This window comes from Cnephaeus nilssonii (assembly GCF_951640355.1).
Source record: "Cnephaeus nilssonii genome assembly, chromosome: X".
In the NCBI taxonomy this organism is placed as follows: Eukaryota; Metazoa; Chordata; class Mammalia; order Chiroptera; family Vespertilionidae; genus Cnephaeus; species Cnephaeus nilssonii.
The window spans coordinates 41,804,126-41,876,214 of record NC_137071.1 but is presented as its reverse complement, the minus strand read 5'-3'; the positions used below and the strand labels follow the sequence as shown (position 1 = coordinate 41,876,214).

The 72,089-nt window shown below is 38.6% G+C and overlaps 1 protein-coding gene and 1 pseudogene across 4 annotated transcripts; one reads left to right on the top strand and one right to left on the bottom strand.

The window, feature by feature from the left end:
• Positions 1-14,291: 14,291 nt before the first annotated feature.
• RLIM (ring finger protein, LIM domain interacting) lies at positions 14,292-42,790 on the bottom strand. 3 transcript variants are annotated; one of them, XM_079765950.1, is made up of 5 exons: positions 42,606-42,790; positions 40,710-40,773; positions 23,746-23,938; positions 22,315-22,398; positions 14,292-21,105 (listed from the first exon to the last, which is right to left on the bottom strand). In XM_079765950.1, the coding sequence occupies exons 3-5, from the start codon at positions 23,912-23,914 to the stop codon at positions 19,523-19,525; spliced, it is 1,836 nt and encodes a 611-aa protein (XP_079622076.1). In that variant the 5' UTR covers positions 23,915-23,938; positions 40,710-40,773; positions 42,606-42,790; the 3' UTR covers positions 14,292-19,522. The 3 variants fall into 3 exon arrangements, with proteins under 3 accessions (XP_079622076.1, XP_079622078.1, XP_079622077.1); XM_079765952.1 differs by having other exon boundaries at positions 40,710-40,768; XM_079765951.1 differs by lacking the exon at positions 40,710-40,773.
• Positions 42,423-66,109, top strand: LOC307095291 (Y-box-binding protein 1-like; annotated as a pseudogene). The gene is made up of 3 exons: positions 42,423-42,637; positions 64,998-65,266; positions 65,494-66,109. The product of its transcript is annotated as a Y-box-binding protein 1-like (transcript).
• The last annotated feature ends 5,980 nt before the right edge of the window (positions 66,110-72,089 follow it).

The following is a 72,089-nucleotide window of genomic DNA, read 5'->3' as shown; positions in this document are numbered from 1 at the left end:
CAAGATGGCTGCCCCTACGTGGTCAAAGATGGCTGCCACCATTTGGACACAAGATGGCCACCACAAGATGGCCAGCAGGGGAGGGCAGTTGGGAGGAACCAGGCCTGCAAGGGAGGGCAGTTGGGGGCGATCAAGCCTGCAGGGGAGGACAGTTAGGGGTGATCAGGCCAGCAGAGGAGGGAAGTTGGATGCGACCAGGCCTGCAGGGAAGGGCAGTTGCGGGGGACCTAGGCCTGCAGGGGAGAACAGTTGGGGGGGGGACCAGGCCTGTAGGGGAGAGCAGTTGGGGGTGACCAGGCCTGCAGGGGAGGGCAGTTGGGGGGGGGGACCAGGCCTGCAGGGGAGAGCAGTTGGGGGTGACCAGGCCTGCAGGGGAGGGCAGTTAGGGGAAAACATGCTGGCAGTACTGACACACGTAGCCATTTCTGATGACACGCAGCCGCTGAGGCGGCCACATGCCGAGGATGAAACATTTGCTGCTGCTGAGGATGAAACATTTGCGAAATAATGTTTTTTCCTCAAAGTGACACACTACCTGAGTTATGCTCAGTTTTTTGGCAAAGTTTGACACACCAAGCTCAAAAGGTTGCCCATCACTGGGTTAGGGGGTGATCAGGCTGGCAGGCAGAAGTGGTTAGGGGCAATCAGGAAGGCAGGCAGGCGTGCGGTTGGGAGCCAGCAGTCCTGGATTGTGAGAGGGATGTCCGACTGCCCGTTTAGGCCTGATCCTACCAGTCGGACATCCCACGAGGGGTCCCAGATTGGAGAGGGTGCAGGCTGGGCTGGGGAACACACACCCCTGTGCACGAATTTTGTGCACTGGGCCTCTAGTATAATAATAAAAGTGAAATATGTTAATTAGACCGGATAGTCGAATAACCTTCCAGACGTCATTCTGGACATCCTTCCCGATGAAGCCGCGGCAGCGGGGGCTGAGGCAGAGGCAGTTAGGGGCGACCAGGCAGGCAGGCAGAGCAGTTAAGGGAGATCAGACAGGCAGGCAGAGTGGTTAGTGGTGATCAGGCAGACAGGCAAGTGGTTAGGGGTGATCAGGCACGCAGGTGAGTGGTTAAGGGCAATCAGGCAGGCAGGCAGAGGGGTTAGGGGCAATCAGGCAGGCAGGTGAGCAGGTAGGGGTGATCAGGAAGGCAGGTGAGTAATTAGGGGTGATCAGACAGGCAGGTGAGCAGTTAGGGGTGATCAGACAGGCAGGCATGTGGTTAGGGGCGATCATGCAGGCAGGTGAGTGGTTAGGGGCAATCAGGCAGGCAGGGAGGTAAACGGTTAGGAGCCAGAAGTCCTGGATTGCTAGAGGGATGTCCGACTGCCAGTTTAGGCCCAATACCATGGCAGTTGGACATCCACTGAGGGGTCCCGGATTGTGAGAGGGTGCAGGCTGGGCTGAGGGACCACCCCCATGCATGAATTGTGTGCACTGGGCCTCTAGTATAACAAATAAACAGCTAACATCATATTCAATGGGCAAAAACTAAACACGTTTTCCTTAAGATCAGGAACTACACAGGGATGTCTACTTTTAACCCTCTTATTCAACATAATATTGGAAGTCATAGCCACAGCAATCACAATAAGAAGTAAAAGGCATCCAAATTGGAAAGGAAGAAATAAAACTATAATTTTTTGCAGATGCCATGATACTGCATATAGAGAACCCTAAGTACTCCACTAAAGTTACTAGATCTAATAAATTAATTTGGCAAAGTAGCAGGATATAAAATTAATATTCAGAAATTGGTGGCATTTCTATACACCAATAATAAACTTTCAGAAAGAGAATCTAAGAAAATTATCCCATTTACTATTGCAACAAAAACAATTTGTTACCTAGAAATAAATTTAACTAAGGAGGTAAAAGATCTGTACCTTGAAAATTATAGGACAATGAAAAAATAGAGGAAGATACAAAGAAGGGGAAGCATATACCATGTTCATGGATTGGAAGAATTAACATCATTAAAGTGTCCATACTAGCCCTTCCCAGTGTGGCTCAGTTGGTTGAGCATCATCTCATGCATCGAGATGTAACCAGTTCAATACCAGGTGAGGTCACAGGCCTAGGTTTGCACCTGATCCCCGGTAAGGGGGCATGCAGGCTCAATCCTCAGTGGGGAGCGTGCAGGACGTAGCTGATGATTTTTCTCTCTCTCTCATCAATGTTTCTCTATCTCTCTCTCCCTCTCCCTTCCTGTCTCTCTAAAAAAATCAATAAAGTATTAACATTATTTTAAATGTCCATATTACCCAAAGAAGTTTATAGATCCAATGCAATCCTATTAAAATACCAATAGCACAATTCACAGATCTAGAACAAATATTCCAAATATTCATATGGAACTAAATAATATGGTCTTTTCAATAGATGGTGCTGAGAAAACTGGACAGGTACATGCAAAAAAATGAAACTAGAATACCAATTTACATTATACACAAGAATAAATTCAAAATGCATAAGAATTAAATGTAAATTGTGAAACCACAAAAATCCTATAAGAAAACGTAATCAGTAAAATCTTAGACATCACTCAGAACAATATTTTTACTGATATGTCTCCTCGAGCAAGAGAAATGCAGAAAAAATAAACAAGTGGGACTACATCATAATAAAAAGCTTCTGCACTGCAAAAGAAACCATGAACAAAATGTATGGAAGAACATATTTGCCAATGGTGCATCTAATAAGGGGTTAATTTCCAAAACATATAAAGAATTTATACAACTCAATACCAAGAAGACAAACATGTGCATGCATATGAGCCTAACCAGTGGTTAAAGACAACAGGGGGGTGGGGGGCATCCGTGGGGAGGGGTGTGGGATGGGAATGGGGGGATGAGGACAAATATGTGATACCTTAATCAATAAAGAAATTAAAGAAAAATAAAATAAAATATTTTTCCTATGGGAAAAAAAAAGAAGACAAACAATCCAATTAATAATTGGGCAAAGGACCTGAGTAGACATTTGTCCAAAGAGGACATACAGATGGCCAACAGAATATGAGAAAAGCTTAACATCACTAATCATCAGAGAGATGCAAATTAAAACCACCTCACACCTGCCAGAATGGCTGCCATCAATAAATCAACAACCAACAAGCGCTGGTGAGGATGTGGAAAAAGGGGAACCCTAGTTCACTGCTGGTGGGAATGCAGACTGGTGCAGTCACTGTGAAAAACAGTATGGAGTTTCCTCAAAAATAAAGAATGTATCTGCCTTGCCCTAGCCGGCTTGGCTCAGTGGATAGAGCATCAGCCTGTAGACTGAAGGGTCCCAGGTTCAATTCCGGCCAAGGGTACATGCCTGGGTTGCGGGCTCGATCCCCAGTAGGGGGTGTGCAGGAGGCAGCCGATCAAAGATTCTCTCTCATCATTGATGTTTCTATCTCTCTCTCCTTCTCCCTTACTCTCTGAAATCAATCAATAAATATATTATTTTAAAAAAGAATGGATCTGCCTTCTGGGAATATATCCTAAGAAACCCAAAACACTAATTCAAAAGAATATATGTGCCCCTATGTTCATAGCAGTACTATTTACAGTAGCTAACATCTGGAAACAGCCCATGTGTCCATCATTAGATGAGTGGATACTAAAGCTTTGGTGCATTTACACAATGGAATACTATGCAGCCATTAAAAAGAAGAAACTCTTACCTTTTGCGACAGCATGGATGGACCTGGAGATAATTATGCTAAGTGAAAGAAAGACAAATACCATATGATTTTACTTACATGTGAAATCTATTGAACAAAATAAACTGATAAACAAAATAGAAATGGAGGCATGGATACATGGAACACACTGACAGCTATCAGAGGGAAGAGGGAAGGGAAGACTGGATGAAAGAAGGTGAAGGGATTAGTCAAAGAACATATATGCATAACCCATGGATGTAGACAACAGTGTGGTGATGGCCAGAAGGAAGGGGGGCTAGGTGGAGGTGGACAAATGGGGGAAGGAGATATGGGGACATATGTAATACTGTCAACAATAAAAATAAAGAAAAAAGAGAATGAACAGTCAAGCTACACAATGGGAGAAAATATTTGCAAAGTACATAGCTAACAAAGGACTCGTATCCAGAATATATAAATAAAACTCAACAGAAAAAAATCCAATTAGAAAATAGGCAAAAATTATGAAGATACATTTCACTGTATATATAGTAAATAATTACATGGAATGACGTTCAACATTACTTTAAGATAAAAAAGTAAGATTATGATGAGATATCATTATATAGAACAGCTAAAATAATACATGGTGTTATGTCAAATGATGGCACGGATGTGGAGAAACTGTATCTCTCAAACATTGCTGTGGAAATGTAAAATGTTGCAGCCACTCTAGAAAATAGGTAGGCAATTTTTTAAAAAACTAATCATACATGTACCATGAGGTCTAGCAATTGCAATCCTGGGAATTTATCCCTGAGAAATGAAAAGTTATGTCCACATAAAGTCTATACACATTGTTCATAGCATTATTTGTAAGAGCCCAAATCTGGAAGCAACCAAAATGTCCTACAATTGATGAGTGGTTAAACAAACTGTGGTTCATCCATGCAATGAAATACTTGGCATAATAAAAGGGCACAAGTTACTGATATATGCAATAACTTGGATGGACCATAAGGGTATTATGCAGAATGACAAAAAGGCAATCTTAACAGGTCACATACTAAATGATTCCTTTACATAATATTCTCGGAATGACAAAATTATAAAACTAAATAAGAGATTAGTGAATGCCAGGGGTTAGTGGTGGAGGGGAGCAGGTGTGAGTGTGAATATAAATTGGTAGTATGAGGGACCTCTTTGAGATGATGAAATACTTTTACATTTTTATAGTTGTGGTGGCTATATGAATATTCATATGTAATAAAATGGTATAGAAATATCTAATAAAGAGAGAATATGCTAATTGACCCTCATTCCATTGCAAAGATGGCGGCACCCACAGCCAACAAGGAGGAAATATGCTAATTGATTGCCCCACCCTCAAGATGGCAGCACCCACAGCCAATAAGGAGGGAATATGCTAATTGACTGTCATGCCCTCAAAGACAGCGGTGTCCACAGCCACAAGATGGTGGCACCCAGTCCCCTCAGCCCCACCGGAGCAGCAGGCATGTGGCAAGGCACACCACACGCCTGCCTCCGGAATCTCCCAGTCCCCTTAGCCCCCCAGCTGCCCAGGGCAGGCCCAAGGCGCAGGCAAGCCTCAGAAGGTGGCTTCCCAACTGCCCAGGGCCACCCAAGGCTCAGGTAACCATGGCCGGCCAAGGCTTACACTGCCGGCAGTAGCAGCAGCAGAGGTGTGATGGGGGTGTCGCCTCCCGCCCCTGAGGACTCCAGGACTGTGAGAGGGGGCAGGCCAGGCTGAGGGGCCACCCCTCCAGTGCATGAATTTTCATGCACTGGGCCTCTAATATATACATATTACACCAGTATAACTTTCGTGGTTTTGCTATTGCACTAACATGTAGTCAGAGGGCATATGGAACCTCTATTATCTTTCAATTTTTTTTTTTTTTAGAAAGAGAGGAAGGGAGAGGGAGAGAAAGAAACCCATAAGGAAGAAACATCAATCAGCTGCTTCCTGCACTCTCCCTTACTGGGGATCCAGCCCACAAACAGGGTGTGTGCCCAGACTGGGAATCAAAGAGACCTCTTGGTACAATGAAGGATACTCAAGGACCTGAGCCACACTGGCCAGGGAGCTAAAGTGAATTTTCTAACCTTCACTCTGAACTCGTTTACATTGAGCCTTAGGATCTGGCTCAGTCATGTTCAAGATTTCTTAGACCTTTGCCCATTTCATGATTTCTTCTGTTGAAAAATGGCCCACTCATTAGTTAGACCTAGATGGTAAGTCCATTGCTACCTACTGAAATAGGAAAATATTCCACCAGTCTAAAGAGCCTGTAAAATATTCAGGTTGAGATGTCCAGTGAACAACTGGGTAAAAAAGACAGTGTCTACAGTTCCAGGGAGAGATCAGGCCTAGAGATATAGATTTATGAGTCACTGGAGTATGGAAAATAGTTAAAACTGTAAGGAAATTTCTTCTGTAATAAGATAAACAATTCTTAAAAAGGAACAATACCATGGGGATGGATAAAGCCAACAGTGTTGACTAGGGGGAAAAAAAAACACAAAAGGTCTAGTAGTGCTTTTTTTCTCTGAACTATGATCTCTGATGATTGAAGCCTTGAATCATCCTAAGCATGTTGAGGAAAGTAGCAAGGCTTTGTGTGATGGATAGGTTAATGCAAGAAGGGATTCCCGCTTAATGAATTGTCTCAGTGTTTTTTTGTTTGTTTGTTCTAGCTGTCTCTGTCGTAAGAGCAACTCCAATCCTTTTAGAAAAACAAAAGAAAATCTCAGTTAAAGTCAGACTTGGAGATGCTGATTACAAACAGAGGCTAGAGATAGTGTCTGAAAGGTTGCTAAAGGATAACTGAGGGCTGCTGTTCCTAGTGAAGAGGATCCCCAAATTATAGAAGGGGAAACTGCAGAAATTCTAAGAAAGATTCTGGGAGTCACTGGTTTCTAACAAGAACTTTCCCTGGGCCTAAGATCCACACTTTGCACATTTCTCTTCATCTCAATCTTTTACAACTATATCAAATATTTCTTTTTCAGCATCCTCAGTATATGTGGCATCTTTGTTGAGTCACATACAAGTTTTAAAACAACCATCATAAAAAGCTTATGTTGCCACTTATCCTATTTTACCAGCAGATTTTTGGGTTTATTTTTAGATGCTTTCTGTACCTTGTAAATGTATTTGCCTATCCGGCTCCTGCTGTAGTCTCTAAAATAGTGACTAGATGCTGAGGGGTGGAGGAATAGTTGCCATAGAAGCAAATCTTCAGCCATTTATTTGTTGCATTACAGGCAAGTAGATGTAATCCTAGTTTACCTGGTAAGGCACGAACCTATTACTTTTTTTTTCAACTATATTAAAATGGACAGGGTCTATTTTACTCTAGAATAACTGTTTCTGTCACCCTGCCTATCTCCTTTACACACACCTAATAGGCTTCCTTGGGTATCCAAAGAACATTGGACAGATATATTCATCTTTATTGGAGCTGGTTTTCCAAACCACATGATCAATGTTTTATAAGTGTCTCAAAGCCATATTTAGACTTCACAGCCATTGGAGGTTGGCTCACCTACCTCTCCCACACTAGGCAATAATGCTTTCCTATCTTATTAATATCTCAATAGAATGTTCTCCCCATTAAAATGCTAAGGAATTTATCTATGCAATCCCTAAGTTTCCCAACGAAGTAGGTATCATTATTCCTGCTTTGCAGAAAGGAAAATTTAGACTCAATGATGTCATCTAAAACCTCAGAGCTTGTTTGAGGCATGTGAAAGTAAGTCTGACTGGCTCTTAAACCTCTTTTCATTGTACATTTAGGTCACAATCCCTCTCCCATGGGCCATTTGATGAAGAGGATCATTATTGCTCATTATTGGATTGCCTCTTGAAGTTCCTGGAGCCATGTGTTCTTATCCAGACACAATTCTAACAATTCAGTTGGATCTCCAAGTGAATACATTATTTTGAAGGAGCAGAGATAGGAGAAAGCTTCAGGGGCAGGGAGCTAACTTTCCCAGGTGAGTATCTTATAGAGGATCAAGGTCCCTATGAAATATGCTATTTGCATGCCCTTTGTCATAGCAACTTTGGATAAGACTTAGAATCAGTAATTCTTTCCATATCCATTGAACTAGGACCTCTGCCCAAAACTTGTTGCTTAGCCTGAAAAGACAACTATGCAAATGAGTCATACTCCATGTGCACTTACCTGCAGCCCTGAAAATCCCTAGATTTTCCTGACTTTCAGAAGGAATATGGCTATGAAGTGGTGGCATAGCAGAGAAACTGCAACACTGACCTACTCACTAGACCAGGGAAGCAACGTATGCCACCATAGCAAGCAGAAAAGGAGCCAATTTTCATGTAGCTTGGCCTGATTTCTATGCTGTAGCCTTCAACTGCCTTTCCTTTGGCCCTATTTCCTTTGGCTCTTTGCTTCTACATCTGAAACCCAGAAGGTGAACTAGGAACTTCGACACTGAGGTTTGGGCCCCTATACCCATAGTTAGGTTAGGGACCCATATCCCCTCAATAAGTGGAAGCATTCAATCCAGTCTTCAATTTTTCAACTACCAATTCTCTCTCAGAATGGTTTGAATGTAGACCTGCCTAGATGCAGGGAGCTGAACTGGGTGACTGTCAATTGTAAAATGCCAGGTCATATTAGCTAATCCAAAATGTGTTAAATTTACTAGATTCATCTGAGTTTGTTGAATTTAGTCTATCCATCAGTAAACTCACAAGAAGTCACCAAGAGGCATCCAATGGGAAGGGTTTCAGTGATCAACGCTTTAAAATCAGCTGTCCCTTTGGTTCATTATATGGGCAACCCTGCCCCCTATAGGTATTAGCCAAGTAAAACAGAGCAATGATGGCCCAATTATCAATAAGCTTGTTCATTTTATTTATGGCATTGGGTTCCATTACCTGAGGATTTTCTCAGTAACAGAAGAATAGGGTCATTCAAATCAGATTAGAGTAAAATATAAAGAGCCAAATTTTTGTTTATGTGAATCCCACAAAGTATCTTAGGAAAACAAGGAAACCTAGAAAGAGAAGTAAAAAGCTTAGAATACTGCAGAATAGTTTCCAGGGTACTGTGGACCTAGATTCCATGCACTTCTACTTGGGGACAGAAAGGAGCAGGGGAGTTGTCTGTCATGGAACATTCAGCGGCCCTAGAGTCAGATGTCTTCTAGCTCTGATTCTACCACTTAGTAATTATTTAAGTCAGAACCCTTCACTTCCATGGATAAGACTCCCAGCAACTGTTCATCTTAGAATAAAACTCTATCTTCTTTTCCTTGGCTATAAAATCTTCAAGAACTGGCCCAACTCATCTCACCCCACTTCAACACTGCTCCTTTTCCTCCCTCCAACTACTGAGCTGAGCTCATTCCATGGAGCTGAAATGTTCCGTTTCCTATTCATTCAGGTCTCCACTTGTGTCACCTCCTCAGAAAGGTCTTCTCCAAGTGTCCTACTTCATCTCATTCACAACCACATCACACTATTTTATTTTCTTCTCAGCACTTAATCAGTCTTAATTTGTATTTACATTTCATGTAAGTTCCAATGTAATCTCCATGAAGGCAAGGGTCTTTCTTATTCACTACAGTATCCCCTACAGTTGGAATGGTACTTGGAATACAGATTGTAATATATATATATATATTTTTTTTTTGGATAATCAATACTAGCAGTGGGACCGGGAGCATGTCACTTAACCTCTGATTCTATTTTGGTTACAAAATGCAAATATGCAATTGTCCCCCAATTACTTGAGTCTCAAATAAGAGTACAAATATGAAATGGCCCATCCCAGTGGATTCAACACATCTATTAATCTCAATCTACAATCATTTCTCCACCTCTTTCCTTTCAGGATCATGCTGGCAGTTCACAACCTTTTGATGGAATCAAAGTGTGTATACAGTGTTGGTTCAGTGGGTCCCACAGTACCTCTCTGGAATAATCATAGGTAGATACTTCAGTAATCCACAAAGATTTCAATCAGCAATCTACACACCTGAGTTTCTAAGCTCAAATTTATAAATAGCACTAGAGGCCCAGTGCATGAAATCCTGTGCACTGGGGTGGGGGGGTCCCTCAGCCTGGCCTGCGCCTTCTCGCAGTCCGGGACCTCTCAGGGCCCAACTGCAGCAGAGGCAGGAGAGGCTCCCGCCACTGCCACTGTGCTCACCAGCCTTGAGCCCGGCTTCTGGGGGAGCACACTGACCACCAAGCGGCAGCTCCTGCGTGACCACCAAGCGGCAGCTCCTGCGTTGAGCATCTGCCCCCTAGTGGTCAGTGCGCATCATAGCAACTGGTTATTCTGCTGTTTAGTCGATTTGCATATTAGGGTTTTATTATATAGGATTTTAAACAGGATATAAGGCATAGGCTAGTACTAGTTAATATATGCTAAACAGTTCATTAACTTATAAGGTGTTCAAAATCAAATGTACCAGTAATGTGAACTGAAGGGAAACCTTAAAGAACAAGGGCTTCTTCAGCTTTTTTTTCCAGATGATTTTGCCTTCAGACTTTTAAAACAAAATAACACAAAGAACCCTGTTAGTGCCCATGTCTGTAGAAGAACTGCTAGATACCTATATTAAAATGAAGCTCAAAATGTATTTCTATTTAGCAGATTAGGCTGAATATTTTTTGTTTGAAAATGTAGATGGTCCCCAAATGTGGAGAAAAGGGATTACTCAGATCTGGAGAAGGCATCATTATTAGGCAGAAGTTTCTTTTTCATTAGAGCAATTGGGCAGAATTTTGGTTTAATTGCCAAGGTGGTCTCTGCTTCTAAGGAACAATCCTGTACCTTTGTGCTAATATAGCCTCAGATACTGTTCATTCTTTTTCCTTCTCCTAGGAAAGGGCAGCACCAAAACAAAACAGAATGACTCTTCCTGAATTTCCACCTTTAATTCTGGAAAAAAAAAAAAAAAAAAAAAAAAAGATGGGTGATATGCTCCTCTGGCCGCTTTCAAGTAAAGCAGATTCACATGCCAGAGATAGATTTGGAATCACCCATGCTAGAAACCAACATTAATCATCTACTACTAAATGTTTTTTCGGATTCTTAAATGAAAAGGCCATAGAAAATGTTGTTATATTCACACAGAAAAGAGAAGTCAAGCCAAATGTATCAGCATTTTCCAAAACCTCAAATCCAAAAGCTCTTTCTTCACAGGAGTTAATATTTTACTCCATGTTGCCAAACTTTCAACAATGGCATCAGAGACTTAGTGTTGGGAAATACTTGCTTTCACTGGGGCTAAAGTCTGACCTGGGAGTCTATATTCTCATGTTGTCAACTTTCCCCTTCTACCCCAAGAAACTCATTTAAACACATATCACTATCTAACTACAATGTATAAACAGATTATAAAGCCAGGTTAGCCATTTCTAACTAATGCCAGGAATATTCAAATGTGAAAATGATTTATGTGTACATTTTTTTAACGTAACTGAACTAAACAAGTCCACACATTGGGTGCTTGTTCCTGCACTAAATAGATGTAACAATCACTATTAGCTGCTACATAATGCTCCAGTTGTGATGGACTTCCATAGCTTTTAATCATGGGGCCCTCAACCAAGGTCATTTGCTAATTCTTAATAGTTAGATTTCAAGCTTTGATAAGTATATTTTTTTAACCTCAAAGGGAGAAGATGGTAGTCTTGTAAACTTGGGTAGACACTCTAAGCCACAGCTTTAATACACAAAGGAATGATGCCTATTTAGTTCTAGAGTAATAATGTAGGTGAGCAGATAAAGTGTATAAACCTACAGATGAACTTTTAAAACATTGCCATTTGCATCCTATCCACTTTAATCTCTCTCTCCCATATTGTTCTAGAACTGCACTGCCCAATATAGTAGCTGCTAGTCACTTGTTGCTATTGAGCATTTGGAATGTGTGTTGTCCAAAATGAGATGTACTTATTAAGTGTAAAATACCAGATTTTGAAGACTCAATATGAAAACGATGTAAATATCTCATTAATAATCCTTATATAGATTACATGTTAAAATATTTTTACCTTATTGGTTAAATAGAATTAATTTCACCTGTGTATTTTTACCTTTCATAATGTGCCTGCTAAAAATTTTATATTTATGTAACTTTCATTATATTCCTATTGGACAGTGCTATTCTATAACATTTGGTGCAGATAGGGAACCAAGTGTGAATCATTTTAACAAGTAGGTATATCACAGTCACCAACACTATCCACTGAGAAACCCAACAATATTTTGGAGGCTTAAAGTCCCCATCCTGCCAAATACAACAGGCAGCGAAACCTCACACCAGCACAATGCCTAGAACAGTGATGGCGAACCTATGACACGCGTGTCAGCACTGACACGCATAGCCATTTCTGATGACATGCTGAGGATGTAACATTTGCTGCTCCTGAGGATGAAACATTTGCGAAATAATTTTTCCTCAACGTGACACACTACCCGAGTTATGCTCAGATTTTTGGCGAAGTTTGACACACCAAGCTCAAAAGGTTGCCCATCACTGGCCTAGAATGTAGTGGGAGCCCAACACACATTTATCTCCTATTAGCTGAGGAAGCAAACTCTAAATTCACAGGAGCCCTTGTTCCTCCCATTACTCCTCACTGCTCTTTCAAATGTCATTTGAATGGGGATGGATAACTATAGTATGTATATCTTTTAAAGTTTTTGTAATACTTTATCAACTATTTATACATCTCCCACTGATGCCTGCTCCTGAGTTGAGATAGTATCTTTCTCCCTGTACTTCAAATGTTGAATGAGGTATGATTTTCTCAAAATACTCTCCACCATAGCCATTTACTTACTCTAATTACTGCTGCATCTATTATTTGACATGCTTCGTTTGTGATGGCCTTTAAAGTGAATTAAGGGTGGAAAATCTCTAATACACTGGGAAAAAGATAATTCTTGGAAACAGCCAAGATTCATCTCAAGGGTGGCAAATAATGTGAACATACTGAAGAGGGCTGCATCTCTCAGTTACTCATATTGTTTCTGAAAGCAATTTTAAAGAAGCTCCAAATATTTTCTGAGCAATGACATTCTTGGAATGCCTCTGTCTGCCCAAGACAACTTTAAAGGGCATTTATTTGGATGCCAATAAACTGGCTAGCATACTTTTAAAAAGCTGCAATTTTTTCCTAGTCATATTTTCAAATCAAGTCATAACTGGGGCCAAGAGCACATATAGTAAAGGGCTGAAGTGACATTGACATTAAAGATTCCCCAAACTTATTCCAACCTCATTCCAAACTTAAGAAATGAAAGGCCTTGATATAGTGCTAAGGTGTATTTGGTAATGCCTGAAGTGATTTACTGAAATTCACAATATAAAACCTTTAATCCTCCTCAGATTTGCCCTTTAAATCTTCCTTGGCAAACTAGCCAAAACCAATGTTTATCCTAAAAAATCATACCTCACAAGTAATCAAATCTAGGACACAAGATAATATTTTTTAAAAATTAGGGGCCATACAGTAGTAGGATTAAGAGCACAATGAAACTAAACTCTGGAATCAGATCTGCCTAGAAATATTCTGCCACTTACTGGAGTGATCTTGGGCAAATTACCAAATGCCTGTATCTTACTCAGCGGCATCACCTATAAAACAGGGTGGTAATAATACACCTCAGAATCACTGCAAAGATTAAGTAATTTATATAGTGCTCAATACAATACCTAATAGCAATTAGAAAAATTTAGCTGTTAGTAATCAATTTGCAAGGCCTTAGATTTTAATCTTACCTGAATTCAAAGACTTCAAAGAAATTGGACCCTAGCTTTCATTTCCTATTTTTTCAAAAGACCATTAACAATATAGTTTAAATTTACCATTATCTTCTGTTCTCCGTTATGACTCTTTATCACTGAATATTTCTCAACAAGATGCCTGTGCATTGTCTTGAATGTAAACAATTCAGTGGCGTGTGAGTTTCAAAGAATCACAGACGGCACTAACAGTAAAACCCTGTAAAGGTCATAAGACTAAGAGTTGACTGCACCCAAATTATCACAAGGAACCGAGTTCCTATGCCAATGACAGGGCTGTGTAGGAACCAGAGGAAATAAAATTATAATAAAATTTACCATCAGCTATATGAATACCAATACCAAGGGGAAGGGCCACTCAGGTATCAGAATGTGATAACCTACTTAGAAACAAGGACATCTTAGTGGCTTAAGCAACATGTTTAAGAGGTTAGAAGTGGCAATGGAAGATAAAAGCTGCATGAACATACATGAACACCTAGACAAGTCTTTGTATTTAGAGGTCAAGAAAAGGAGTGGTCAGGGCAATGGTAAAAGTAGAAACAGCGAAGATGCACCTATTAAAATATCATTTACATAAATCTTTCCAGGATTCTTTTATTGGAATATACCTTAATCTTTTATTTTACCACTACAAGATTAAGCCATTAAACTACACAACATAAAATGGAAGTTATATCCCATAAGCCAGTACCTGCCCACACTCAGCAGTGAAGGGAATAAAAATCAAGATTGTGCTGTAATTCCACTTGATTCTAAAAATCAAGTGCATTTGACATCAGTTTGAAACAGAACCTTTATCAAATTCCCCTTTTTAAGAAAAAAGTCAAGGAGAGATGATCAAGCACAAATGATCACTTCATGCATTTTATTGATAGTCTATATTTTAAATCTGCAGTATGACATCTTACATAGGGAAAAAGCTTCTTCCTAAAAGATAACTATTAATAATCAAACCAGCTTTAATATGACTGACCTTTCAAGGTCTTATTTTGCATTAAACAAGTTAATTTTTAGCAGGTGTAAAGCACTGTACAAAAAAAAAAAAAAGGAAACTGGGTACATTCTCAAATTTTAATACAGGGCTTCCCAAACAGGCGTCTGCTGGCTAGATATTGAAGAAGGGTGTTATGTTCAGGTATAAATTTAAAGAAAATGAGAAACCAGATAAAGCAAACTAACCAAAATAACTTCACTTTGTGCTCCTTTCTGCTTTTTTGCAAGTCTCTCCCAGAGGTCAGGAAGCCCTGGTGTAACAATCACTTTAGTCTTTACAGAACGTACATTTATGTGCTTCGTGTTCAAAGACGTAAAGGCAGCCTTTGTTACTATTCCCCCTGCAAGTCCCTTCAGGTTCTTAGACTTCAGAAAGCTTTCCAAGATTGCTGCCCAGTTCTTTATATGAACCCAAGTAAACATCTATATCAAAGAAGCTCTTTCTGGGAGAAGATAAAACAGGCAGATACGTATCCAGGCCAATTGTGTACCTACTGAACTTGATACCTGATCACATAGCCCTACATATTTAAAAGCAGCACCAAGGACAAATGGACCTATCAAGAGGTAAAATCCAATCACTGAACAGTTAAAACACATACAAATCAATCAGTTAAAAGAATGTTAGCAGAGGGGCACTTGAATGGAGTTAAGGCTGGGCAGCTGGTTCAATCATACATTGGTATTGGAATAAATCTGCAAGATGAGGAACTGATGGAGGAACCCTGAAATAATTAGGCACAGTGGTATTATGGGTTTGCTTTCACTACATGTATTTAAGATCTCACTCAATCCAAGTGACCATAAAGCAGCTTGTGGGTCTTTAGCAAAGAAATACTAATAAAAAACAAACACCTCATTATAATTTTATTTGAGTGTTAGAGGGTATACCTATTTCCTTCAAATTTGAATTAAAACACCTATATAGAAATGAAAATAATCATAAAACTGATAAACTGTTATTACCCCTTGTAAGTTCCAACACTTCAATAATAGCTCTATTATATGCTGTTTTAGATATAAAATGGATTTACTTAAATCAAGTGAGATAATCACTTATTGGGAATATTAGGTATTATTTTAGAAATGTCCAGTTAAGAAATCAATTTCAAGATGCTAAAAGTTTTACAGCTGTTTTCATAGCTTTTTCTTAGTTGTTTATTAAAATCTGATTTAAAAATAAGTTAAATAATAATTCTTTGGACTTTGAACTTTAATTTTACTAATAATGCATGTTATATTGATTTACATTTTCAAATGTTGTTTTCAAAAGCATACAATTTACTAAGTTAACTCAATGAATTACAATACTATTATTGAATATAAAACATCCTGAAGAATTCTACTAAGGAAGAAAACGTCCGACACTTGAACATGTGCCTTTTCAATCTCTTGCATTACTAAGGTACAGAATACTTTAGAAAGTAGCAATCAGCATAGTCTTATAAGCCATGAATAAAAATGCCCTGCAAACATGGTTTCTAAGTACTTAATGTTGGTAATACATTTGACAGGGAAGCCAGTAAGGTAAAACTTAAAAATTCAAATAAGGCAGATTACTTATAAAAGAACAAAAGAGAAGAAAGGGGAGGAGGGTAAAAACATACTCCATCTTTAAAAGTATCAACAACTACGAGGTACCGCTGTATTCTAGCAAGCTGTAAAAATGGCCTTTTAGGAGGCATTTTGCAACATTCAACTCCCTATCACATGGGTATTTTGGGAACTGACTGAAGTCATGGCTGTCATGGACATTTGGGAAGCAGGTGATTCAATACTAAGCATATTAAGTGATAATCCTTCATAAATAATTTGAGACACTGAATACTTGCCATGGAGAAGACATATTTTTCCCAGGGGGAAAAATTACTTGAGGTAACACTTATAGATAATCAGTTTCTTAATCTTAAAGTTTGGATAAATTCCAATGATTATATTTTTAGATATTTCATATATATAAAATGGTGTTAAACATTTTTCTTGTTGTTAACTGCCCCATTATTCCCTACATTGCAACACTAATGTGAGCACGTTTCTCAATTCCCACCTCCATTAACCACTAACACCACTGAGGTATGACTGATGTGTTCTTTTTAGAGCAAATCCTCAAAATTAACAACATGGTCCATCTAGTATTGCTACAAAGTCTGCAAACTTTAAGCCTAACTTGTTCAATCTTGTTTGTAGTAATAATAAACTGCAGCTTTATTAGCTGCTTGAAGTTAAACAACATAACACCTCAAATGCTTCAGACTAATAAGTGTATTTTAGTGAACATATGAAATATTCAAAGAAATTCAGATTTTAGTACTTTCCCCTATACTTTGAACAATGTAAACTCCCAACATTGTTTTATCTTGTTCCTATTACTGCATGAAGTTCCAGGACAGAATAAAAAGTGCAAAAATAAAAAATAAAATGTAAAGTCTTTTGCAAGAACATGCTCCCTTAAGGGAACAGGTGTTTGGATGCTGGTAGGAAAATAGATCTTTCTTCTCCACTGTACATCTGACACCTACAAATGACCTTGTCTTCAATGTCCACCAGTAAGTACATATTAGTCATGGGCCTTGCAAAAAAAAAAAAAAAAAGCAAATTCTGCTAAATTTTTTTATCCATTCTACACAGTCTAATGGAAACCAATGAATGCTATTGAAAAAGGTGTCCACATGCACATGCCCAATATGTGCATTCTACTGAGGGCTATAAACTTAAAATTCTATTTCCAGTATTTATGAATAGGTTCAATATCTACCTTCATAACCAGAATTCAGCATGAGTTCTTACCTTAATACTTCACAAATGAGTAATAGAGTAATGCATCTTGGGAGATACCTGTTTTTAGTAACTTTTATGCTTAGAATGAGCTGTTGTTTTTAAAATATATAAAATTAACACCCCCATAATAATGGGACATTTTATACCAAGAAGAAAATGGGTTTGTTTTTAGCCAATCAGGACTACCCTGCAGATCTGAAAACCAGATTACATACCCTTAGGAAAGGAGACAAGGAGGCTCACAAATATAAAGGAATTCTGACTTTTACATGGACAATTTTTTTAAAAAGATAAAATGTATTATATAAGCGCCATAAACAGTAATTTCTGCTTATATTAAAAAAAATAAGTGAAGCTTTGTTTGAACATTATTTCCTTGCAAGAGCAGTACATATCCTTAGCAAACAACTACCACATTTACAAGTTAATTTCCTTGATACTTAGGTAGGATTGAAAGCAAGAGGAAAACATGAAAATATGAGCTTTGAAATCAGCTTTACAGCTAAATTGACAGCAGTTAAGGTAACTAGATAGTTCCTAGAAGCAGACTTGTTTATTTTTTGAGTATCTGATTATGCCTGGGTAATCAGCTCACTTTGTTAAAGGCCAAGGATGTGTTCAATTCCTCTTTGGACCCATTAGCTTTTTCCAAATAAACTAACAGTCTTCCACAATCAGACTAATCCAAACCCCAACCAGCCTCAAAAGAAAAATTTGGCATGAGTGCTGAGGTTCTTTTCACAAACCTATTGTTACTACTAAGGAAACAACATAAAGTGCATGTCCCATGGATCGTAAGTCAGTGGCCTCATCTTTAAATATGGGCAGCACAACAAATTTGAATTTCAAATAACCCAACATGACTCACTTTCAAAAAGAAAATCTCTTAACTACTCAACTGGTCTTTAAATGTGAAATATTAGGTTGTGTTAAACAGCAATGGAATACTAACAAGTGTGCACTGGTACCTTAAATGACAAATCTTGAAAACAATGCAAATTTGAGACTTTCTTATTAGTATACACATCTGTACCAATTTTTATGTTAAAAGTGGTTTACAATCTCCTTCTTCTACCTTCTTTTTTTTTTTGAGGAGACTTGTAAAAACAACAATGTAAATTGTACTAGGTCATAGTGGCTTGTTTTTTTTAATGCAAAGCTCTGCCTATTCATTTGTTCATCTACTTCATCTGCTCAAGTAGAATACTGCGCCAAAGATCTCACCATACGAAACCAGTATGATTATAATGTCTTCATGAAAAAGTTTAAATTCTTCCAGAGTAGTAGTCTCCCCGTCTTTCATTTTCTGCCTAAATCCAAGTTAAAACACACAATTTCCACTGGCCTTCAATGTAGTTCAATTCTGCACTCTGACCTTTACTTTGCAATGTCACAGTAGCTGTTCACATACATTAAATAGTATAGATATGTTCTGCTCTTGACATGTACACACTTATAAAAGGAGCCTTGTACTTTGTTTGGTATGATTTTTTTTTTTTACTATATTGGCTCAAAAAAGCAGTTGTTTTCATTTCTATGCATGGTACTTTACAATTTGTAATGCATTATTACAACAGTGCATTGGAAAAGTACTGAGCCTCTACAAAATAGCTTTACATTTTTAAACAAATGAATGTGATTTTTTTCACTTACACAAGCATAGGCTTTTTTAATATTTCCACAAGATAAACATCTTAATTAAACTATAAGCTCACTTCTACAGTGTGCCACAGTGATGGGCTTAGGAGACAGTTATACACTTAGAATATCTAACCTTAGGTGTTATTTACACTGACATGTCCAATATCACCTTGCCTAAAAGGTGAACAAATGATAGTCAGCATGTAGCTAAATTTGTGCCAACTAATAACTGGGAATGGTGAAGCTTTAAGCAATCACTTATAAAACATGTACTGTAACTTAGTCTAAACTGATAATTTCCTTAGCCCCTCTCTCCTATGGCATGGGAAACTTTAAAAATCAACATGAAACAGATAGCCACTGCTAAGACAGATCTTTTAAGATAACAAAGGAGAAACTAATAAACATATATAATAAATCATTAGTGTATCAATTACTGATACTGAAATTAGATTTTATGTCCTAAAACATTGCTTTTTAAATATTTCCTTTTATTCTGGAACAGAAATTGGAGACAGGACAATTATTCATTCAGAAAGCAATGACTCAATTCAGGTTGCAACTTTACAAGCACCACTCAAAAAGTGGACATAAAGCAAGTGATTCCTGTTTGCCCATCACTATACCAGGTACATAGCTGAGAGCTCAGACCTTAATTACACAACGCTTTCTCTGTTACCAGAAGCTAAGACTGCCCTGCGACAAATAGGACAAGTAGAATTTTCAGATAACCAGCGATCGATGCAGTGGACATGATACTCATGGGAACAGGGTAGTTTACGAAGTTTGTTGCCTTCTGTATATTCTGTAATGCAAACACTACAGGTTTTTAATGCATCATTTTCACCAAAACTTCTCATTGCCAAATTGTCAATCTGTTCTTTGGTGAGTCCTCTAGGTTGGTCATCATCATCCTCATTTAAGAGGAAAAATTGAGCCAGACTAAGGAAGGGCAAAGAGCCGCTTTCATCAAATGTTACTGGGGCCCTGTGTCGAACCTCTCGCCTGCCACCTGATGAGCCTGATGATGAGCTTCCTTCATTACTACCTTCAAATACCTCTGAGCTAATCTCTGAACTTTCACCATTGGAACTAGAACTAGGACTGGAACTAGAACTCAAACTGGAACCAGAACTGCTACTACCACCAGAACCCCCTCTTCCATTCCGTGACTCCGCCCTTTCCATATTTTGACTTGAGATTGGGCCACTAGACTCTGAATCACTATCACTGTACATAAAGTAGCTTAATTCACCAAAACCTGTCATTATTTGCCTTAACATGGTCTGAATTGCTACAGATGTAGTCTCACTTAAACCAGTATTTAAGATTCTACGAATTGGAATTCTGATGGTACTGACATAGGTTCTCACACCTGCCCGCTCAGAACGTGAAAATGTACGCCTAAAACCTCCTCGTTCACTTTCATAAGTGACTGTGTTGTTTGGCGTCTGAGACCTTGACCGAGTTCTGCTAGCTATGCTATCTCTCTGCCGATATTCTCCAGGACGGACTCTTCTTACTTGAAGATCAAGGACTATGGTTGGAGGTCTCTGTCCTGATCCTGTAGATTCACCATTACCAGTTGTGTCTGAAGAACCTGCTCCCTGTGAGGCATTTCTTATTCCGGAAGTTGCAAAAAGACCTCTACTTAGCAAGTCAGGTCCACTTATTTGCTGTCTTAGTGTCACATGATGCCGGGTTCTAGAACTTCCTTCAGTCTCATTTACCAAAGGATGCTCAAAAGTCTGAGATGAGATACTATGATGAGACCTTCGTGGAATTTCACTCATTGGATGCAGAGGTGACCTACTTCTTTCAGCTCTTGCTCGTGTTCTCCGGTGGTCGGGGCTTCTGCTTCTTGCTCTTCTTTGACCTCTAGTAGATAGGACTTCTGTTAATGCTTCAGTTGAATTGCGTTCTGATCTAGATGGCCCTGCAGATGTCGCTTCAGATCGTGGATTTCCCACTTGCCTTTGGCTGTTATCCATGTTTTCTCCATTAGAACGTCTTGCAGATGGCTCATTTTCATTCTCTGGGTTTTGACTCCCATTATTACGGTTTACATTGATCTCTAAGCTGAATCTGAAATCACCACTGTTTGGATTAGTCCGGCTCACTGCTCGCCAAGATTGGTTTCCTCTCTGACCACTTCTTGTTGTATTTCCAGTTTGTCTGACAGAGTTAAGCCAGTCTATTATAGAGTCACCATTGGACACATCATCTGAAGATTCTCCACCTGTTTTTAAAAGAGGGAGAAGAGGAGAAAAGGAACTACTAAAATTAGGAGAATCATGTAATAGTGCTCAGAAACTTTGTATTAGAAAAAAAAAAGAACAGCTTCTGAACAGATTTCAAATTTATAGATTTTTGTAAGCTGTACTACATAGACTTGCAAGTAAAGGCAGGGACATTTCAATTTCATTTTGAAAGAGCAAGCTAATCCAAACAAAATTTAGAGAACTTTCTTAAAGGGAATCTGGAGAAAGTCTATTATATACAGAGCCTAGCATACCACTGTGGACTGTCAGAAAACAATATTTTTCAGTTCACTGTCAAGACACTCTTGTAATCAAACAAGGTAAATACTAGTTAAGGTATAGGGCTAGAATTTTAGTTCAAATTACATTTCTGTCAAATTTTCATTAGCCTGTAACATTTCTTCTAGGCTTTTGATTTAAGTGACTTTGATGAGACATTTTAAAATACAAGACTACTGTAGCCATTGTAAAAATGTAACATAAACAAGGTTTATAGGTTTGAAAATATATGAATATTTCTTCATGTTACCAAGATTCTTAATTAACGTGAAATTGGACATCAGACCAAATGAATAGTCTGAACCTAGCACAATACATATAATGGCACATTCAAGACCAGACTGTTATCATAGCCTCTTTGGTTAGATAGTGAAATTCTCTACTTCACATTGAGAAAAAAACATCAGGATGTTAGGATGTTTATCCATATCCCTAGCTTCCACCCACTAGATGCTGATAACAAACTCCCAGTATTGACAAACAAAAAATGTCTCCAGGCATGGCCAATGTCCCATAAGGGGCAAAATTAAACCCTATTGAGAACCACCAGGTTAGAGAGTACAGCATTTCTTTCTGCTGGTCAGGAACTCATGTTTATAAAAAAGGAATAATTCAGTAGATAGAAGGAAATTTCAATGGATGTGAAAAATCAAGAAAATACTACATTTAAATATGCCACTTCTCACAATGCCCCAATTAATATAAACAAACCAAAGATGAAGCAGAAAAAAGACACCCTATGTTCACATTCTTACCAAATATCAAGACAATGCCATTTCTCTTTTTATGAGCAGTTAACTTAGCACCAAATTAATTTATGCCATTTCTGGATAATCTTTAGCTGACATTTACTGTTATGTTTTTTATCCATTCCATCCTCTACCCACCCCCTACAAAGTAAAATATACCTCTATTTTCATCTGAGTTTTGTGGTGGTGGGCCCTCTTTAATTTGTTGTAATCTTCTCAGCAACTCTTCCTCAGTACTTTCACCTGAAAATAGTTTTAAAATGTTTGCCAAATTACAAATAAAAACCAATGACTCTTACCCATCTGAAATGAAAACCAAGGTGTAGGAAACCTGGGTAAAATTCATTTCTTTGGGAGCATGACATTACAATTTATATTTGTACAAATTTCTTGTAGTTTACTGAATGCTTTTGTCTGTATTACCTCATTCATTACAATTGCAAGTCTGGGAGCTAGATATTACTATCTGTATTTTAAAACAAGAAAACTGAGACTGAGTGAGAGACTGACATCCTAATAAATGGCAGGACCAAAAGCCCAACTTAGATATTCTGAATGAAACCTGGTACTGATGATTCAAAATGTACTTCCTTTCACTAACACCTGACCTTTTAAAATTTAAGCAATCACTCAAAGATTAGAAAAATTAAATAGAGATAAGAACTATGGGAAATAATGAATTTTAACTATGATCAAATAGGACCTAATAGCCAAGCACAAAGTTCTGAATAACTGGTAATTTTACCGAAGGCTAGCTCTGGAGGATTATGATTGGGATATATTCAGGGAATCAGAAATAACAAAACAGAGTAAGTCTGTCCTAGGAACTAAAATTCCCATTAGCTCTTCCACAATTAGACTCATGCCTAGAAGTTAAATAAGCCAACAAAAATATGGTTCAGCCCAGCCAGCATGGCTTAGTGGCTGATCATCGACCTATGAACCAGTCAGGGCACATGCCCGGGTTGTGGGCTCAGGTTGTGGGCTTAATCCCTAGTGTGAGGTGTGCAGGAGGCAGCTAATCAACGATTCTCTTTTTTTTTTTTTGATGTTTCTATCTCTCTCTCCCTTCCTCTCTTAAATCAATAAAAATAATTTTTTTAAAAAAAATTGTTCAGCTCCACTGTTACCTTTTTTTTTTTAAAGCACATTTTAAAAATATATTTTATTGAATTTTTACAGAGAAGGAGAGGGATAGAGAGTTAGAAATATCGATGAGAGAGAAACATTGATCAGCTGCCTCTTGCACACTCCCCACTGGGTATGTGCCTGCAACCAAGGTACATGCCCTTGACTGGAATCGAACCTGGGACCCTCGAGTCCACTTAGCCAAACCGGTTAGGGCAGCTCCACTGTTTTCAAATCAGCTCACTATAAATTCATAATATAACTCATAACTAAAAATATTATATAGGATAATTCCAAATGTAAGTGAACAGAATCAAGTAATAAATATAGTGAATGTCATTCTATATACCTTGCATTAAAATCACACTTCATAATGGCTAAAGAAACTGATTTTCAAAACAGGCTATTTTTTAAAAGACCAACAAATTACATATATAAATTCTTAAACTGCGTATCGCTTACCTGGGGTGCCTAGCAAATTGTTATCCCTCATAAGCCTATAATCTTCTTCACTCAGGTTATTCACAAATTGATAGAAAGCTTCTTCCCGATCCAATCTGTCCATCTGACTTCTGCGCTGTGCTGCAGACTGATCACCACTTCCTTTATCGTTAGAATCTGAGCTTTCCATCTTGATGAACAAGTGGAAATTTATCTAAAAGGAGAAAGGAAATCAATCTTGAAAACAGAAGTATGTGTTCTATAAAACATTTTCAACTATGTGAAAATCCAGAATATAGGTCAAGAAGTAAATTTTAAGACCTCATCTGAATGAAATTTCATAATAGAAAAACTCCCCAAAAGCCCTATTTTACTAGGAAAAGACTAGGTCAGGGGTTGGCTAACTATGGCCCAAGGGCCAAATTAAGCTCTGGTGCCCATTTTTTCTTGTTGAGACCCACAAATGGTTTTTACACTTTTAAATGTTTATTTTGAAGGAATTTTTTATGATGTGTGAGTTATATGAAATTCAAATTTCAGTGTTTATTTTATTGAAATAGTCATATAGGTTCATTTATATATTATCCATGGCTTTTATGATATAATGACAAATTTAATAGTTGTGACAGACTAAATGTGGCACTCTTCACTGCTTTACAATGGTGATCTGGGTATTGTTAAGTTGTAGTGATGCAATTATAATTTGACAGCATTTCAAGTGCCATGTACATCACCATACTGTGAAATTTTTGAAGTTACAGGTGCACACTCATCAAATCAAGAAGGTGGACTTAAAATGCCACCCTTAAAGGCAAAGAATATGGATTATTTTATCAGATTAGATGGTAAAGATTGTTTATTATGCAACATGCAACGGCACGATAACTGTGCTTAAGTAATGAAATATACGTTGATATTATCAGACTAATGATATTATCATTCCTAATTCACAGGGAAGCTACAGTGTAAAAATTAGAAAACTTAAGATAAAAAAGCTATTCACAAAATATTTCTTCACAAAATTAAAAAATAAGACTTCAACCAAAGTAAGTTTCCAGTGGCTCATTTGCTGGCTAAGCAAGGAAAATCATTTATTGATGTTGAGTTAGTTTGCATTTGATGCCAGAAGCTAAAGAAATGTGTACAGAGAAAATACACTTGTTTAAAATTATTAGTGTTTTGATGCCTACAGTTGCTCAGAAATTTGAATATATTGGGACACATCAATAAACAATTGAAAAACAAGGCAGCAAATGATTCTGAGTGGTTTTTCTTGGCTCATTATAAGTCCACAACTGTAAGTGATACTATTCACTGTTTATTGTAGGAGTCAAGTGCTGATTATTCAAGGAGTTTGAGATGTAGAAGTAGCCTCTATAAATCTGCATGGAACCACTACCGGTGATAATGTTTTCAAAGAAGTTGAGAAAACAATAATGCAGCACAACCTGAAGTAGAATTTGCTAAGATGTATTACAACTGAAATAGTGGTAAAATGTGTAAAACAGAAAAACACCTGGTTAGATAAATTTACAAACCTTGTGAAAATGTAAGATATTTAAGTCTATGGTTATTCACGATATTATTCATCAGCAGGGAGTTTGCAGAAAATATTTAAATCCATCATATTGTTGAACCAATAGTGTGAATGGCGAGCTTCATTATTGTGGACTTAACCATCATCAGTTCCATGAATTTTTGTCAGAAACAGAAACTAAGTATCTTACTTCATCACTTGTTCATTTTGATGGCTTAGCATTGGTAAAATTTTATTGTGATTTGTTGTACCCAGGCCCAAGATCGAAATTTTTCCCCAATGAGAACCACTCTAAATTACCATTACAAAACAACAGTGTGGGAATTTAGCTTTTGCTAAAGGATTCATGATGTTCTTAATGAATCCAACCTAAAATAACCAGGCAGCCCAGTCTGTGTGGCTCAGTGATTGAGCATCACCCTATGAACCAGGAGGTCGAGGTTCCATTCCTGGTCAGGGCAAATGCCCCAGATTGCAGGCTTGATCGCTGGTACAGGGTGTGCAAAAGGAGGCAGCCGATGGATGATTCTCTCTCATCATTGATGTTTCTATCTCTTTCTCCCTCTCCCTTCCTCTCTGAAATCAATAAAAAAAAATTAAAATTACAAGGCAAAATAGTGCTTATATGTAAACTTATCCTGCAGTAAGTCATTTCAATAACACTGGAATCACAAAGTCAAGCTGCTTTATATGCACTTCTTTGTGCTATCAAATAAATGAGAACTGCATTCCCATACAAATTAGTAGATATATTTTATGAGCACAAACTATAGTTCCAGAAGTATTTTTTTAGACCTTAGTACAGGGGTCCTCAAACTTTTTAAACAGGGGGCCAGTTCACTGTCCCTCAGACCATTGGAGGGCTGGACTATAGTTTAAAAAAAACTATGAACAAATTCCTATGCACACTGCACATATCTTATTTTGAAGTAAAAAAACAAAATGGCAAAAACACCCGCATGTGGCCCGCGGGCCATAGTTTGAGGACGCCTGCCTTAGTGCAAATAAAAATAAAATTTCCTTATTTCAAAATCCATTTACTAGGTCTACCAGTTAATAATGCAGATTTTTTTCAATAGATGGAGTTACACATATGTTGATATATAGGCAATTTGATATGTATGCTATTTTGTTGTATCAACAGCAAGCTTCAAAACTTCATGTCAAATCTGCTGAAAGTGTTAACATCATAGATATTTTTACGCTTAAAAATGTAGAATTTCGTGCCAAAAAGGAAGAGCATTTGCGGGAAGTTTTAATTCGTTACTTTATTTTGAAGAAAAAGTTATCGTATACTTTGGGAAGCTTATGGTGAACATGCTCATCTCAAGATACTTGTGAATGCTGGTTTAAACGCTTTAAAAATGATGATTTCGATGTGAAAGACAAAGAATGTCCAGGTCAACCAAAAAAGTTTGAAGACCAACAATTACAAGCATTATTGGATGAAGATGCATGTCAAACTCAAAAAGAACTTGCAGAAAAATTACATGTTGCTCAGCAAACAATTTCCCATCGTTTACAAACAATGAGAAAGATTTTAAAGGAAGGAAAATGGGTGCCACATCAACTGAACGAAAGACAAATGGAAAACCGAAAAGTCATCAGTAAAATGTTGCTTCAATGGCATGAAAGAGTCTTTTTTTGCATAGAATTGTGACTGGCGATGAAAAGTGGATTTATTTTGAGAATCCCAAATGCACAAAATCATAGGTTGATCCAGGCCAACCATGAACATCGATCGACTGCAAGGCCCAATCTCTTCGGAAAGAAGACAATGCTCTGTGTTTGGTAGGATCAGGAAGCTGTGGTGTATTATGAGCTTCTAAAACCAGGTGAAACCATTAATACTGATTGCTACCGACAACAAATAAATAATTTGAACTATGCTTTGATCGTGAAACGACCAGAATGTGCCAGAAGACACGGAAAAGTAATTTTGCTTCATGATGACACACCATCACACACTTCAAAACCAGTTAAAGACACGTTAAAAGATCTTGCCTATGAAGTATTAATCTACCCGCTGTATTCACCAGACCTTGCTCCTTCAGATTACCACTTGTTCCGATCGATGGCACACGCACTTTCTGAGCAGCACTTCAAAATGTATGAAGAAGTGGAAAATTGGGTCTCTGAATGGTTTGTCTCAAAACAAGAAAAGTTCTATTGGGATGGTATCCACAAATTACCTAAAGATGGGGAAAATGTGTAGCTAGTGATCGACATTACTTGGAATAAAGCACTTTTGATGTTTCTCTTGAAATTATCGTGTTTTCTTTGATTACAAAATCTGCATTATTAACTGGTACACCTAGTAAGTGTGCAACTGAGGAGCTTCCACCTAACCTTCAATTGAAAGTGATAACTGCAGTGTAATGATATGTTAAAAGGTAAAGATGAAGAGAAGAGTCTAACAGAATTCTATAAATACTTTCTAAGGGATGAGTATGCTTCATTAAAATTATATGCTTCTGGCCCAGCCGGCTTAGCTATGAACCAGGAGGTCACAGTTCAATTCCCGGTCGGGGCACAGGCCCAGGTTGTGAGCTCCATCCCCAATATGGGGCTAGCAGGAGGCAGCCAATCAATGATTCTCTCTTATCATTATCTTTCTCTTTCTCTTTCTCTTTCTTTCTCTCTTTCTCTCTCTCTCTCTCTCTCTCTCTCTCTCTCTCTCTCTCTCTCTCTCTCCTTTCCTTTCTGAAATCAATAAAAACATATTTTTTAAAAAAACTATATGCTTCTGGATTGATTACATAGCAATACCTATATTGTGAAAGGACATTTTCAAAGATGAAATATGGAAAATCTCATTTTATGTCAGGAGCACTAGATGAATACCTGCACATGATTTTGATGATAAGGAATATGTTTAACCCCAATTAAGAAAATGTTAACCCCAAAAAGAATGCCATTTTTAAAATTAGTAGACCTATATTACAAAATATTGTACTTGATTATTATTACATTTTGAGTTCTTAATTTTTTTGGAAGTGATGGATAGGTTTATATCCTTGATTGTGGTGATAGTATCACAGGTATTTGCTTATATCCAAATGCATCAAATTGAATTCATTAAACATGCAATATTTTGGTATATTAATTATACATAAATAAAACTCTTAAGAAATGTAATGAAATCACATATTTCCTCAAAAGTTCACATCCAACAAGCTATAAAACCTCTACATGATTCCTAGAGTTGATTAACTGTTCTGCCTTCTTACTGGAACCTGTGTTCTTGGAGAGATTGTTTTTAATTATTTTTTATGGGGAACCCTTCACAAAGGCAGGGCTGTTTAGTCCTTGAAATCCTTGTTGGGATCCAATCCTTCATCATTATAATTTCTGAAGCATGTTACTATGGATGTGAAACTCATTTATCTGCCCATCTCCTTCCTGTAATTCAACATCATTTATACTGCTCTTAAAAATCGATGTCTTCTTATTTATTTCTAAGTTGCCTCTAGAAAGGGGATGAACTATTGCTTTTGTTGATTAGAAAAATAATTTTTCAGAATTCTGTATACCATGCTTCCCAAAATCTGACTTATTTGGGGGAAAATATGCACTATGAAACATCTCTACTAACATTTATTTCTACTATAAACTCAGCATTAAAACTGCATTTTACTTTGTTTTTTACATTTCAAGTTTTATCAAGAAAAACTTGGTGGACTGGTCCCGGGTCCGGGTGAGGCCGTGGGCCCCTGGATCTGGGTGAGCCTGGGTCCCGGGTCCGGGTGAGGCCGTGGGCCCCTGGATCCGGGTGAGCCTGGGCCCCGGGTCCGGGTGAGGCCACGCGACCCTGGGTCTGGGAGAGGCCACGTGACCCTGGGTCCGGGTGAGGCCAAGTGCCCCTGGGTCCGGGGGAAGCTAGATCCCGGGTCCGGGCGAGGCCGTGTGCCCCTGGATCCGGGTAAGGCTGGATCCCGGGCCCGGGAGAGGCCACGCGTCCCTGGGTCCGGGTGAAGCTGAATCCTGGGTCTGGGCGAGGCCATGTGCCCCTGGATCCGGGTGAGGCTGGGTCCCGGGTCCGGGTGAGGCCGTGGGCCCCTGGATCCGGGTGAAGCCGTGCCCCTGGGTCCGGCCGAGACCAAACCAGAGGGAGTCGGACCTGCATTACCACCATTTGTCCACCATCCAGAGCTGAGGGGTCAGGGCCGACATGTACTCATAAGGAACTGGTGGACATTGATATTGGGTCTCAAAAGAACTGTTGGTCCAGAAAGAAACTCACTACAGACTGATTCATTTGCCTGTCAGCATAACTATTAATGCTCGTCGCATATTCAATTCTTATAAGTATATCTCTAGTGACACATGATTTCGCTCATCTAGGGGAAATGATGAACAACATAGACTGATGAACAAGAACAGAACCAGAAACAAGGAGGCATCGATCGGACTATCGGGCCTCAGAGGGAGGATAGGGGAGGGTGGGGGGAGGGGGGAGAGATCAACCAAAGGTCTTGTGTGCATGCATATGAGCCTAACCAATGGTTAAGTTCAACAGGGGGTTGGGGCATCCATGGGGAGGGGTGTGGGATGGGAATGGGGGGATGAGGACAAATATGTGACACCTTAATCAATAAAGAAATTTAAAAAATAAAAAAATAATAAAAAAAAAGAAAAACTTGGTGGAAATTTGGCTTCTCTCTTTATATATCAATAACTACATAATATGCTCCAATTTTACCTTTTTTTTTATCAGCAACGCAAAAAAATTACTACCTGGCCTTTTACAGAAATAGTTTGATAACCTCTGCTCTAGATAGTACATAAAACCGGCCCAAATTCTTAATTATCATTCACTACTTATATGGCCTTAGGAAATACTAGCAGATTTCCACACACTCTCAATTAACTGGTGGTAAACAATCTAAAATTCCATCCAACTTCAGCTGGATCTTTTTAAGTTCACAATGACAAAATAAAAGTTAATCCCATGAGCATATGATAATCTGATTTGTAGAAAAAAAGGAAATCTATACATAATGGTACCAGGATTTAATGTCACACACAACACATGAAGTTATCTGGATGTTCATAAGTCAATACTAAAGAGAAAAATAACAATAAACCTTGCAGATATAAAAAATAAAAACCCTAGTCTCTACCTGTCTGCTGAACCTAAACAAATTTTAGTTCAGACATGGGCACATCTAGATTTCCATCTTCCCTTAGATCATTATTCTTAGAACTATCCTATCATTGTTTAAACAAATGAGATGAACACATCAAGGAAGGGGTAGGAAGGATAACCTTAACATTTTTTGAAAAAGCTTTCTAATCTCATGACTAAGAATCCATAATTTTGGTAAGACTAAACTATAGACATTTCTGAAAGATGTTGTTTTTATAGTAACTTGAAACTTTAAGATGACTAGAAATCAACAGCTTAAATAAAACACTCATAAAAGTTACATGGGCCAGCCAATAGAAAAATTAACAAAAGGAAACCACATTTTTCCATATGTAGCTAACTAATATTATTTGGTATTGATAATAGTAAGCAGCTAATTTTTTAAAAATATAGAAAAGCACAAAGGAAAAAGTACTTTAGCTGCAATTCCTCAAATCAAAGAAAACCACATAAACATCTGGCTACTGTACTTAAGCAGTTACTATTTTGAATGCTAATAATATGAAAGTTATGATGAAGTAAGTCCACTTGTGAAGGACCAATGAGTTCTGAAATTCAACAGTAGAGTTGAAAGGCTTTAAAAATATAAATCTTTCAAATAAGGCAAAAATGTCTGATAAGTTCTGACATTTTAAGGACATGAACCAAAAAAAACAAACAAACAGTAAACTCATGTACCAAGCACTGTTATAGGACAGATTTTTTAAATGGTTTTGAAAAAGAGTACCTAAAACAAGAAAGGGGTCTTGTACTGAGTATGTGGGAGAGTTGGTATAGTAACAAGATGTAAGATAGAGGCACTCAAGTTATATTTTGTTTCTATTTGATTCAATAAGAAAAATCACCTTCCAACTGGAAATAGTGGCAAAAACAAACTTTTCAAAGAGAGAGTTAAGAGCCTAAATTTCAAAACTTCTAATGATAATCTTTGAGAAATAATAGAGAACAGGAGATACTAAAATACTAGACTTTAAAAATATCTAATCTTCAAAGAAAGTGACATGTATAGACTATAGCATAGCAAAACCTGACAATAAACCCAAGGGAAAATTCTGCAAACATGTACAAGAACATGTGTTCACCAGAAGTAGGGATCATTGCCAAATTAACCTCATTTTCTTCACATAGGGGTGTTTCTCAACCTTGGTTTGCACATGAGAATCACCTGAGGAGCTTTCTCTGGGGTTGACCAGACAGCAATATTTTTACAATTTCACAGTTAATTATATTGTGCAATCAGGGCTGAGAACCATTAAGACAATACTGCTGACTAGTCTGATTTGGTTTCTATACAGAGACCAAAACGGTTTTTCATGCTATCTTTATGAAGAAATGTGGGCTAGAGCAGTGCTTCTCAAACATCAGCAAACAAATTGAATCACCTGAAAATCTTGTTAAAATGCAGATTCTAATTCGGTAGATTGGAAGTGCAGCTTAGAACCTGCATTTTATTTGTAATTTTAAAAATTTTTTATATGTTTATTAATTTCAGAGAGGAAGAAAGATAGAAACATCAATGATGAGAGAGAATCAATTGGCTGCCTCCTGCATGCCCCACACTAGGATTGAGCCTGCAGCCTGGACATGTGCCCTGACCAGGAATCAAACCATGACCTCCCAGTTCATAGGTCCATGCTCAACCACTGAGCCATACAACCTGGGCAGAACCCGCATTTTAAATAAGTCTCCAAGTAATGTTATCGCTTCTGATGCTAGAATCAGTTTGAGCAACAAGGACCTTGAGGACAATATAGTTTAAGAGATTCACATTATTGAATACCACCCTCAAAGATTATGGACCAATGTTACCTTGAACATTTTACTAAGAGTTATACAGCTAAAATAACTCATAGTAAGAGTACTACAGAGAAAGGGAAAAACCTGTCTGGGCAGTTCACATGAAGATAACCTGGCATTTTTAGTTAACAAAAGTTAAATAAAAAGCCTGGCCGAAACCGGTTTGGCTCAGTGGATAGAGCGTCGGCCTGCAGACTGAAAGGTCCCAGGTTCGATTCCAGTCAGGGGCATGTACCTTGGTTGCAGGCACGTCCCCGGTGGGGGGTGTGCAGGAGGCAGCTGATCGATGTTTCTAGCTTTCTATCCCTCTCCCTTCCTCTCTGTAAAAAATCAATAAAATATATTAAAAAATAAAATAAAATAAAGTGTATCTCCCTGAAATGAGAATTTAAAAAATAAATAATAAAAAGCCTGTTTGACCTGCCTGCCTATGAAATCTAACATAGTTCTACATTGCTTTCACAGACCAGTGTTCAATAAAGGTATATAACTGTCTCACTGCAACCTTCTGTTCACACTATATGTGGACTATCTGAAACATTTTAAATACCTGCAGAAGAAAAAGGGACAAACAGAAGAAAGTATCTAGAGTAAGCAAGATGATGACAAGCCAGGGAACATAATAAAAGAAATGGTAAAATAACCTGGAGATGTCTAGTGTGAAGACAAAAACGGGCACGATTACTGTCTTCAAATATTTAGTTGTAACATGAAAGAGTGCCAAAATATAGGGTCAAACTAGAGCCAATAGTTGAAGAAACATAGAAGCATATAATTCCTTCTTTTAATACAATAACCTAACAAGTAAAATTGTCCCAAAGTAACCTCCTGAAGCAAACAAACTACCCATTTCTGGAAATATTCAAGCAGAGACTTTATATTAAAGAGGGGAATCCTTATCAGGTAAGAATTTGAATATACTGATTTCAAAAGACCCTTTGGACTAAAATGTCATTAAGTCAAATGGATTAAGTATCTTGGTTTTCTCTTCTGGGCTTACAGGTCATATTTATTTTTTCCCCTTTTTATTGAATATTTTAGGGTGACACTGGTTAACAAAATTGTATAGGTTTCAGGTACACAATTCCACAACACATCATCTGTACACTATATTGTGTTCACCACCCAACTCTCCTGCCATCACCATGTATCCCCACTATACCCTCTTACATCTCCTCCCCACCCACCAATCACCACACTGCTGTCCCTGTCCATGAGTTTTTTTCTCTTTTCCTTTTTTGCTCAATCCCTCCACCCCTTCATATCCTCCAACAGCTGTCAGCCTACTCTCTATCTATGAGTCCGTCTCTATTTTGCCTGTTCATTTTGTTCATGAGATTCCTTCCACATGAGTGAAATCATGACACTTTCTTGACAAACCAATTAACTTAGGTTGCCCCATCCCAGCCCTCCTACCATCACACTTCTACTAATGCTGTTCCCTCAGCCCTTTTTTAGGTTCTCCCCATTTCATTCACCCTTCAATGTTCCATGAAATCCTATCTAAGTAATTATTACTATTTCACTTAGCAATTTTTGCATTCATCTCTGCCCACAGCATTTGTCTGTGCCATCAAAGTGGCACTTTGTGCCTGATATGGTCTTTTATATATTTAATATATAGCTTACTTATCCAACATAAAGAAATCATTTCAAAATGTTATCAATGTAAAATCAGTGAAGTGTTTTACATTCTTTTTTAATAACAAGTCTCTGAAATCTGGTGTATATGTTATACTCACAGCACATCTCCAACTGGATGCTAAATTAGCAATTGTTCAATAAAAACAAACATAAAAATAATAAATTAGCAATGGTTCAACTGAAATGCAGTTCTATCAAAACAACAGCTTGTTTTATGAAAAAATATTTTACACTGCTTTAGTTTTTTATTTAACTTTATGAAAATTAAAGAAAATCTAAAGTTCAGTTCCACAGCTACCCTAGTGACATTTCAAGTATCCAGTAGCTACATGTGCATTTTAAAAAAGGAAATCCTGAAAGTAAGCAATATTCTAAAATGCCTTGTAAAATAATCTTACACATACCCAATGAGCCTGGTCTCATTTTAAACAGTTCCTTCACCACTTAAGTGGCATATACTGGAAAATGTAATAAATATAAACCACAAGTTCAGCCCCTGGAAGATGTAATGTCACTGTTTGTTAAGTGAAAACGAAAGGTTAAAGATCCAGGCCATAGATGTCAGAGGACCACAGTCCAAATGATCAAATACATCTCTTTCCATTTTGCTGTGAAAATATTAGTGAAGAATTATGTTAAAAAATTGTAGTACATTTCCAATTTAACTACTAAGAGGAAAAAAAAGAATCCCTACACACCCCTGGGCTCCTTCTATCATCATAAAAGAGAAGAACTTCAATCTATTATCTTACTGTCAGTTATAATATTCATGTGCATAAATCAGAAATTTTGGATTGAGTATACAATTAGCATCAGCCACTTTTAAACTTAAATCCTATCCTATATAATAAAATCCTATTATGCAAATTGACCAGCCAGAGGAACCACCGGTCGCTATGTCGCACACTGACCACCAGGGGGCAGACACTCAACACAGGAGGTGCCCTCTGGTGGTCAGTGCGCTCCCACAGGGGGAGTGCCGCTCAGCCAGAAGCCAGGTTCATGGCTGGTGAGTGCAGTGGAGGTGGCGGGGGCCTCTCCTGCCTCCAACTCCAGGGCAGCGCTAAGGACCCCTAGGGGGATGTCCGCCTGCTGGCTTAGGCCTGCTCCCCAGAGGCCTCTAGTATTTCTATGAAAAACTTACCAATAGAACAATTTAAGAGAAAAAAAATATATAAATGTTCTTAAATCACTTAGCTCTCCCCCTAATTATAAGCAATACCCACCACTCTATATTTACACAGTCCTTTCACCTATATTTCATTTAATCCTTACAACAGTTGTATGAAGAACACCTCACTACCTCTATTTTACAGATATAAGAAACAGAAGCACAGAGAGAGGAAGTGATTACCAAAGGCTATGTGGCCAGTAAGCAGAAAGAGCCAGTAATTAAATCCAGGTCTTCTGATCCATATTCAGTCAACTTTCCACTAAATGGACAACTGCCTCCCAATATATTCCGAGACTATATATTTTAAAATACATTCTATCAATCCCAATAGACATGTTTCAAGTGTTCAATGTCTCTATGAGCTTTGTATACTAGGTTGATTCCTCATTTAAAAATTTCCAAAGTGATAAAACACCTTTATAAGTACTATACACCCAGCAGGACTTAACTTTTGAATCAGTCAACTTTTAGTGTATCTGTTTTAAATACAGTTGTCCCCTAGATAAACAGCATATTTTATTAACCTTATCTATCTCAGCATACTGTGTGCCAGTGTATCCAAATCCATTCCTGGAAACAAACGGCCAAATTAGAAATTTTGCCCAGTCATTTCAAAAATTACTCACAATGTATGACAGTGCCGGGTAAATTTAATTCTGAGGAGAAAAATCCAACAAGAAAACCAAACCTGAGATTTATTAACTGTAAGTAGAGAATTTAGAACAGATTATATTTACCTTGAGAATTTTAAAGCATTGTTAGTCATTAACATATATTAATATAAATTACGCAGACTACTATGTTTCTGACCACTGCTAAAAGCATTTCATTTAATCATCCTAATCCATTTACTCCAATGCTTAAATATGTAATTTTTATGGGGTGAAAAGTCACTTAAGACATTTTGATCAGTACTAATAGGTTGGAGACGTGGTGCTAAGTATAAGCACACACATTATATTCAATGGACATACTGCATCCTGGTACCCAATTATGGAGACTTAAGGGAACAAAATGTACTGTTAACAAAACAACAGCCTTTACTAAACTGAATTCTGAAATTCAAATGCTTTTTTGAGTATCAATTTAAAAATAAGCCACACTTATTAAGTCTGGAAGAAATACCATATTTTTCAAAACAAAAAGGGAGGGAGGAAACAAGGTAACCTAATATCAACCAACTACTAAAGTAGTATCTTGAGCATTTTCATGTGTTCATACAAACTCCAAACTAAAAAGTGTTCTAAAGTAGAACATGCTGATTAAAAAAAAAAAAAAAAAAAGAAAAAAATTAAAAAAAACCCCGACATAGGTATCAACATACAAATGTGTCATTGAAAAGAGAAGGGCAGGTATCATTCTGTTTGCAACAGAGATTCATTAAAACCTCAGAATAGATGTAAATTAATGGCATACTATCTGTATCAATAAAGAAAATGTTAGATCATTAATACCGTCACCAGAAAAAAATATAATGCAGTTAAAAAAAATCAAGTCACAAAGAACTATCACATATGTAGTCACCAAAAGTGTTGGGAATTCTTCATATATAGAATGTTTAAATAAAATGTTATGGCATTTGGCCCCAGCTGGTTTGGCTCAGTGGATAGAGCATCAGCCTTTGACTGAAGGGTCCCGGGTTCAATTCCGGTCAAGGGCACATGCCTGGATTGTGGGCTCGATCCCCAGTAGGGGGTGTGCAGGAGGCAGACGATCAATTATTCTCTCTCATCATTGATGTTTCTATCTCCCTCTTCCTTCCTCTCTGAAATCAATCAAAAAATACATTTTTTAAATGTTATGGCATTTGTAACAGACAAATGAAAGGTTGATAACACCCAGGATGGCTTTTTTTTATTCCATGAGTAGCAGGGTGGTATTCAGCTGTGTAAAAGAATAAACAAACAAAAAAACAGGAATACTGGGTTCTTGTCTTAGCTATAACATTAACTATTACTAGCTGTGTTAATTTGCCAATTCAGTTAACCACTTGTGCCTCAGGTTCTCCATCAATATTAGAGTATTGGATTATTAAAGTATAAAGTACCTTCCACTTCTATGAATTCATGACTATGAATAAGATATAACCAAGGTCACATTACAGTATTAAGACAGAAAAAATAAACCATAAGAAACATAAAAAAACTAGGACGTAAGATAAAAAGCTGTGCTTTTCTCACTCATGTATTTCAATCTCCCTTTTGGTCACTTATCTTATCTGTTTGAAAATAAATATAAAGCACTCCCCTTTTAAAAGCAGGGGGAAGCTGATGCTTCACTGCCTTTACTTATTGCATGATATCTCTCACCACCCACACAATTTGTTGATTATTTCCAGCATTGGCCTATCAGAGGATGCTACCCAGGGCTCCACCACTGCTGATACTATTGCAATATGAGATTATAAAATATTATTTGTATGGCAATGTTAGCTTAGCCTCACTTATATTCTATTTCTACCACTTGAAAAGGACAACAACAAAAATACACAAAAGGATTCAGAAATGTCCTTCATATGTCTAATCTCTTTACAAGTCTACTGACTTGCAGCTCACAATTTTGACTACTACTCTAAAACAGTAAGATCAAAAGAAAGTCAACAAATCAAAGACAGAGATCAAGCCAAATGCTGCCAATTCATAGGAGCAAGTTAGTTTTCAAAGGAAGCCATTATGACATTTCAATTCACTCAAGTACTTGAGATGGAATTTCATCTTCTTCGATTACCCATTTCACTGAGCTGCCTCACTACATTAGAATTTGGTCTTATCCACACAAACTCCATTCTGACTTGCTTTTCATTATTCCCAAGAAGTAAAAAAATTACTCAAAACCCAGAAGGGTCATGTATTTATAAAAAAGTTACTAAAGTAAAATTACTGATTACTAGCAATTTTGGTGATAATTGGTAAATAAAATACTATTTTTGAGGACACGAGTTTCCCATCAAAAATTAACTTTTTAAGCCCTAGCTAGTTTGGCTCAGTGGATAGAGCGGCAGCCTTTGGACTGAAGGGTCCCGGATTCCAGTCGAGGGCACATGCCCAGGTTTCGGTCCCCAGTAGGGGGTGTGTAGGAGGCAGCTGATCAATGATTCTCTCTCATCATTGATGTTTCTATCTCTCTCCTTCTCCCTTCCTCTCTGAAGCCAATAAAAATATTAAATAAATAAATAAGAGTGAAGCCAATGTTTAAAATTAAAATCACTTGATCAGCCCTGGCCGGGTGGCTCAATTGGTTGGAGAGCCTCTTCCTGTACGCCAAAAGGTTTCAGATTTGATTCCCAGTCAGGGCACATAACTAGGTTGCAGGTTCGATCCCCAGAGTCAGGGTTATGGAAGGCAACCAACTGATGTTTCTCTCTCCCTTCCTCTCTCTCTCTAAAAAAAAAAAAAAAAAAAAATCAATAAAAACATATCCTCAGTGAGGATAAATAAAAATACATTAAAATCACTTGACTAAAAAAAAAAATTATCTACATAAATGACTTGTTATATTATTTGAAGAAATCAATTTTGTGTTACAGAACCAAACATGCTGACAACTGTGATTCCTGAATCTGTGTTTCTAAATAGAAATGATGACAAAGGTGACTATATATCCCGTTTGTACAGTAGCAGTCTATACCTGTTGTCCTATAGTACTTAATAGGAACCCGGTCCTCTTTCATTCTCAAAAGTAACCCAGTTTGAATAAATTATATGGCTACTTAGATGTAACTGACGGTAACTTTAGGGAATAAAAAATGAAAATTGTAATTAAGAGTTAACTCCATCCTACAAGCAAGTGGAAGAGCAAAAGGAAAGAGACTTTTCATTCCAGAAAAGATTATTGAACACAATATTCCCCCACACACACAATAAGTTCATCACCATGCAAATGTTATAACAGAAGCCCAACCTGTAGTCATGAAATTATTGCAGAAGGTCCACGAATCTATATACACACCACACACTGTCTACAGCTATTTGTCTCAACATATGTAGGTGCTATTATGACTAAAGAAATTAAAATATTGGGTTGGAGCACTAAAATACAAGAAAATTGACAATAAAATATTGACTACATGTATTCCAAACAAAACCACAAGTTCATAAGTATATTCCCAAATCGTTCAAAATTGCCAAGATTTTTTTTTAATCTAATAGATATTTCTTTTGAAAAAAGGTAATATGAACTGCTTGACTTTCTGGGAAACTTCCATATTCAAGGTTGAGAAAAATAGATACAGAAGTACTATTGCTTTCTTATATTGGTTGTCAAAACCTCAAGGGATTAAGTAAACTGGCTACTTTTTAAATCTTTTGTGTTACACAGAAATGTTAAGGAATTAGACAAACAAAAAAGAAAAACACATCCCAGCCCAAGGCCATGGCCCAAAATTCTAGCACCTAATTGATCTGGGTTTGCCAGGACTTTTCACATTGTAATTGGTTTCATACTGTAAGTTGTAAATTAAGGGGGCTGGTCCATGATTTGCTGTTTCCCAATCCACTAGGGCTGTGGAAAAAGTAATATACACATTATACTTCCATGAATGCAGATGCACCTTTGACCTACTGTGTTTCTTAAGGCTTCATTACATATTCACTAACCTGAAAGAATATATCCAACCAGCCTAATATTTGTAGACGTTATTTCATAATTAAGCCATTTCATAAAACCATTTCTGATTTTAAATTATCAAATTATACAGTAATAGCTGAAACAGGGGAAAAAAGGAGGGGGGTAATTGCTAAATAAGTCTCACCTGCTCCACAAAGCAGATTCTCTTTAAGCTTTTGATGCAATATAACCTATAGATTTTTTATTACAACCTTCATTTCTTTGCATTTCTGATCTAAACAGAGCAATTAAGTCTAGAGGCAAAAAAGTTTAGTGACTTCAGGCATTAGACGGACCTGGGTTAAAATGGGGGCTCTGCCACTTATTAGCTATTTAATTGAGGACAAATTATTTAATAACCTCTTCCCGGAGTCTCAGTTACCTCAGTAAAATAGATAACATCCTCATGAAGCTTTGCTGTGATGATTATAAAATCATTCATGTAATAGCACAGGACCTAGCACATATGCACTCAATACAAGTTAGTTATGAATTTAGGCTAACTACCCATCCCAGTTTGCTTGAGACAATCTTGTTTGTGCCTGTTGTCCAAACATAATTATTAATAATGTCCCTTTTGCTCTTAAAAGCAACCCAGCTAGGGCAATAAATTATGTGGTTACTTTAACGATGATGATTAAAAGAGTTAATACCAATTAAAGTATCATATATCAATTACTTTTTGAATCTTGAAGGAGAAAAAAATAGAACACAAAATAATGTAAGATCATGTTCCTGTAATAAAGTCTACTGATATTTTTAGCTATTCAATGAACATATAAACAGTATTTATTTATACCCATCTTGTTCATTCTGTTCTACACAAGTACTAGTAAACTTCAGACATTATTTTAAAACAAGAAAATTCACAGATAAAGCACTAATGAGTTCCAGCTACTTAGAAACACTACCCTTTGAATTACCAGTATAAAACATCCATTCTCATCATGAAGTATGCCCAACACCAACTAACATGTATCAAATAAGCCCATCCAATTACAGGGTCTGCAAAACTGAATATTTTAAAACATGCAATCTATACATAAATAATCAGGAGACGCAACAAAAAAATAAATTACCTGACTGTTATGACATAGTATTGTAATACAATAAACTGGATTTTAGTTTTCTTCACACTCTGCTCTAGAAAAAAAAAGAATCCATTATTCTTCCTCTTTTATATTTTCTTTGAAATACACATTTTAAAAAATACACATCCTATATATTGTAGTCTCTCTCACACACACAACACACACACACAAACGCACAACTATCCAATCTAATTCAATATTAAGATATTTGGGGAGACTGAGGTTAGAAGGAACCAGGAATCTTATATTCTAGATATAAGATTTCCAATCTATCGTTGAATATAAGCTTGCTTAAAATAGGCCTTACTTTATCAGACCAGTAATTACTTTCATATTTTGATACTTTTGAGGACTTACTGGGAACTTTATAGTTACCTCTGTAAAGTAGTCCTAGCAGTGGCCTAGGCCTAAGGCAGAAACTAAAAAAGTATGAAAGAACATCAGGATGAAACATTTTTCAGTAAGAAAAGTGTGTCCTAAAATCATATTTTAAAAAGTATTTAGATTGGTCTTCCTGGGTACTTTATTTTTACAATTTAGAAAAACGAGTTTTTTGGGGGGCGGGGAGAGGGAAACTAAAATTGTGCCTGCCTGTTCTCAAGTAATCCTGGATGAACATAATGTACCTGATGGGATGATATGAGTAGTTATTTTGTCTTTAATCATGGAGAATGAAATAAATGATTAGTAGTTAGTAGTACGTTTATTTCTTCCTTCCTTCAATCACCCAAAGATATTGTGGTTAATTCTCATTCAGGACGTGCAGGCTCCTTATTTCCAGCAAAAATTATTGTGGGGCAAAAGGTGGATGACAACCCTATATAAATGCTTCCCCTTGCCCCCAAACGATAGAATGACCTAGATAATAAACCTGCTAGGCCTCAGATTCCAGGACTAACCTGTGGAATAAGTATGGTGAAACTGTCTAGGGAAGGAACGTGGCTGTCTCCTCCATCTTGAAATTAATCAGCATAAGGGAAAAAGGGACTGAGTATTCAGGAAGCAGAAGCCCAACCGGTTAATACTAGTTACTAAAGCTATGGCGTACGTGGCAGGTACCGCCCGCAGAAGCCAAGACCCTTAGGCTTTTTTTTTTAGGGGGCGGGGGTTGGCTGATTGAACGGAAATTAACTTGAAAATCATCTGGCCAAATTCCTCCCTTTACAAGGGTAAAACACGCAATTGCTCTTCCCTCCTTTTTTTCTGGGGGGGGAGGGGAGGAGGGAAGGGTGGGTATCCTTACTGTGATATCTGGCAAAGGATATTCCAGGGTTATTCAAGCGAGGGAGTAAACCACATTTGCCTCAGATCCTCAGGGAAGATGTCATCATGGCCCCAGGGGGCGCCTAATTGATAGTGCCCTGCATGAGTGCTCAAAATGAGGTTTTGCAAATCCTGTGAAGTCTAAAGGCCCAAGAATTCCCAGCATCTGACTTACAGCAGCCAGATCCCCCCCCCCGCCCCTACTCCCAAACCCCAGCCCACCGAGTTAAAGGGGCGGAGAGAGGCAAAGAAAGTCTCCAAAGAACCAAGGAGAGAAAACCCTGAAAAGATTCTCACGCCTGAGGCCAAACTTGAAAATCCCCTCCCCCAAATTCTCAAGACTGCAGGGTCCCGGCTGCGGGTAGCGCGGCCACAGAAAAGAAGTATTTCCCCAGCACCATCCCCTTCGGAAAGCTGTCGACTATACACCCAACTAAAATGGCAGCGGCGACTACGCCACGGAGCCCCCCGCAGCAACCAACGCCTGGGGTCCGGAAGCGGCGCCTAGCCTCCTCCACCAAGGCCACTCAGGCCATTTTGAGAAAAAGCGGCAGCCGCAACTCCGCTGTCTTCCTCTCGCTCTCCATCCATTTCTCAGAGGACCCCCAAAGCTTCACTTACTCGGTTTTAGTTGTTGGAATCCGAGTTGGTTGGTAAGGCCGCCGCCGCTGAGGCTCCTGCGCGCCTCTCTTTTCGCCGCTCTCAGACCCGCCTCCGATGAGTCGCTGGTTGAGACCCGCCTCTAGCCCAGCGCCCGCTCGGAAACGTTGCTCAGGCAGCCATTATCTCCCCCATTGTTACCAAGCAGCGACAGGAAACGACTGCCCACAACAGGAAGTGATGATGCCTTATCCAGGGCCTCAACCTCCCCCCCCCGCCCCTCAGCCTATTAGCCAATCCCAGGCGATTCCTCGAAAAGGCTTGGCGGGAGGAGGGAGGACCGCCGACAAGACTACGCGGCAAGGCGGGCTCTGGCCTGGAAAAGGAAAGCTGCTTGTGAAGCCCACAGTGTGACAAGCCCCACCTTCCTCCGCCATTTTGAATTGTGGCGAGAAATTAGCGTTCTGAGAATTGTGGGAACCTTTGCTTTCCCATTTTGAAAACTGAAGCACGTCACCTTCTAATGGCTTAAAGCCGTTTTTTCAGAGAGCTAAAAATGTGATATTAGTTTAACTTGAGGTCGCTTCACACAATTAATCCAAACTAGTTCATACACCATCCTACCTTTTATTCAATGTATATATTTATTAAGCGCCTACTGTATGTTAAACACTGTTGTACATGTTGGGAATACAGCGGAAATAAAAACAGACCAAAATACGAGTTCTCATAGACAGAGAGAGAATAAAACTGAGAGAGAGGGGTGAGAAAGAGCTACGAATTGCAATTTCAAAAAAAGAGTGGTCAGAGATGGGATCTCAGATGGTAACTCCTGAACTACTTGAAAAGGGGCGGTGATTGTAAACGGGTGGGAAAATCTGATAACGTTGGAATTTGTGAAGGGCAGTTAAGGAAGGTCTTCTTAGGAGGTAATGCCTATAGGAAACTCCAGAATAAGCCACACAGAATCTAACTCCCAGTTTCACAGTTAAAGAAAAACAACATTACCCAAGTTTTTAGAATGTTTCCATGTTTCTTTCCCCATTTTTCTGTGTTTGTTTTTTTTTTCAAGTAGCACTCCAGCTATATTGGCTTTTTTTTTCCGATTTTTTTTCGACAAACCCAACCTCTTCCCACCTATACCATTTTACATAGGCTGGAATATTTTTCTTCTTATCTTTCCTCTCATCATACAAGCCTCTTCTCAATTGTGGTTTTCCCAGAGAAGACGTCCCTAACCACCCTATTTAACATATCAATTTCTCCATCTCCTTACCTGCTTAATTTTCTTTAAAGCACTTAATCTTAAAATGTATTATTTTTGTACCTCAACTCTTAAGAGCAGTGAACCTCTTTTTGTTGTTGTTCACTGTCACATCCCCAGTCAGCTCATAGTAGGCCCTCACATAATTTTTGAGAGAACGCTTCCTCAGCATGAAGGCCATTTTATCAGCCTGGGATATAAGTATTTTACTCCAAGCAGTTCCCCAATATCCCTCATAAGCTCCTCCTCCACCAGCTTTCCAGCAGGCTTGATCTTGTCATTTTAGACAGTATGAGAATATGATTTAAGTGCTGTGTGTCTACTCAGTTTTTGTCTTATATTACATAATCACATACTAGAACTTTTACCTAGAATGTGTAAAAGGAATTCTTCAGTATCTTGCAATGTTATTAAGCCTGATATTAAGCTTATGGTAATAACATTACCAACTCCTTAACACATTCTTAAGGCAAACATGGCTTACCATAAAATATCATAAAAGAAGTAGAAGAAAATGTAAGCGAATATGTGTATAACCTTGAGGACGTAGAACTTTCTAAATATGACACAAAATCCATAAGTGGAAATACTATTAAATATGACTTCATAAATAAAAGTAAAGCTTCTGAATGTCAAAATGTAAGGTTAGTAAAGTTAAGAGACAAATAGTAAACTGGAAAAAAAATTTCAACATGACATATGACAGGTATGGAGTAATACTAGTTTATGATAAAATTAAAAGACAACATAATTGACAAAAAATGCTAAATGTGTGATAAACATATCTGGCTAATATCACTAGTGCCTAAAGAGCTATTATAAATTGATTAAAAAATAAATACCACAATTTAAAAATGTGAGAAGGACATGGATAGGCAATTCAAATGTTCAACCTCACTAGTAATCAGAAATAAAAATTAAAATAGGATTTCTCTTTTTGTCCCTCAGAATATCAAAGAATAAAATTCTGATAATATTGTTGATGAAAAGTCTATGAAATGGGCACACTTGTATGCTGCTGTTACAAATTGATATAATATTTTTGAGGCAATTTGTCAATATGTGTCAAAAGCCTCAAATATCCATACTGTTTGACCAACAAGACACATACAGAAATGTATTTTAAGGAAAAGAAGTAGACAAAGATGTATGTAATGTTAATCATTGAAATAACAGTCCTAGCCAGTTTGGCTCTGTGGATAAAGCATCAGTCCATGGACTGAAGGGTCCCAAATTGGATTCTGGTCAAGAACATGTACCTCATTGCAGGCTCAGTCCCTGGCCCTGGTTGTGGTGCATGCTGGAGGCAACCAATAGGGGGGGGTGACGTCCCTCAGCCCAGCCTGCTCCCTAAGCCAGCAGTCAGACATCCCTCTTGCAGTCCGGGGCTCTTGCAGTCCGGGACCCCTTGCTCCTTACTGACTGCCTGCAGAGGAGGTGGGAGAGGCTCCCACCACTGCCGCTGCACTCGCCAGCCATGAGCCCGGCTTCTGGCTGAGCGGTGCTCCCCCTGTGAGAGTGCACTGACCACCAGGGGGCAGATCCTGCGTTGAGCATCTGCCCCCCACCCACCATGGTCAGTGCCTGCCATAGCAACTGGTTGTTCCACCGTTCGGTCAATTTGCATATTACACTTTTATTATATGGGATGAAAACAAGCAATGTATGAAATTACATGCATGTAAGCAATGGACGCAGACAACAGGGGGTGAGGGTGAGGGAAGAATTGGGGGATGGGGGGACAATGTGGGGATAAGGACACATTTGTAATACCTTAATCAATGATGGGGAAATTTTTTAAAAATGAAAAAATAAATTACATGCATGTATTTTTATATTAAAACTAGAGACCTGGTGCATGAAAATTCATGCACTCAGGGGGATCCCTGAGCCCCGCCTGCACCCTCTTGCAGTCTGGGACCCCTCAGGGGATGTAGACCTGCTGGCTTAGGCCCGCTCCCCGTGGGATTGGACCAAAGCTGGCAGTCAGACATCCCTCTGGCAACCCAAGAGCCCTAGGGGGATGTCCAACTAACAGCTTAGGCCCACTCCACATGGAGAACGGGCATAAGCTGTTAGTTGGACATCCTTAGCACTGCCACAGAGGTGGGAGAGGCTCCTGCCACCACTGCTGCGCTGGCCAGCCATGAGCCGGCTTCTGGCTGAGCGGTGCTCCCCCTGTGGAAGCATTCCAGATCGTTCTGCTGTTAGGGTCAATTTGCATATTACCCTTTTATTATATAGGATATGTTGTAAATATGCATAAAAAGTCTAGATGAATATATAGGCAAATAAAATGTGAAGGAATTATTAGGCTTTTTAATGTTCTTCTTTAACTCTTTCTGTATTGTTTTGAATATTTTACAATGTGCATGCACTACTTGGTATTAGGAGGAGGGGTCATTTTCATTTTGAAAGAAAAGTCTATCTGAATCTGAAAAGAAAAGAGAGCATCTCCCCATCCTCTTATTTCTTCAATGCTTCATTCAAGTATACCCTTCTCTCCTTCCATCCTCCCTCTCTCCCTTCTCCCTCTTTCTTTCATTGGAATTTACCTTGTCTATTTTGTAGTTTATGTTATTCATTGATTATAGTATTTGTTTATAATCTGTTAGTTCCCACTGGCCCACCCCCAGACTTAATTTCCTTGGGAATTGAAGCTTTGTACCCTCATTCACTGCCATATATTCTGACCCTAAAATATGTAATAGATAATATATTTTTAAAGAATCAATGAATTAGCTTGTAGTTCACATTAGATATTTTGGATCTTATCCTAAGAATAACGACAAGTTTTTAAAGAGCCTTTAAAAAGAGATCATTTAAAAATGATTCAATAAAGGTGTTTTTTAAAAATCTTTATGATTGATATATGCTTGAGACTGCATTTTCTTTAGAGTAGATATGCTTACTGTTTTAAGATTCCAAACTCCTTTATCTTTATGAAATGAAACTGGTTTTGTTTCAAAATGACACCTACAATATGTATATTTATTTAGTTTAGAAACTACTTCTAATGTCTAAGTAGCTTTTTAAAATCTTTTGAATAAGTATCACTGGCTCAAATCAATTTAGTTGGAAAACAAATGTCTGTCTCTTAGTGCTTCCATTTTGTCTCAGTTAGATTCTTTAGGAGTTCACAATAATATTCAAGATATAAATGAATCATAAATGTTTTCTTCGGTTTCCCTGAGGAAGGGGATAAGAGGATGGGAAAAGACAAGTGAAAGGTAATCAGTAATTCATTTTATTCAGTTAAGTCATTCATTCAACAATATGTATTGTGTGCTATGGCACTGTGGTAGACCTTGGGGCTGTAAATATAAAAGATATAGTCTCTGTCTTGAGGAAGTTCACAATTCAGAAAAAGAGAGGTATCCTAGAAGGATATAGTTCATCTACAGTCAATTTGTAAAGATATGTGGAACCCAAAGCTGATGTGTTGGTTCTACTGTAGGGGCCCAGGCAACACTTTTAAGGAAGTCACCCACAAGCTTGTATTTATAGAATGTCAGAGGTTTTAAAAATAAGTGAAAGATTAGAGAGTGAAGCACATAGTGTAAGAGTAAAACCCTTCTATTCCTTACCATATTTAGAAAACTTAAAAAAAAACCAACATCATATATTCACCGTAGACTGGTAGAAAAGATTACAAATGCTTTCATTACTCACACCCCAATGCCATATTTGTATTTGCATTGTTATTGAAAACCTAGTTGCTCTAGAACTCAGTTTATCTCTTTGAAAAATATATATAGTGATATCTATTGTTCATCCCACAAATGACTTGTAAGTTAATTAATGTGGTTGTTCTCCAGTAACATATACTCTAGAAATAGAAAGTATTATTGAAAATATTTAAATATAGCAGAAATAAAATATGTATTTATGTCTAGTTAATTAAATGACTAGTAGGGGAACTCAGTATATTTACTGTCATGCCTTTTTTCTAGCGATTATAGCAACAATGAAAGGTGTCTCTTTACATTATATGATTTCTGGGAATATAAAAATAACCTGTCTAGTGAAGTAATGTTAAGCACCTTATGTTTCAAAACATGAATGTTTTAGATGCTCTAGTTAGAAAGCAAAGGACAATTTTCCAACTCATGCCAAACAACTAGAAAGTAATCTTCCTGTAACAACTTGAGTGTACTATTGCAGGGAGAAGAGGCTTTTCAATTTAGAGAAGCCTTATCATATCTCCAATTAGTAATCTATTTATTTAATTATTTAACCTGTGAAAATAAAATGTTGACTATGCACTGTCCCTGGCATCAAACAACTATGTAACAAGTTTCTCTTTGGAGACAGAATGACTCTGTCCCTGCTTTTTATCTCCATCCTCCTCAGTCACCTTAAAAACCTCAAGCCCATCTGGTCCTATACCCACCTAAATTTTCATTTCCATACAGGTCAGCTATAAATCCACTTCCATCTCCACCTGCACTGTTTTGTACCCTCTCAACATTTTCTGAACTCTTTGGACCTTGCATTCAAACCTAACACACTCCCCGGCTTCCCTAGTCTCTTCATAGAAAGGTCTCTCCTCAGCACCCTGACTGAAAAGTTCCAGCTTCCAAAAGACCTCCATTCCCCCAAAACTCACTGAGAAAATAAACAAACAAAAAACCCAAGTGCAGACTTTTTTTCCTCGAAAAGTTTTCATATCTCAAACTCAGATGAGGAGATGGGTGAGGCCTTTAAATAAAGTGCAGACGCCTAGGCCTCATCCTAGGATTCTGATTCAGACATTTTAAGAACTTAGGAATCTACATTTTAAATAAACTCTCCAGAAGGTTCAGATGCAGGTTATCTGTAGAGAAGTGTTTGAAAGATGGACTTTAGTAAAAACAATAATAGTTACCCTTCTATGTGTCTCTACTATGTGTCAAGAACATTATGTACATTATATCATTTAACTCTCATTAAAAAAAAACATTGAAAAATGTTATGAGCATTTTATAGTTGAGGAAAATGAAACTCAAAGCAGCAAAACCAAAATATACATGAGATCACACAACTAGGAATTAATGGAGATAGGTTTGTATTATAAGCGCATGCTGCTCCTAACAACCCAGATCTCCTAGCTCCTAAACCAGGGCTTAAGTAAATAATACATGAAAATAATATTTTCTTAAAGATGATTAAAAAATAGAAAGCCCAGCTTAGCTGGAAATTTTATTCATTAGATGTTCTGTATATCTTACAATACTAAAGATCTTGAATGGGCATGGTCTTTTCAAATACATTCTCTCGTTCACTCGCTCTCGCACTAGATTAATTCCTGTTGTTTTTTTTGTTTGTTTGTTTTTTTTTGTTTTTTTTTTCCTTTTTGGCAAGACAAAAAGTACTTGGAAATACCTAGGGGAAAAATGCAATCTCTGACTTCAGGAAAGCCTGGGCAGTGCTTATCTGCTTCTAAGAACTCAAGATGATCTAGCTGTGATAAAATGCCTATCAGTCTTCCATAGCTCTATATGTCAAGGAGAAATAGAATTCTGTTTTAAAGTATGCCTTACTAACTACATATAGAAGTAGAAAATAAAATTAATATTTATTGGGGGCTTAAAATGTTGTGCTTATGTAGGCAGCACATATACTAAAATGTGCCAGGCTCTGTATTACCACTAAACAGTCCTCTTATTTCAGGCTCACAAGAAGCATGTGACGTAGGTATTAGTATACCCATATTAAAGTTGGGAAAATTAAAATTTAAAGTAACTCTATCAAGCAATACAGCTAGTAAGTGAAGGAGCCTTGGATATATACTGAGTCTGTTACTTTAGAGTCCAGGTCAGGTGCTTAATCCCTCAATTAAACCTATACAACAAGCATGTCAAACACGTGGCTCGCGGGCCACATGTGGCCCACAACTAATATTTTTGCGGCCCAGGGATTATAACAGTATGTAAGAAACGTTTTAATAAAAATTTCATAACTTAATTTTTACAATATCTGTTATACATAATTATTAACAATGAACTACAACATTCGCTAATGACTGATTACTATAATCATGTTGTATTCATTTCCCTTACTCACCTTATGCACAGGCACACCATTTCTCTCCACTAATATTAGCAGTGAATATTTTAGCAGCCGATGGCCACGTCATTAGTCTTGTACTGACTTGCTTGGTGTGTGCAACAGGAAATATTTTGCTTTCGGAGAACAAGGAAAATAAGTTTATTTGCATTATGCTTATTAATTTGTGCAGTTATTCAGTGTCTAGTACTAGTAGGTTAATGTTCAAGAAAAAATATTAATTTTTATTAAAATGTTCTATTATTTTGTTATGATTACTCATTTATTTCAGCCCTTTGTATTCAGCATGTCTCTATCAAAATAAACCTATGTTTCTATGAAAATTGAAGCTTTTGGTTTTTTTGTGGCCCACATAAACTTAAACCTTGTTTCTTTGGCCCATGTTAGCCTTTGAGTTTGGCATGCTTGCTATACAAACTAACCTTTCAGACAAATAGTACCCTTTAGACAGAAAAATAACTGCAAGTGGGTTATTAAAGAGACAACTCCACATGATTCAGAATAGGGAGTGGAAGAGAGTATTTTTTTATGACATACATCTTTACATTTTTTATTTTTCACTTTTTTATTGTTTAAGGTATTACATGTGTCCATATCCCCCATTGCCCCCCACCCTACTCCCATACATGCCCTCACCCCTCCGCTGTCTCTGTCCATTAGTTATGCTTATATGCATGCATATAAGTCTTTTGGTTGATCTCTCCCCCTTATCCCAACTCTCGCCTACCATCCCTCTGAGGTTTGAGCATCTGATAAATGTTTCTCTGTCTCTGGATCTGTTTTTGTTCATCAGTTTATGTAAGGGAGTATTTTTATTTGGATGCTTTTGCTTTCTCCATGGAGCACAGGGCTAGCAGATTCATCCATTTCTCACACATGAAGGACCCACTACCCTTATAGCCATTTCACATTGAGTGGTAGCTGACCTGCACTAGTTTGAACTCTAAGCAAAGAGAAGCAAATACCTCGTTCTCTTTTTTACTCAGTGCACTATCTTCTCCATCATGGTCTCTCAGCTACTCCCATACTGGAAAACACACTTGCACTTTTGAAGGAGCGCCTATTATGTGAATCTGCCTACAAACCCTCATTATTGACAAGGATTCTAGATGCCAGAGTCTTGGGGTTTTTTGTTCTGTTTTGAAGTAAATCTTCTACAAAAATGATACACAGTGACAAAAATATCATAATACTAAGACACAACTAGATTTCTTACCTTCTTCTTTGACTCAGAATTTGATTCAGCAAGAAGCCTAAAGCCATCAATAGAATATCAGACAGGCAGCAGTGTAGCTGGACTGGTCAATTTCCATTAGTTAAAATTATGCAGTTTGACTGACTTTTAAATAAATAAGGTCAAAGCCAACACAAGATAAGGTGAGGAATCTAAGTGACACAAATGTAGTTAGTATTAATTAGGTCTTACCCTGAGCAGAGTTGCCAGAGAGACAACGTTTATTTTGGTTGTCCCTTCAGAATTTCTGCCCCAACTAAATTTCCAAGCATCTACCTCAGGAATCTCACTATCAGTATTTAGCCAACTCTAGTTAATTTCTAACCATATTCAAAAGTTTTGTTATATCCCCTTGCTGTCAGTAATTTTTCCCTTTAAATTGACTCACCTTTTAAAATATAAATATGACTTGGAAAACTACAGGACTTGAAAAAAGAGATAGAGGAAGATATAAACCAATGGAAGAATATACTGTGTTCATGGATTGGTAGAATCAACATCATTTAAATGTCGATACTACCCAAAGCAATCTATAGATTCAATGCACTCCCCATTAAACTACCAACGACATATTTCACAGACCTAGAACAAACTCTCCAAAAATTTATATGGAATTAAAAAAGACCCCAAATAGCCACAGCAATCCTGAGAAAGAAGAATAAAGTTGGAGGGATCACAATACCACATATCAAGCTATATTACAAAGCCACAGTTCTCAAAACTGCTTGGTACTGGCACAAGAACAGACATATAGACCAATGGAACAGAACAGAGAACCCAGAAATTGACCCAACTCATTATGCTCCATTGACAAAGGAGGTAAGAGCACACAAGGTAGTCAAGACAGTCTCTTCAATAAATGGTGTTGGGAAAATTGGACAGATACATGCAAAAAATGAAACTAGACCACCAACTTACACCATACACAAAAATAAACTCAAAATGGATAAAGGACTTAAATGTAAGATGGGAAACCATAAAAATCTTGAAGAATCCATAGGCAGCAAAATACTAGACATATATCGTAGCAATATCTTTACCAATAGAGCTCCTAGGACAATGGAACCTAAGAATATAAACAAATGGGACTACATCAAAATAAAAAGCTTCTGCACAGCAAAATCCATCAAAAAAGAACAAGAAAGCCTACTGCATGGGAGAACATATTTGCCAAAATTATATCCAACAAGGGATTAATCTCCAAAATTGATAGGGAACTCATACATCTTAACAAAAAGAAGATAATCCAATCAAGAACTGGGCAAAGGACCTAAATAGACACTTCTTAAAAGCTGACATACAGAAGGCCAAGAGACATGAAAACATGCTCAAAGTCACTCATCATTAGAGACATGCAAATCAAAATGACAATGAGGTACCATCTCACATCTGTCAGAATGGCTATTATCAACAAATCAACAAACAAGTGCTGGAGATGATGTGAAGAAAAAGGAACCCTCATGCACTGCTGGTGGGAATGCAGACTGGTGAAGCCACTGTGGAGAACAGTATGGAGATTCCTCAAAAAATTAAAAAAAGGAACTCCCATTTGACCCAGTAATCCCACTTCTAGGAATAAATCCTAAGAAATCAGAAACACCAATCAGAAAGGATATATGCACCCCTTACAATAGTTAAGTTTTGGAAACAGGCTAAGTGCCCATCAGCAGATGAGTGGATTAGAAAACTGTGGTACATCTACACAATGGAATACTACGCTGCTATAAAAAAGAAGGTACTCTTACCATTTGCAACAGCATGGATGGAACTGGAGAGCATTATGCTAAGTGAAATAAGCCAGTCAGAGAAAGATGAGTATCACATGATCTCACTCTTTTTTGGAATATTATGAACAACATAAACTGATGAACAAAAATAGACTAAGAGACATAGAAGATTGAACAGATCGTCCAACCTCAGAAGGAAGGCAGGGGAGTGGGGGGTAAGAGATCAATCAAAGGACTTGTAAGCATGCATATAAGCATAACCCATGGACACAGACAGTAGGTGGGTGAGGGCATGTGCTGGGGGGTGGGAGTGGCCAGGGAGAATTCAATGGGGGAAAAAGGAGACATATGTAATACTTTAAACAATAAATAATTTTTTTGAATTTATTTTTATTTTTTTATTGTTTAAAGTATTACATGTAGTAGTACATATATTTCCTTTTTTCCCCCAATTATCTTCCCCCAGCCTCCCCTACCCCATCGTGTGTCCTCATCTCACCCCCACCCCCAGTGTCTTTGTCCATTGGTTGTGCTTATATGCATGCATACAAGTACTTTGGTTGATCTCTTTCCCCCCCTCCCCAACACTCCCCATCGTTCCAACTGTAATTTGACAGTATGTTCAGTGCTTTACTGTCTCTGTATCTATCTTTTGGTTCATCAGGTTATAATGGTTTTTATTTTCCATAAATAAGTGAGATCATGTGGTATTTTTCTTCATTGCCTGGCTTATTTCACTTAACATAATGCTCTCCAGGTCCATCCATGCTGCTTCAAATGGTAAGAATTCCTTCTTTTTTATAGCAGCGTAGTATTCCATTGTGTAGATATACCACAGTTTTCTAATCCACTCATCTGCTGATGGGCACCTAGGCTGTTTCCAAAACTTAGCTATCGTGAATTGTGCTGCTATCAACATAGGGGTGCATATATCCTTTCTGATTGGTGTTTCTAGTTTCTTGGTATATATTCCTAGAAGTGAGATTACTGGGTCAAATGGGAGTTCCATTTTTAGTTTTTTGAGGAAACTCCATACTGTTCTCCACAGTGGCTGCACCAATCTGCATTCCCACCAGCAGTACATGAGGATTCCTTTTTCTCGGCATCCTCAACAGCACTTGTCTTTTGTTGATTTGTTGATGATTGCCATTCTGACAGGTGTGAGATAGTATGCATTGGCGTTTTGATTTGCATCTCTCGGATAATTAGTGACTTTGAGCATGTTTTCATATGTCTCTTGGTCTTCCTTCTCTCTTCTTTTGAAAAGATTCTATTTAGGTCCGTTGCCCATTTTTTTATTGGATAATTTATCTTCCTTTTATTAAGTTGTATAAGTTCCCTGTAGATGTTGGACATTAAACCTTTATCAGTGATAACATTTGCAAATATGTTCTCCCATACAGTGGGCATTCTTGTTTTGTTGATGGTTTATTTTGCTGTATAAAAGCTTTTTATTTTGATGTAGTCCCATTTGTGTATTTTCTCTTTACTTTCATTGCCCTAGGAGTGGTATCGGTGAAGAAATTGCTTTGGCATATGTCTGAGATTTCTCTGCCTGTGGATTCCTCTAGTATTTTTATGGTTTCCTGTCTTATGTTTAAGTCCCTGATGCATTTTGAGTTTATTTTTGTGTATGGTGTAAGTTGGTGATCTAGTTTCATTTTTTTGCATGTATCTGTCGAATTTTCCCAACACCATTTATTGAAGAGACTGTCTTGACTCCATTGTATGTTCATGCCTCCTTTGTCAAATATTAATTGAGCATAGTGGTTTGGGTCGATATCTGGGTTCTCTATTCTATTCCATTGGTCTATATGTCTGTTCTTGTGCCAGTACCAGACTGTTTTGAGAATAGTGGATTTGTAATACAGCTTGAAATCTAGTATTGAAATCCAACCTACTTTGTTGTTCTTTCTCAGGATTGCTGAGACTATTCAGTCTTTTTTTTATTACAGATGAATTTTTAGAGAGTTCTTTCTAGGTCTGTGAAATATGCCATTGGTATTTTAATGGGGAGTGCATGGGATCTATAGATTGCTTTGGGTAGTATGGACATTTTAATGATGTTCTGTAAGTTCACTATTGGTGTATAGAAATGCCGTAGATTTCTTGGCATTAATTTGGTATCTGGCTACGTTGCCAAATTCATTTATTAAATCTAATAGTTTTGGATGGAGTCTTTAGGGTTTTTTATGTACAACATCGTGTCATCTGCGAATAAGGACAGTTTTACTTCTTCTTTTCCAATTTGGATGCCTTTTATTTCTTCTTCTTGTCTGATAGCAATGGCTAGTACTTCCAGTACTATGTCAAACAGGAGTGGTGAGAGTGGGCATCCCTGTCCTGTTCCTATTCTTAGGGGAAATGGTTTTAGTTTTTGTCCATTGAGTATGATGTTGACTGTGGGTTTGTCATATATGGCTTTTATTATGTTGAGGTATGATCCTTCTATTCCCACCTTGCTGAGAGTTTTTATCAAAAATGGGTGTTGGATTTTGTCGAGTGTTTTTTCTGCATCAATTGATATGACTATGTGGTTCTTATCTCTCAATTTGTTTATGTGATGTATCACGTTTATTGATTTGCTGATATTGTACCATCCTTGCATTCCTGGGATAAATCCTACTTGGTCATGGTGTATGATCTTTCTGATGTACTGCTGGATCCGATTTGCTAGAATTTTGTTGAGTATTTTGGCATTTATATTCATAAGGGTTATTGGCCTGTAATTCTCTTTCATTGTGTTGTCTTTATCTGGTTTTGCTATTAGGGTGATGCTGGCTTCATAGAAGTAGTTTGGAAGTGTTCCTTCCTCTTGAATTTTTTGGAATAGTCTGAGAAGGATAGGTGTTACTTCTTCCTTGAATGTTTGGTAAAACTCCCCTGTGAAGCCGTCTGGCCCCGGGCTTTTGTTCGCTGGCGGCTTTTTTATGACTGCTTCAATTTCTTCCATAGTCATTGGCCTATTGAGCTGTTTAGATTCTTCCTGATTGAGTTTTGGAAGGTTGTATTTTTCTAGGAATATGTCCAGTTTGTTGGAATAGAATTGTCCATAAAAATCCTTTGTATATGGGTGGGGTCTGATGTTATTTCTCCTCTTTCATTTCTGATTTTGTTTATTTGGGTCCTCTCTCTTTGCTTCTTGGTGAGCCTGGCTAGAGGTTCATAAATCTTGTTTATCCTTTCAAAGAAACAGCTCTTGGTTTTGTTGATCTTTGGTATTGTTTTTTTGGTCTCTATGTCGTTTATCTCCGCTCTGATCTTTATTATTTCCTTCCTTCTGCTTACACTGGGCTTTTTTTGTTGCTCTCTTTCTAACTCTTTGAGTTGTAGGGTTAGGTAATTTATTACCATTGTTTCTTGTTTTTTGCAGTAGGCTTGTAGAGCTATGAACTTCCCTCTAAAGACTGCTTTCACTGTGTCCCATAGATTTTGGATTGTTTTGTTTTCATTGTCATTTGTTGCCATGATGATTTTTATTTCTTCTTTGATCTCTCTGGTAACCCAGTCATTGTTTAATAGCATGCTGTTTGGTCTACATGTGTTTTTGGATTTTTTTTATTGTAGTTGATTTCCAGTTTTATGCCACTGTGATCTGAGAAGATGCTTGATATTATTTCTATCTTCTTGAATTTGAAGAGACTTTGCCTGTGACCCAATATATGGTCTCTCTTTGAAAATGACCCATGTGCACTTGAGAAGAATGTATATTCTGTGGCTTTGAGGTGAAATGTTTTGAAGATGTCAATTAATTCCATGTGGTCTATTGAGTCATTTAGGATTGATGTTTCTTTGCTGATTTTTTGTTTAGAGGATTTGTCCAATGATGATAGTGTGGTATCAAAGTCCCCTGCTATGATTGTATTGCTGTCAATCTCTCCCGTGATATCCTCCAGAAGTTTTTTGATTTTTTTTAATGTACTTGGGTGTTCCTGTATTGGGTGCGTATATATTTACCAGTTATTTCTTCTTGTTGGATGGCTCCCTTTAGTATTATGAAGTGGCCTTCCTTATCTCTTGTTATGTCCTTCACTTTGAGATCTAATTTGTCAGATATAAATACTGCTACCCCAGCTTTTTTTTTCATTTCCATTTTCCTGAAAAACCCTTTTCCATCCCTTCACCCTCAGTCTGTGTGCGTCTTTTTTTTCTGTGGTGAGTTTCTTGTAGACAGCAGATATATGGGTCATGTTTTCTTATCCAATCCGTTACCCTATGTCTTTTGATTGGAGCATTTAATCCATTTACATTTAAAGTTATTATTGATAGGTACTTGTTTGTCACCATTTTTATTCTTTACCCCTTTGTTCCTTCTTCACTTCCTCTTTCTTTCTTTCTTTCTTTCTTTCTTTCTTTCTTTCTTTCTTTCTTTCTTGCAGCAGACCGTTTAGCATTTCTTGCATTGCTGGTTTGGTGGTAATAAACTCCCTTAGTCCTTTTTTGTCTGTGAAGCTCCTGATTTCACCCTCAATTTTGATTGATAGCCTTGCTGGGAACAGTATTTTTGGATTCAGACCCTTCCTTTGCATGACTTTGTATATTTCATTTCATTCCCTTCTGGCCTGATGTGTTTCTGTTGAGAAATAGGTTCCTAGTCTGATAGGGGATCCTTTGTAGGTAACTTTCTGTCTCTCTCTGGCCATTTTTAAGATTATTACTTTATCGTTGGTGTTTGCCAATTTAATTATAATGTGCCTTGGTGTTGGTCTTTTGGGGTTCATTTTGTTTGGGACTCTGTGAGCTTCTTGGATTTTTGTGGGTTTTTTCTTCCCTATATCAGGGAAGTTTTCTGTCATTTCTTCAAACCGGTTTTCTATTTCTTACCCAGTTTCCTCTCCTTCTGTAACCCCTATTATGTGGATGTTGTTTTGTTTCGTGTTGTCCCAAAGTTCGTTTAGGCTCTCCTCACGCTTTTTAATTTTTTTTTGTAGAAGCTGCTCTACTTGGGTATTTTTTCCTACCTTGTCTTCTAGCTCACTGATGCAGTCCTCTGCTTCTTCTAGTCTACTCTTGATGCTTTCTATTGAGTTCTTTACAGCAGCGATGTCATTTTTCATTTCTTCTTGGTTCTTCTTCATTTCTTATTGGTTCTTACACATATTGTTGAATTTGTCTTCCATTATTTTCATCCATTTTATGACCATTTCTCTGAATTCTTTCTCTGACAGGTTGCTTGCCTCCATTTCGTTTACTTCTTTTTCTGGTAATGCCTGCTTTTCTTTTATATGTGGGCTGTTTCTTTGTCTCCCCATGGTCTCTCTTCTCCATGTGTCTGGTTATGTAGTTTTCTCTCTTCTTTCCATGAGGGAGTGTAGAAATTCTCTGAATCTGCATGCTTGCGCCAATTGGAGACCAGTGTTCTTGGGTTCACAGCTGTTCAGTGGGTGCTGTAGTTGTAGATCCCCCGGGGTTTTCAGGCTCCCGATAACATCCACTTTCCCCTTCAAGATGGTGTGGTGTCCGTGTCCAAGCCGGTCAATCCAGGAGGGAACCCAGCAGCTGTGGGGGCTGCCTGGTCAGGGGAGTCCCATGCAGCAGTCCCCCACAGTCTCCTGGAGTATAGCTGTCCCTCAACTCACCAGCAAACACTCCCCGTGCGACCACACACTCTACCTTTGTTTTCTCACTCACACACTATCTTGCAGTCTGCCTTCCTGTCGGCAGCCATCTTCTCTCTCTGACCAATAAATAATTTTAAAAATTATAAAATAAAATATAAATATGTTTATTAAAAAATTATTTTCCATCACTAGTATAAATGGAAAACCTGTATCATGCTATAAATGGAGGACAATGAGAAAAATCAATACATAATTGGTAAAATACATAATGTACATCTGAATATCACCTAAGATCATGCTGAATATACTTAACATGCTAATTAGCATACACCTTGTTTATGGATTGGTCTTCCTGGTCTTTAGCCCAATGCTGTCCAGAGATCACTGCATTACATTCATTTCTTTCCAAAATAAGCCAATTGTATAGTTTTTCCTCTTAGTGCTCAAGCCTCCTTGGTGGCCTATTCCAAAGTGACAATTAGTTCAAATTGAATAAGCTAACATCCAGTTTAGGAGAAAGGACTGAAAGATTGTGCCAGATAATACATACAGGTTTTAACTTTTGCTTTCTTGAGATAATTTGCTGTTTTTTTTCTTGAAACCAGTGATCTCCAAACATCTAAATCACTGATGCCAGAGCCTACCCTGGCAAGTCTGATTCACTAGGACTCAGGTGGGATCCAGATATCTGTATTTAAAAACAAACAAACACACCTCCCAAAATAATTGAATGCGCAACCTGTTTGAGAACTTTGGTATAACCAAAAGAGAGGTCTTTTGGGGGAGCCAAATCAGATTGTTGGAGAAGATATTTTCAGGTGGGAATACTTAATGGCATTTGTCAAATCACCCTGTAGGCAGTTACTACAGGCAAGGCTAATTCTGTAGATTTGAATACCTAAAGAAGAATTTAATTGGGAGCTAACATGGTTTGTTATTTTAAGAGAATTTCAGAGAGAGAGAGAGAGAGAGAGAGAGAGAGAGAGAGAGAGAGAGAGAGAATTTTGAAGAAGTAGTGCCACTTAGAAGAATGGGAAATAAAAAGCCCAAATTATACACAAATATTCCAATAAAGATGGAATAGTTGATAATGTGACACTTGCAAATCAATTGAATCATAAATTACTGAGACAAGGAGTTACCTTTGAACAAAATAGTACAAAAATAACATCCATATATATGAAGCTCCTACAATTAGTGAAAATGTACATTGGTCCAAACTTTTGAAGTAAAATTTGGCATTATAGCCCAAAAGCCTTAAAAATATGTGTGTTTTTTTCCTCTGACCAGATCCCTTCAGGACCCATTTTACTGTTTCTTCTCTTTCTTCTTCTTTTTTGAGTTAGTTTTGTTTAATTTTCAAATTTTTATTTTCTCTGTGTGTTCTTTAACTTAGTAATTCTACAATTAGGAATTTATCTTGAGGAAATAATTATATAAGTGCACAAAGCTTTATATATAAGACTACTCATCAAAACATTGTTGTTAATAACAATGCAAAATAGAAACAATCCAAATATGCAGAAATATAGTATTGGTTATATAACTTATAGTACAACTGTACAGTGAAATGTATTTCAGAAATTCAATGTGATTATGTCTGCCTATATTTATTGGTATTGAGAGATATTTATGATATGTTATAATATGAAAATCCTGGTGACAAATATAGTATGCTCCTTTTTTAAAATTTTATTTAGAGAGTAAGGAAGAGAGAGAGAGAGAGAGAGAGAGAGAGAGATTTATTGATTGCCCTGAACAGAAATAGAACACACCACTTTTTTAAAAATATATTTTATTGCTTTTTTACAGAGAGGAAGGGAGAGGGATAGAGAGTTAGACACATTGATGAGAGAGAAACATCGATCAGCTGCCTTCTGCACACCTCCTACTGTGGATGTTCCCGCAACCAAGGTACATACCCTTGACTGGAATCGAACCTGGGACCTTTCAGTTTGCAGGCCGACACTGAGCCAAACCGGTTAGGGCCGAACCCACCAGTTTTTGTTGTACAGGCCGATGCTCCAACCAACTGAGAGACACATTGGCCAGGGCTAGTAGGCACCTTTTAAAATATGTATAATAATATCTACAAAAACATCTGGCTATAGAGTCACCAAAATATTAATAGTGTTTATTTCTGGATGGTGGAATTAAAGGTAACTTTTGTTTTCCTATTTATATCTTATGTATTTGACACTTTAGAAAAACTTAAGTATATGCACTTTGTTGTGAATTAGGGTATTTGTTAATAAATTATGGCATAATTCAGGATGGAATATTATAGCACCATTAAATGGTTTATTTTAGTTTAATGACATGGAAAATATTTATGACATATTGTCAATCAAGAAAAATCAGTTTATTAGATGATATACATAATATGATTTTAATTTTGTTTTATGATTCTAATTATATTTTCAAGACATTTTTTGTAAGTATGGGTAAAACAAATCTGGAAAAGTATATATTTAAATATTAACATATATTTCTAAATACTGGCATTATGGATTATTATTCCCTGAAGTTTTTGCAAGAAACATGCATTAGTTTTGCACACAGAATAAAAATAAATAAATGTTATGGAAGAGAAAGAGACTTTTATCTCTACAGCAATCAATTTTTACCTTTCTGTGTATCACAAATTGTCCATTAGACTGTAAGTATTATGTGTGCAGAGATTAGGTGTTTTTTTAATTTTAAAAATATATTTTATTGATTTTGACTGGAATTGAACCTGGGACCCTTCAGTCTACAGACTGACGCTCTATCCACTGAGCCAAACTGATTAGGGTAAGTGTGTTTTTTTTAAATTGCCCTTGGTACTTATTTCCTGCCACATAGTATTCTGCATTCAATAAATGTTGACACTGCATTTGGGCATGTGCATGCATATATATATATATATATATATATATATATATATATATATATACCTATGTGAGTATGCATATTTAAATATACCAATCTCTTTTGTATCACTAGTGAGAAAAAAGTGAAAGGGAAGTTTTTGAAAAGTGCTATAGATCTACAGGTCTTTTGCCATTTTGGGGCTAGAAAAACACTTGCCAAGGCTAAGAGTACAAAGTTACCATTAAAGATTTGGGGGCTCATACCAGTCAAGTGTTAATTTTAGCCCAAGCAATTATTTTCTAGTACCATCTCTGTATGGGTGATATTGGGTCTAGCCCAAATATCCTAAGGTTCTAGTAATTAGCCTGTGTGGGAACCATGCCAGAGTCGCAGGACAGTCAAGGCAACTCAGAGCGTGAAAGACCTTGTTGATAATATGCCGGATGGCCAAGGCCACTCTGAACATGGGAATCTTAATCAGAATGTTCAAGGCTAAGATACCATAAATAGGTGCAAGGACAATTATGGTGTACTGTGCACGCGTGCCTTGCTGTAGCCAAAATGATAGACATAACTATTGGCAGGAGGCCTCTTTTATCCAAGTGGTATAATACGTTACTGACCAGCCAGTGTACTGCTGCTGCTGTGAGAGGAGTACAGGAAAGGCTGGGGAGGTTGGAGAAGCTGCAGAGGCAGAGAGCTCAGGTGCTGCTACTATGTGAGGTGGTGAATCTTGGGGCAGCATGCAGCTGCTCAGGTAATAACTTTGGGTACAGAAACTGATGTTGGTATTTGGTTTATCAGCTGGTGTGCGGCTACCTGTATGGGACATTGCTATGAAAGACTGTTTTGTCTGATGGCTTTATGGCCACTTGCTTCTATAATAAAGGCTTTCTTATATACATCCACAACTTCTCATGGTTTCTACATCTACCACCTGGCGTCCAAGAAGGTCCAGCCCCTGGCAGAGGGGCTCAGCCTCAACAGTTAGTGCAATGGGCAGGGTTTGAGATGGATCCTGCCCTGACAGCCTGTCTAGGCAGTTTATTGGAAATCTTCTCTAATAAAATGGTAATATGCAAATTAACCATCACTCCGCTACACAAGCCACGTCCACCAGCCAAGCCACGCCCACCAGCCAATCAGGGCGAGTATGCAAATTAACCCCAATCCAAGATGGCTACAGCCACAGAGAGCAAGGTTTCCCAGGTAACAGAGGAAGCCAAGCTTTCCATAGCCTTGCAGGCCTAAGCCTCCACTCAAGCTACAAAGTTTCAATTATAGAAGATAAACAAATTCAAACAAATGGTGGCAGAATGGAGCTTGAGAGAGCAGGCCAGGGTTGCCGGCGGCAACAGGGGAAGCAAAGCTTTCTGCACACCCTGGCAGGGCTCACCCGCTTAAGGCTACAAAGTTTCAATTGTAGAAGGTGAATTAACTGCCACAGAAATGGCTGCCGGAGCCCCAGGCTTGGCTCCGCTCCAGGCTACAAAGTTTCAATTGTAGAAGGAAAATAAATTCCAGATACCAGGGCCTCCCCTTGGGTTGCCAGGGGCCGTGGCCGGCCTGCAAACCACCACAGGCCCCTCGCTCAGGCCGCCCCACACCCCAAGGGAACCCCCACCCTTATCTGTGACACCCTTCAGGGCAAACCAGCTGGCCCCCACCCGTGCACCAGGCCTCTATCCTATCTAATAAAAGAGTAATATACAGATTGATCATCACTGCAACACACAATATAGCTGCCCCATGTGGTCAAAGATCCTGCTCCCATGTGGACACAAGATGGCCACCACAAGATGACCAGCAGGAGAGGGCAGTTGGGAGGCACCCGGCCTGCAAGGGAGGGCAGTTGTGAGGGACAAGGCTTGCAAGGGAGGGCAGTTGGAGGTGATCAACCCTGCAGGAGAGGGCAGGTAGGGGTGACCAGGCTGGCAGAGGAGGGAATTTGGGGGCAAACAGGCTGGCAGGGGAGCAGTTAAGCATCAACCAGGCTGGCAGCGGAGTGGTTAGGGGATGATCAGGCTGGCAGGCAGAAGTGGTTAGGGGCAATCAGGAAGGCAGGCAGGCAAGCAGTTGGGAGCCAGCAGTCCTGGATTGTGAGAGGGCAGTCGGACATCCCTCCAGGAGTCCCAGATTGGAGAGGGTACAGGCTGGGCTGAGGGACAACCCCCCGCTGTGCACGAATTTCGTGCACCGGGCTTCTAGTATTTAAATAAAAATATTTGCCACATACCACTGCAACTGGTAAAGAACTCTGTATGAACTAAAGAGACCTAAGTTTCTCTTGCATTCAACTATAGCACCCATGTCTCCTATATCCTCTAATCTCTGCCATTATTGCTCCTACCACTCATGCCATAATTTCCTGTCTGCAACTCCCAAGTACACCTGGAGTTAGAAACGACAGTGGCAAAGGGCATGAACTTTGGAATGGCATGATTCATGCCACAGGTGAAATTATGACTAGAACCTAAAAGACTATAAAGACAATCTTTCTGTATAATTACTAGTAGCTCTCCATTTATCAGCAGGATTGAGTTGGCTGACGTAGCTGACCCAGGTATTTCATCCTTGCACACCCCTTCTTGAACTGTGTGCACTTCTGTCAAGAAGGACATCCTTCCCAGTCAGTTATTGGTATCATTCCTAAGCAAGAAGAAGCATGATTAACTGTACACTTTCTGTTCAAGTAACGAGGTAGTCTCATCAAATAGTATTCTCCATTACTAGATCCATTTGGAAACCTCATCTTCTCCTCTAATTTGAAATATAGCACAATGATTTATTCATCTTCCCTAACCTTGAGCCCAATTTCAACCATCTCTAAGTGAGAAAGCACTACTGTATTTTTTAAAATTGTATTGGCATCCAGGGTCAAAAGATATGAGACTCATAGCTCCATTATTTGCAATGATTGGAATTTTAAATGTGCCACTACAAAATGTGGTATATTTATATATAATGGAATATTATTCAGCACTAAAAAGGAAGGAAATTCTGATGCACACTACAATATGTAAGAACTTTGAGGACATTATGCTAAGTAAACTAAGCCAATCATAAAAATACAAATACTGTATATGTTCAATTATGTGAGATATCTAGAGTAGTCAAACTTATAAAAACAATATAGGCCTGGCTGGTATGGCTCAGTGGCTGAGTGTGGACCCATAACCAAGAAGTCACTGGTTCAATTCCCTGTCAGGACACATGCCCAGGTTGAGGGTTGGTTCCCTGGTGGGGGTGTGCAGGAGGCAGCCAATCAATGTTTCTCTATCATCGAGGTTTCTATCTCTCTATCCCTCCCCCTTCCCCTCTCTTTAAAATAAGTTTTAAAAACATAGAATGGTAGTTTCCATGGGCTGAGGAGGGGAAATGGCAAGTTGCTGTTTAAAGGGTACAGACTTTCAGTTTTACAATATGAAAAAGTTCTGGAGATGGATGGTAGTGATGGTTGCACAACAATATAAATTTACTTAAATTTAATTGAACTATACACTTAAAATAGTTAAGATGGTAACTTGTATGTTATGTGAATTTTACCACAGTTAAAATTTAAAACAAAGAAGTAAGAGTTCGATTCGTAGCGGGAGCGGAAAGTGGACTCCAGAGAGCTCTGAGCAGCCCCATCGCAGTTACCACCCTCCTAGTTACCATTACACCCTGGAAGGAACTGTAGCTGCTGAAGCTGGCCCCAGTCACTATCTCCGCAATCTTGAGCAGCGAAGCCCATACCCAGCTGCTGCCCCCCAGAGCCTCCACCCTTGGTGCTGCAGACACCAAGTCCTGCACCACAGGCAGCCCAGGAGGTCTCACATTGGCGGAGCCTGCCAGTGGGGACAAGAAGGTCATTGCAACAAAGGTTTTTGGAACAGTAAAATGGTTCAGTGTAAGAAACGGATATGGTTTCATCAACAGGAATGAAATCAAGGAAGATGTATTTGTACACCAGTTTGCCATAAGGAAGAATAACCCCAGGAAGTACCTTGTCAGTGTAAGACCGTGGTCGGCAAACTGCGGCTCACAAGCCACATGCGGCTTTTTGGCCCCTTGAGTGTGGCTCTTCCACAAAATACCACGGCCGGGGTGAGTCTATTTTGAAGAAGTAGCATTAGAAGAAGTTTAAGTTTAAAAAATTTGGCTCTCAAAAGAAATTTCAATCATTGTACTGTTGATATTTGGCTCTGTTGACTAATGACTTTGCCGACCACTGGTGTAGGAGATGGAGAGACTGTGGAATTTCATGTTGTTGAAGGAGAAAAGGGTGCAGAGGCAGCAAATGTTACAGGCCTTAGTGGAGTTCCAGTGCAAGGCCGTAAATACGCAGCATACTGTAGCCATTATACTAGATGCTATCCACATCGCAGGGATCCTCCACGCAATTACCAGCAGGATTACCAGAAGAGAGTTGGGGAAAGAACGAAAAATCAGAGTGTGCTCCTGAAGGCCAGGCCCATCAGTGCCAGCCCTATGGCAGGCGAAGGTTCCCAACTTATTACATGCAGAGACCCTATGAGCCTCGACCACAGTATTCCAACACTCCTGTGCAGGGAGAAGTGATGGAGGGTGCTGACAACCAGGATGCAGGAGAACAAGGTAGACCAGTGAGACAGAATATGTATCGGAGCTATAGACAATGGTTCTGCAAGGGCTGTCCTCACCAAAGACAGCCTACAAGGATGACAATGAAGAAGATAAGGAAAATGAAGGAGACCGGACCCAAGGTCAGCAGCCACCTCAATATCTGTACCTCCCACAACTTCAATTATCAATGCAGAGGCCCAGAAAACCCTAAACCACAAGATGGCAAAGAGACAAAAGCACAAGGAGACTAAACCACAATTGGCAAAGAGACAATCCACCAGCTGAGAATTCATCCACTCCTGATTCTGAGCAGTGTGGGGCTGAATAAAAAATGCCAGCTTACCATCTCTACCATCACCTGGTTTAGTCATCCAACAAGAAGAAATGAATATGAAATTTCAGCAATAAGAAGTGAACAAAAGATAGGGGCTGAAGACCTAAGTGCTTGCTTTTTTTGCCCATTGACCAGATAACTAGAACTATCTGCATTATCTATGAAGCATGAGGTTTTTATTATTTTTATCTAAATACATCTCTTTTTGGTAAGACAAATGTGTTTTTTATGAAAAAAAAAAAAAGGCCTGGTTTTTCTCAATACACCTTTAAAACTTTTTAAATTGTTTTATATCTGGTCAAGTAGAGATTTTTAAGAACCTTATTTTTAATTTGTAATAAAAGTTTACAACTTGATGTTTTTGAAAAAGTCAACAAACTGCAAGAACCTGTTAGTAAAGGTCTTAAATAATAATAAAATAATAAAAAATAAGTAAAGAAAGACCATTAAGATGGTCTTGTAAGTCAACAGACTATTACTGAATAGCTTTTCACAAGACATATTTCTACTCTGAATTCAGAGAAACAGGGAATTCTTAGAGAATCCAGAGTCCATCATGAGAAACATAAGGCTGAACTTAGAAGGGACCTAAACATTAGGAATGGGAGGAAGAAGTAACACAAATTGAGGTAGTTACCCTGAAATATTTACTGTTCGTTGGACACAAGATAAAAAACAATCAGGTCATTCTCACAATCCTAAGAATGGTCCAGAAGCAGAGTTATGTCATTTTAATTTGTCATTGTATTTATCACTTTAATTCATTTTTATTTTTAAAAATGCTTTTTTGAGAAATGATTGACACAGTGATTAGTGCATACATATAAATTCTGGGCAGAAGGAAGGAAGATGGCAAATGGCAGGAAGGTAGGGAGGGAGAGTGTGTGATCAGGTGAAGGAGTGATAGAGGTGAGTGTGGACGTGTGTGTGTGTGTGTGTGTGTGTGTGTGTGTGTGTGTGTGTGTGAGTGAAATAGGGACAGTTAGACCCTGGAGTTCTTCCAGGGGGCTTCCAATCCAGGCAGTCTTAGACGGCAAAACCCCGCGGCTACTGCAAACACTCCAGGGAGGACACCAGCGGCACAGAGACCCCGCCATCTTGAAGAACAGAACTGCTTGAGACTAGAATCCTAGCCTCACCACCACCTAGTCTGGTCTTGGAAGCAAACCAGGACACTACAGCCACTCTGGTAGAAGACATGCCACCCCAGCTGCAGACGCACGGACCCTGAGACCTTCACCTCCAAAAGTGCACCACTGAAAGCAGTAAGTACAACCTCCCTGTCCCCAGCGCCAGAACTCAGGATTCACTGCATTCCCAGCCTGTAGGCACCCAGGCACTCTACTCCCCAGGCAGTGCTTGGGAACTACTGAGAGCCCCCGAGAGTGTGATTCTGCACAGTCAAGGGCACGCGGCCCTACAGTAGAATTTCTGAACTGCTTCTTCCTAAATAACTGCTCACAGACACCCCGGGTGTGCAACTTCAGTGCCAGGGCCCCTCAGAGTGCTTCAGGGATCTGTGCAGGCAAACGCACCACCAGTTCATGCACATTTCCAAAGCCAGCAAACTCACGGCCACAGACAAGGGAAGGAACCCTAAGCCCATACATCCACAGGGTTCTCTGGGGAGCTGCTTTGAGTCCCTGCTGGGTGGGATTCTGTACAGACAAAGTCGCGCTGCCCCGCAGCAGAAATTCCAAAACCCCTCTTCCTAAATAACAGCCCACATTCACCCTAGCTGCTCAACCTCAGTGCCAGGACCCCTCAGAGCGCATCAGAGCTCTGTGCCTGCAAACACACCTCCAAAGAAGCGAATTGCCAACAGGTAGGTACCCTGAGCTCATCTACACACAGGGTGCTAGTGGGAGCCACTGTGAGCTCTCCCAACAGACGGTTGCTGGGTGCCACTGTGAGTCCCCACTGGACACATGCGATTTCAACTAAGGGTGCAAGACAGCAAAAACTGGGACACTCCCCTCCATATCTGCTGACTTCTAGACACCACAGTTGTGCCTTTCAAGCTTGCAGGCCTACATCAAGAGAACCGAAATAGCTCAAGTAGGGAGCTACACTAGATTACCAAGCCCAGGATAACTGAGAGATTACACCAGTAGCACCATCCCCCAAAGAACCTGTGTAGCAAAGCAAGTGGATCTACAACTAAAACATTACAGAAAAATATGGGAAGATAAAAAGGCAATCCCCAAAGGAAAGAAAAAGAGGAATCACCAGAAAGGGAGTTAAATGATATTGAGACGAGCAGCTTATCAGAGAAAGAATTCAGAGTAATGGTCATAAGGATGTTTAAACGGATGGATGACAAATACACACAACTCAATGAGAACTATAAGGAGCTGAATAAGAATGTCTCCAGCATGAAAAGGAATCAAGAGGAGATGAAGAACAACATAGCTGCAATAAAGAACAGAGTGGAAGGCTTAAAAAGTAGAATAGAAGAAGCTGAGGACCGCATCAGCGAATTAGAAGACAAAGTAGGAGAAAACTCACAAACACAGCAGTAACTGGAAAGAAGATTTAAGAAGCAAGAGGAGAGCCTAAGGGAGCTTTGGGACAACACAAACTGAAACAATATTCGCTTAATTGGGATACCAGAAGGAGAGGAAGAAAAGCAAGGAATAGAAAACCTGTTTGAAGAAATAATGACAGAAAACTTTCCTGATATTGGCAAGAAAAAAACCATGCAAGTCCAAGAAGTATATAGAGTCCCAAACAAGTTGAAACCCAAAAGACCGACACCAAGAAACATCATAATTAAATTGGCAAACACCAACGACAAAGTAAGAATCTTAAAGGCTGCCAGAGAGAGACAGAAAGTTACCTACAAGGGATCTTCTATTAGAATATCAACCAATTTCTCAACAGAAACACACCAGGCCAGAAGGGAATGGAATGAAATATACAAAGTGATGCAAAGCAAGGGTGTGAATCCAAGAATACTATACCCAGCAAGGCTATCATTCAAAATTGAAGGTGTAATCAGGAGCTTCACAGAAAAAAACGGCCTAAGAGAGTTTATCACTACCAAGCCAGAAATGCAAGAAATGCTAAAGGGACTATTGTAAAAAGAAGAAAGAGAAAGGCAAGAAGAAACACAAACACTAAGGAAAAATATGACAACAAACATGTACTTGTCAATAATAACATTAAACGTAAATGGATTAAATGCACCAATCAAAAGACATAGGGTAGCTGAATGGATAAGAAAACATGACCCATATATTTGCTGTCTACAAGAGACCCACCTCAGAGCAAAGGATTTACACAGACTGAGAGTAAAGGGATGGAAAAATACTTTTCAGGCAAATGGAAATGAGAAAAAAGCTGGGGTTGCGATACTTATTGCTGATAAAATAGACCTCAAAGTAAAGACCATAATAAGAGATAAGGAAGGCCACTTCATAATACTAAAGGGAGCAATTCAACAAGAAGATATAACTCTGGTAAACATATATGCACTAAATGCAGGAGCACCCAAATACATAAAAAGTCTCCTGGAAGATATCAAGGGAGTGATCGACAACAATACAATCATCATAGGGGACTTTAATACACCAATGACATCACTGGGTAAATCCTCTAGACAAAAAAATCAGCAAAGAAACAGCAATTCTAAATGACACACTAGATCAGATGGACCTAATTGACATCTTCAGAGCATTTCACCCCAAATCTAGAAATATATGTTCTTCTCAAGTGCACATGGGACATTTTCAAAAATAGACCACATATTGGGTCACAAGCAAAGTCTCCCCAAATTTAAAAAGATTGAAATCCTATCAAGCATTTTCTCAGACCACAATGGCATAATCCTCTCTAATAAAATGGTAATATGCAAGGTTTCCCAGTTAACAGAGTAAGCCAAGCTTTCCATAGCCGTTGCAGGCCTAAGCCTCCACTCAAGCTACAAAGTTTCAATTATAGAAGGTAAACAAATTCAAACAAATGGCGGCAGAATGGAGCTTGAGAGAGCAGGCCAGGGTTGCTGGCGGCAACAGGGGAAGCAAAGATTTCCGCACACCCTGGCCGGGCCCACTCGCTTAAGGCTACAAAGTTTCAATTGTAGAAGGTGAATTAACTGCGACAGAAATGGCTGCCGGAGCCCCAGGCTTGGCTCCGCTCCAGGCTACAAAGTTTCAATTGTAGAAGGAAAATAAATTCCAGATACCAGGGCCTCCCCTTGGGTTGCCAGGGGGCGTGGCTGGCCTGCAAACCACCACAGGCCCCTCACTCAGTCCGCCCCACAACCCAAGGGAACCCCACCCTGATCCGGGACATCCTTCAGGGCAAACCAGCTGGCCCCCACCCCTGTACCAGGCCTCTATCTTATCTAATAAAAGAGTGATATACAGATTGATCATCACTGCAACACACAATATAGCTGCCCCCATGTGGTCAAAGATCCTGCCCCCATGTGGACACAAGATGGCCACCACAAGATGGCCAGCAGGAGAGGGCAGTTGTGAGGCACCCGGCCTGCAAGGGAGGGCAGTTGTGAGGGACCAGGCTTGCAAGGGAGGGCAGTTGGAGGTGATCAACCCTGCAGGAGAAGGCAGTTAGGGGTGACCAGGCTGGCAGAGGAGGGAAGTTGGGGGCAAACAGGCAGGCAGGGGAGCAGTTAAGCATCAACCAGGATGGCAGCAGAGTGGTTAGGGGTGATCAGGCTGGCAGGCAGAAGCGGTTAGGGGCAATCAGGAAGGCAGGCAGGCAAGCAGTTGGGAGCCAGCAGTCCTGGATTGTGAGAGGGATGTCCGACTGCCCGTTTAGGCCCAATCCCACCAGGATCGGGCCTAAACGGGCAGTCAGACATCCCTCCAGGAGTCCCAGATTGGAGAGGGTACGGGCTGGGCTGAGGGAAAACCCCCCGCCGTGCACGAATTTCGTGCACCGGGCTTCTAGTATTAGAAATAAACTCCAATAAAAACATTCCAAAAAAACAAAACACATGGAGCCTGAATAGCATGCTACTAAACAATGATTGGGTTATCAATGAGATCAAAGAAGAAATTAAAAACATCCTGGAGACTAATGACAATAATAACATAACATTGCAAATCCTATGGGACACAATGAAAGCAGTCCTGAGAGGGAAGTTTATAGCTCTACAGGCATACCTCAAAAAACAAGAAAAAAATGGTAATAAATCACTTAACTCAACAACTCAAAGAATTAGAAAGAGAGCATCAAGAAAAGCCCACAGTGAGCAGAAGAAAGGAAATAATAAAGATCAGAGCAGAAATGAATGACATAGAGACAAAAATAAAAACAATACACAAGATCAAAAAAAGCAAGAGCTGGTTCTTTGAAAGGATACACAAGATTGATGAACCTCTAACCAGGCTCACCAAGAAGCAAAGAGAGAGGACCCAAATAAACAAAATCAGAAATGAAAGAGGTGAAATAACAACAGACCCCACCGAAATACAAGAGATTGTTAAAAAATACTATAAAGAACACTATTCTAACAAACTAGACAACACAGAGAAAATGGACACATTCCTAGAAAAATACAACCTTCCAAAACTTACTCAGGAAGATTCTAAAAATCTCAATAGGCTGATAAGTATGGAAGAAATTGAAGCAGTCATCAAAAAGCTGCCAGCAAACAAAAGCCCGAGGCCAGACGGCTTCACAGGGGAATTTAACCAAACATTCAAGGAAGAACTAAAACCTATCCTCCTCAGACTATTCAAAAAAATTCAAGAGAAAGGAACACTTCCAAGCTCCTTCTATGAAGCCAGCATCACCCTAATACCAAAACCAGATAAAGACAACACAATGAAAGAGAATTACTGGCCAATATCCCTCATGAACATAGATGCCAAAATCCTCAACAAAATTCTAGCAAATTGGATCCACCAGTACATCGGAAAGATCAT

Coding starts and splice junctions, on each gene's coding strand:
- RLIM (XM_079765950.1), bottom strand. CDS start 23,914: ATGGAAAGCTCAGATTCTAACGATAAAGGAAGTGGTGATCAGTCTGCA. Junction 22,399..23,745: donor CAATTTGCTAGGCACCCCAG/GTAAGCGATACG, acceptor AACTATTTTCAG/GTGAAAGTACTGAGGAAGAG. Junction 21,106..22,314: donor AAACTCAGATGAAAATAGAG/GTATATTTTACT, acceptor TTTTAAAAACAG/GTGGAGAATCTTCAGATGAT.